Source organism: Lepidochelys kempii, chromosome 7 (genome assembly GCF_965140285.1).
Source record: "Lepidochelys kempii isolate rLepKem1 chromosome 7, rLepKem1.hap1, whole genome shotgun sequence".
Lineage (NCBI taxonomy): Eukaryota > Metazoa > Chordata > Testudines > Cheloniidae > Lepidochelys > Lepidochelys kempii.
Window position 1 is genome coordinate 35,123,959 of NC_136386.1, and position 72,089 is coordinate 35,196,047.

Here is a 72,089-nt window from a genome sequence, read left to right on the forward strand (position 1 = left end):
GCTTTCAGTATTATAAGTTACTCAATTTTCTAAAAGAATGCATTTTAAATAAGTTCACAATTACAAATTACAAAGCTAGGTGAAAAGAAAGAGACTGACCAAGCAGCTTCTAATGTGAGCTAAAGGAAAATTTAACAGAGATGGATCAAAGAAAGGAAAGGGGAGAGAAATCTGAATTAAAAATCAAAAGGAACTTGTTTTAATAGAAGCATCTGGATGCAAATCTATTAAATTTGGAGTATTGTGTGCTGTCCACCCCTACCCTGTTTCACCACCTATAGACTTAAATCAAGACAGACTCGAGCATTCCAAGAGAAATGAGAACATGAGGGGTGCTTTCGTGACAATATGTGTGCTTGGGATAATCAAAAATCTGAGAGTCTCAGCTAAACATCACTGTCCCAAAGGAGACATCTGGGACTGGTTGTCTGCCCCCTCATCTGTTACAGAAACATGGAGGAGCATGATCCTTCAAAGGCTGCACAGATTGTTGGTGCTTGTCGTCATGGAGCTGCTGTCACAGAGGTTTCCGAGTTGTTCTAGAACCTGGATGGCGACCAGCTACTGGAAGAAAAGGGTAGCAGCACCTGGTCTCTTAGAAGGCTTTACTCATGAGGTGCAGCAGTACCATGGAGGCTTTGGGAGAGGCGCTTTCCTGCCCAGTGTGCTTGGAGCTGTTCACTCCACCAGTGCTGGTCCTAACTTGTGCTCACAACTTCTGCAAGCAATGCCTGGAAAAGATCCTCATCCGCCAGAACTGCAGTCACGTCAATGGACAGTTCTGCTGCCCTATGTGCAGGAAAGTAAGTAGAGACGCTCGTTTAATCTTCTCTGTAGTCAGAGCTCTTCTCTTTATTTGCAAGACAAGGGTCTGCCCAAACTGTTCCCAACTGAAGGGGCACATTGCCAACTTGCAAGAAGCCCTAGGCCATGCCTAATTTAATTTAATAAGATGGAGCAGATGGTTGTGACTTCCCATGGAGACTATAGGTCCAAGCATGTAATGTTCTATCCTGATCCAATCACAAGAACCTGGCAGGACAATTCTTAAAGTCTTTCAGAAAATGTTACTTAAATTGTTGGCAAACATGTTTTAAAAGGAAAGATATGGAACAAGGATATGCTGGAACACTTGCTATAAAATGTAAGTCATAAACTAAACATTTCCATGGATTTTAGTCAAACAGCATGTTTCCTTGACATTGTTTTTTCAAAATCTACAGGACTTGTGCTTATATCATATGTAAATTAATTCCTTCTCTTGCATTAATTTAGACTGTAGCTAGCATAATACTCCTGTGGTTTTATAGACTTTAGCAAGTTAATTGAAGCCCCTCTTTTAGAGTCAGAATCTGCTACCATTATTCACATGGAGCAATACTTTACTTCTCAAGTGGTGCTACTCTGTGTGAAAAATGGTGACAAAATCTGGTCCTAGGTTTTTACATAGCTCTTACTGGAGCAAAACTCCCATTGACTTCAATGATGTTTTGCCCAAGTAAGAATGGAGGAGTCTGTCCTGCAGCTCTTATTCATATGAATGATCCCATTGATTTAAATAGTAAGAGCTCCTGGACTGGAACCTCAGTCAAGCCTTCAGGATTTAGCTCTGAATGAGGGGTTTTTGTTTAACTATTAACAGAAGCCATGCAAGGGTCTCTGCTTAAGTACAAGGGGCTAATTCTGCATGTGGGAGCGCACATTCAGTTCCTTTTGGTTCCAAATGTGGGTTTTGCACACACTTATTCAAAGGCAGAATTTGGACCACTGATGTTCATGAGCCTTAGATTTATAAGGTATACATTAGGAGGAAATTGCTGTCTAGATCATTTAGCTGCAGTACTGTATTTCAGTACAAGATCAAATTAATATAAACCACAACTGAAGAATGCTGATGCACTGTTTCTACATTACACAGCTATGAAACTATCAAAAAAGCAAAGTGTCTCCTGCATCTCTCAAATAGTATGTAACAGTTTTTCCTCACTTTTAGGTCATATATTTGAGGGGCAGAGGAATAATTGGATTACCGAGAAATATTCTGGTTGAAAGTATATTGGAAAAATTTAAGGATGAACTTGAAAACATTCGTGCCCAGGAGCAAAACCAGCTGTCCCAAATATGTGAAGAACATGGGGAAAATATGAATTTGGTATACATTTACATATTTCTTATTTTTCCTTTATTTAGTTATTTGCACACCAAATCTGTCCTGTAAATGTTCAATATTCACTTAATCAAAATAAATTCTATTGGTTGGATCTTGTAGCAGAATGGTCATATTCTAAACAAGCTAGTCCTTTATACCATGTTCAGTGACGAATAAACCACATCATTTGAATTTTAGACTATAAAAACACAAGTAAAGGGCAAATCCTACCATTTGAATTGTTTCTTTCCCAAATGGATAACTTCCATCTAGATGAGGAGTCTAGTTGGTGGTTTGCAGTTGGAAGAACTATCAGCCTCCTAATGAAATTCATGAAATGAAATTCACCCTGCAAAAACAAAACATAATTATATAAAAGAGGTCATTATTAATTAGTGCTTTACATTTTCAAAGCACTGCACAAAGATTAAGTGATTTACTAATTAGGGCCAGAGTTTTGCTACCTGTAGTCACATTGAGTAGTGCTTTATTCCACAAGCAGTCCTATTGATTTCTGTGGGGCTACCCACAGAGGCCACAACTCAGAATGTTACATAAACATGTGCCTAGCTAGAAGCACATGAGTAGTCGCACTGAAGTCAATATCTCAGGATTTCCTAGCTCTCATTCCTGTGGTCAGGCCACTGGACCTCTCACACCTTCTCAATGGCCCAACAACAAGCAACAACTGTCACTCCTGCAACAACATTAGAGAAAAGGGCATCAAAACAGTACTAAATTATTTAGTTCAAGAGACACTAAAACCTCACTCACTCCAACAATTGGGAGACCCACTAAAAATTACTGTAGTTTGAGAATTAGTAACTGAATGAACCCAAAAAACAAGGAAAAACTCTTCAGAAGATGTACATTGCCCATTTAATTTGAGAGCCACACCACCACTTAGAAACTTTCCACTGGCTTCCTATTTCACAGCATCTAGTTCAAGTTTCTTATCCTCACACTCCAAGCCCTTTATAAATTTGCCGCTCCCTGCTCGTCTGCTTTTATCCCTTACCAAGTCACTGCACCAGTGAAGCCACTCATATCCACCTGTTCAGCCGCTTCTCGCACAGACAATTCTGTGCCTTCCTCCAGGCACAGAATACCCTTCATGAACAAATCTGTAAATCACTGTTCTCTTCCAACCGAAAGACCTATTTTTGCCATGATGCATATAAGAAATCAACCAATTAATAAAGACTTGATGGACCAATGAGAACAGTTCAACTTCACCTCCTTCCGTAATTTTGTTTCCTGACAATTATAAATCTAAAGTGTATAAAATCTGTGTCTCCCCCCTCCAAACTTTATACATTACTTGTCTTCTAAGACAATAAGGTCTTCAGGGCAGTGATTGTGATTTCATATGTGCTTGTGCAACACTTACTACAATCCCTAATTATGGGTGGGCACTACTGTGATGTATGTAGTACTTGCAAAATGCCTGTTGAACGTAAAGTGCAACATAGCTTGAGTAACAATTAACCTCCTTACAGGATCTGTTCTTAAGAACGTTTTAAGAAGTAGGGAGAGAGTATTTCTTTTGGGGTAGAAAATCTAATGTGTGTCGCTTGGAGGAGTTTGGATTAATAAGGTTCCACAGGAGAATGCCAATGGAACTGAAGATTGCTGTAGCATGAATTTCTCCCTTTTGAAGACAACCATCTCAGCTTCATTCTGAACATTTGTTTTCGACAGTTGCACCAGTATTTACTTAGCAGACCGAGCCTAATGTCCTGGGTCAGTGTGCTACATAGCTAACAACATGTAAGCATACATGGCTGTACTAGAAAATGACTGTGTTCTTTTCTCAGATGTGTCTGACTGATGATGAACCAATTTGTGCAATCTGCAAGCTCTTTGGAAACCATGAGCATCACAGTGTTGCAAAAATGTCTGAAGCTTACACAGCAAGAAAAATTACTTTTATTAAAGATATAGACTTGTTGCTTCAGAAATCTGAAGACACAGTACAATCTAGGAAGGTATAGTACAAGTGACTCACTTTCTTTCGGGTTTATTAACAGAATGGCATGACCTGATGTTTAATACAAGTGTAGGTAGATAGCCCTTAGGAAAGGATTAAGTTATATAAAATGATGTGGTTTAGTGGTGTGAGCGTGAGACTAAGTTGTATTCCTGACTCTTGACTCCTTTTGTGATGTTGCCAAATCACATAACTGCTTTGCCTTTAGTTCCCCCATAGGAAAAATGGAGTTAATAAAGCTTACCTCACAGGAGTGTGAGGAAGATTAATTAATCAATGCCTATCAAACACTTTGATGATGAAGTTTTAAGTATTATCATAGAACTCAGAGTCATGAACAGTCACACACCTTGGCTGATGCTATTTGCAAAGCAGGTACATGCAACCGTGTCCTCCGGAATAACCTCAGTGGGGTAGCAGAAGCCATGGTCTTTACCTGGTGCGGCAGGTTTGGGAGAGGCCACCCAGTACACCTGAAGGCCCTTGGGAGGAGCAAATTGGAGCCAGGCCCCTACCCAAAATCATCCAAGGTTGGATAGATCCCAGGTCTGGAAGGAGTGAGTGGCTCTGGAGAGTTGGTAGAGCACACTCTGAGGGAAAGGTTGGAAATTCTCTGAATGGACCCTGCAGGGTTCAGTTTGTGCGGCCCATCGTTAACCCTGCAGTTTGTACACCACTAGTATCGAGCCCAATATCCTGACTTCAGCAATGACCAGTGTCTGATGTCTTAGAGAAAGGCAAAAAAGCTATAAGGCAAATGTATAATGCTGTACATTGGGTGGGGGTGGGGGGGGAGGGAATGGGAATCCTACCTGATCCTTGTGGCAATCTTGTTACACCTTGAAGCAAAGGATTTATTTGCAGATCCAAGAGAATATACAGCCCTCGCTGGTGCACGCAGTAGAGTGTGCTTTCGTTTTCTGAGCCTAGTTATTTGCAGGATGCATATAATCACTGGCTCCAGGATCCAGTAGTCTGGAACTCTTCTTGTTTGCCTGGCCAGCCCCTCCTTTGGCTTAACAAAGATAACACTACATTCAACTGACAGCAATCCAGCCTTTTATATTTATACTTGCTTGCTTGACTGGAGGCAAGCTTTTGGGTTCCTGGCCCTGGGAGCTCTAAACAATTAGTCTGTCTGCCCCCAAGTAGCCTCAACCCACCTGGCTTCTTCCCAGGGCCACTTCCTATACTCTCGAGCCCTCCTGGTCTTTTATAAATCACAAACTCCAAAGGCTATTTTCCCTAGAGTCCCTCACAGTTGGCTCCCTCTTACAACTGCAGGCTGCTCTTATTTTCCTAGAAAGACTACCCTTAGTCACCTGACCATTTGTCATGTGACTTCACTCATCTGACACTAAATCTGACACCAGTGCAGCTGATCCCCAACCTTCTTGAAGGGCCAACTGACCCTCTGAAAGAGTGCCTAAAATATCTTTAGATTTTTCATTGTCAACATCAGAAGGGTAGGCATGTAGATTGTATGTGGCTTGGCAAAATTTGATGACAATTTTGCAAGAGTTAATGGTATGGAAGGCTTCCCTGGTGACTTTACTTTGTCCCTTGCTATTTGGGGTCATGTGAGCTTGCTAACCCTATTCCTTCCCAGGTTCTCAATCTTCTGTGGATGCCTGACCTCCACTTGGCTGGGATATAGAGAGTCACACAAGAAGATTTGGATGACCTTGAAAGCTGGAGTAACAGAAATGGGATGAAATTAAATAGTACAAAGTGCACGGTTATCCACTTAAGGACTAACAACAAGAGTTTTTGCTAGAAGCTGGGAACTTACCAATTGGAAGTGATAAAGGAAAAGAAAGACTGGGTGTATTGATTGATCATAGGATGACTATGAGCCACCAGTGCACTGCAGCAGTGAAAAAGTCTTGTGCAATCCTAGGATGCATTAGGCAAGATAATTCCAGTAGAGCTAGGGAAGCATTATTACCATTGTACAAGGCACTGGTGAGCCCTCATTCGGAATACTGTGTGCAATTCTGGTCTCCCATGTTTAAGAAAGATGGATTCAAACTGTAATATGTGCAGAGAAGGGCTACTGGGATGATCAGAGGAATGGAGAACCTGCCTTATAGAGGAAATGTATAGAGCTTGACTTGTTTAGCCTAATAAACTGAAGGCTGAGGGGAGATATGATATGATTACTCTCTATAAATACATCACAGAGATAAGCACTAGGGATGAAGATGAGTTATTTAAGTTAATGGCTAATGCTGGCATAAGAACAAATGAATATAAACTGGGTATCAACAAGTTTAGGCTTGAAATTCAACCAAGATTTCTAACCCTCAGAGGAGTAAAGTTTTGGAACTGGCTTCCAAAAGGAGTACTAGGGGCAAAAAACCTAGCTTGTTTCAAGACTGAGCTTGATAAGTTTGGGGGCGGGGGCAGTTTATGAGGTCACCTACGATGGCATATGAACCATTGGTGATTGCTTTTAGCAAATATCTCCGATGACCAGAGGTGGGACTCTAGATGAGGAGGCCTCTGAGTTACTATAAAGAATTCTATCCCTGGTGTCTGACTGGCAGGTCTTGCCCACATGTTCAGGGTGTATGGATTGCCATATAGGGTCAGGAAGAATTTTTCCCCCAGGTCTGATTGGCAGAGACTCTGGGATTTTTTCTTTTGCCTTCCTCTGCAGCATGGGGCAAATATCACTTGCGGGTTTGAACTAGATGCTCTGAAACTTGCAGTCTTTAAATCAAGATTTGAGACTTCAGTAATTCAGCCAGGTTAGGGCCTTCTGTAGGAGTGGATGGGTGAGGTATTGCGGCCTGCAATGTGCAGGAGGTTAGAGAAGGTGATCATGATGGTCCCTTGTGGCCTTAAAGACTGTGAGTTGTACACAATACAATCAGGAAACTATTTGCCCTTGAAAAGGCCTAAGGGCCTGCCTGACCTTAGCAAAACTCTGAAAGCAAAGTGCTATAAAATGTAATCGCAATTATTTACAACTATAACTGCTTTTGAGCATAAATGAGAGGCAAAGTTGAAACCACTTTAAAATTTAAGGCCTAAAATGTATATCTAGATCCGAAATTATGTTTGAAAGTTAAAATAACTTCTCACACTTTTAACTATTTTGAATACTACTTGTGGACATTACTAAGAAACCTTGCATAAACTTTTTTTAAACAGGAAACAGAAAAGCTGATCAGTGAACTCCTATCCAGCACTACAGACACCAAGGTAATGATTGACACAGTTGGGATCAGTTTACTGAAAGGGATAAGGTGCAGAATTGCAGAACTGAAGACAAAATTACACAAGGACTATTCAACAAAATTAGAAAAACTGCACCTACTAGAGAGTGAAAGTGAAGCCCCCAGGCAGCTTTATCAGCAAATGAAAACTCTTTTGGAACAACATTCAAATTCAGTACAGTTTCTTCAAGAGGATAAAAAACTCAGGAACAAGATGGAAAAACTTATCGAAGGAAGGTCATTGTACCAGGATCCATCAAAGTATAAAATTTCAGTGAGACGATATTTTGAAGAATTGATCAGAGGAATCAACATCAAGGAGTATATCTCTACTACATCAGATGAAATGTTTGCAAGTACTAGTGACCTGTATGAAGCATGCAGGCCAGAATGCCCTGCTTTTGCTTTTTCAGGTGAAAGTCCTGATCAGTCCTTCTGCAAAAGAGTATTAGGCTTATTTGAGAAATCAGGTAGCAAGGAGCAAGATCTTTTCACAAAAGCATCCTGCCCTGACTGTAGCAGTACACCAGGTACTAGCATTGATTCTTCACTCTTGAAAGATGAGTCAAAAATGTAAAATACTAAAAAAAAAAAATCTCCTGCAGTTTACTTGTTGGAATTTGCCAATCATATATGCTGCCTATGTTTCCTACAAACCAAAAAATAAAATAGTTGTAAATGTAAACAGGTTGAATTGACACATACCCTCTTGTGTGCCTTATTGCTTCATTATTATTTCACAGAATAACATTGTTTGGAAGGCTGTGGTAGGAAAGCAACCTAAAAGAAGGTGGAATAAGTTACAAGTTAATTTAGAAAAATTAAGCAGAAGAAACAGATTCTGTGCAGCAAACTGTAGTATGTATAACATTTCTCACTGTGGCCTCATTTTTGTAAGTGCTGAGCAACCACAAACAATGGGAACTGCAGACAATGGGAACTGCAGACAATGGGAACTGCAGGTGCTCAGCACCTCTGGAAAAAAATCAGAAGTTTAATGCTTATGTTGGAGCCCTTGGAAACTTATTCTGACTCGCCATATTTGGCCAAGTACAATGAATTGCTCATAAATTTACCTATTAATGCAAATGAATGTGGTCCATGAAGGAAGTGTCAACACTATTTAAAATGTATGTCTCAGGAAAGAAAGAAAGGGACCAGCCTACTGTATATATGGCAGTCCGCAGTGTGTATTTCTCTCTGATCGTCCTTTTCCACTGCTGGAGCACACAAGAGCCACAAGTATATTATTCTGAACATGTGTGATTTTACATTTTATTTGCTGAGTACAATTTCCATTCCCCCCTTTTTTCCTTATATTAATTAATAAATCAGAATATATGCATTCCTGATAGAGAAGGTAATGCCTGCTTGCTGTCTACGTGGGTTTTCTGTGAGCAAAACATTATTGAGCTTATGAGCTTGGGTTTCCATTGGCTCATGAATTTTATACCCAGACACTTACAGATTCATAGATACTAAGGTCAGAAGGGACCATTATGATCGTCTAGTCTGACCTCCTGCACAACGCAGGCCACAGAATCTCACCCACCCACTCCTGCGAAAAACCTCTCACCTATGTCTGAGCTATTGAAGTCCTCAAATTGTGGTTTAAAGACTTCAAGGAGCAGAGAATCCTCCAGCAAGTGACCTGTGCCCCATGCTACAGAGGAAGGCTTTTGAAATATGGCTACAAGTCTCAGAACTTCATATGGGTAATTTGTAAGAATCCCTCTCCTCCCCACACTTTGGGACTTCATTATCTTTACCACAGGTTTCAAGAGTTGTAGAGAGCCATCCCATGAATACCAGTTGATATTCACGAAAGACAGTACAGAATTGTAACAAGTAAAGAATAAGCTCAAACAACACTATTTGGTGTGGGCAGAGGACTGGAGGAGTCAGGGGATTGATAGTAGTATATAAAGGCTTCCCCTGTAGCATGCCATTTCAAATCAGGCCCAGAACTGGTAATGACCAAAGCTCCAATCCTGCATGCTGCTCTGTATGGTTAGACCCCTGTGTCCACAAGCAACCCACGGATCTTCATATGGGCCTACGTGTGTCACCTATGTAGAGCAGCTTGAAAGATCTGGGTCTAAAAGTTGTTACCCTTTTATAGCTCTTTGTGAAATGAGTGGATGGGCATAAGGGAGGGAGTGCCAAAAAAAGGTGGAATTAATTCTAAGGAGAGGGATTTAAGAACATGAACCTATTTTGCATACAGTTGTCTCAAAGTTATTGCTTTTGGTTTCCTAACTGCTGCCATAGATTCTTTCAAGTTCACACACACTACCACCTTTTTTCCTCAATCAGTATCTTGAGTGTCACCAATGACAGCAGAGCCATTTCCCAAGTCACCAATTTACATCTTCTCCATATTCATTAGTTTGAGATGCTTTGCCTCCCATGTCTACCCTGTCGAGGTCTCCTAGATACCATTCTTCCTCCTCTTTGGCAGTTTGACCAAAGCTCTGAGTTTTGTATCACCGACAAGTTATACATCTTCCTCCTACAGGCCATTGTTGTATAGAGTGAACAAGATTAGGACTAACATCCATTCCTGTGGTCCTTTCATCAGTCACTTTTTTTCTTACATGTGAGCTGCTAAGGTGCTGAGCACTCTTTATTCCTATTGGAAATTGTATTCAATAGGTGATGAGAATTTCAGAATACTGAGAGCACTATCTGTGTCCACTTACTACTGCTCCCCAACAATGGTTATTAGGTCAATTTTTAATAATGATTTAATAATAATTTCTAATCTTGCATACTCTTTAATACTACTGTGTAAGTAAATCGTCAGCCAGATCCTCAGATGGTATAAATTGATGTAGCTCCACAGCAGTTAATGGCAGTGTGCCAATTTATACCAGATGAGGATCAGACTCTGCGTTTTCTTCATCATCCCTATGAATTCGCTGATTTTCTCAGTACCCAGCCTAATTTTAGTATAGTCGACCTTTTCCATACCTCCGTATGTATGAAAAGGAAAAAAGTTTTAGGCACCCACGCCATAAAGAAAGGGAGGGTGGTCAAAAAAACCCTTAGAATTGTTGGCAACCTCCCTGTGGATTGTGACTCCCAAGCTGAGAATCCATGCTAGGGAGTCTTCCCTAATATTTTATACTTAAACTATAATTTCTTAGTCCCTCCATCAATACCATTTTAAAAATATTGGTGCTAAACAGTAAACTTCTCAACTCAAAATTAAATTCAGGCCTACCAACAGGATTGATGAACAGCTGTCCCTTCTTTAAAAACAAACAAACAAGAACTTCAGCCAACCAGAAATTGATAAAAAAATTATTCACTCTCTGAGGAAAAAACAAACACTTCAGTAGCAGGGTAGTTTATGACTGAATGAAGTGCAGACCAGTTCTATTCCCTAAGACAATAGAAATGAAACTTTCTAATTAGGACATAGTGAGCAATTGTCAGTGATGAAGCCATGGCCATCAGTCAAAGTGACAGCCTCAGTAGAGTACAGTCACTGAATAAATATTTCCTGCTTTGGAAAGAAACGCTTCAGCTATGGAACTCTTCATTTTTGAGGAATATCATAGGTCCACTCCATCATTCATCTAGCAGAAGGAGACCCTTTTCCTTAGGAGCATTTTGTTCCATTGACATCAGCATGGCACATTAAACATCCCACAGGGCCCTCCAGAAATATCCAATATATGGCATTGGACTGTGTGACACATTAGCTGTCAGAAATTTGGTTAGGAACCCCTCGAGGGAGATACATCACTTTTAACTGAACTCTTGCTCACTGTGACTCATGCAAAATAATATAAAATGTAACAACTATTTTTCTTCGGTGAGTCAGTTCTTGTTTCCAAGCCAGTAATGAGTTATTGTAGGCCAGGGGGAAGGCACATAGCTCAAGAAGTGAGGATACTGGTTCTGAGAGACTGTATTTCACCATTGAATGCCACTATTGGCAAGTCTCTCTACTGGGTATTCACACTCCATCTTGTGACCACAGGCAGAACTGCAGGATCTGTCAGTCATACAGCAGAGCCTTAATCCAACCCAAACCGAAGTTTCTGGCACTGCAGCAAAACCACTCCCTCTGTATGCAGGGCAAAATGTATCAATTTACAACCAAGTGTAAAGACAAAAGGTATCTTGGCAACAGGCAGTCTGTTTGGGACACAGCTTTGCCTGCTGTGTGAGAGAGATTGAATTTTAGCTTGGTTTTGGGCACTCAACAGAGGCATCAGAGCTTAACTTGTTCTACTTCCAAGATGGCAGCCTCACCCAGGGAGGTGTCAAGTCAGCCTAAGAAACACCATGAACGCATCCCTAATTTAAGGCTAAACCAAAAGGCTCGCTCAGGCAGCAGGACAGACACCAGAATGAAAGCTATCTCATCCCTAAGCAGCAGGGATTGGTGAAAACGATATCAAAGGGATGATGGACAATCACCTGAAACTGCTCACCAAGACAGCCCTGACAGACACTCAGCTTCATGGATTAATCATTTTTCAACTGCTTCCTTCATCTGGGGGGAGGGGCAACCTTAAAAGATTCCCCTTGGTATTGGCTATTAGCCAAAATGGAACCCCATGCTCCTGGTGTACCTAAAGCTCTGACTGCCAGAACCTGGGACTGGATGACTGGGGATGGATCTCTCAAACTGCCCTGTTCTGTTCATTCCTGCTGAACCATCTGGCACTGATCACTGTCGGAGGACAAAATACTGAGCTAGATGGACCATTGGTCTGACCCCGTATGGCCATTCTTACGTTCTTATTGTTTCTCATACTGAACATAGAGCTGCCTGGGACAGGGGCAGTTTCCCCCAGGCCTCCTGTTTGCGAGGGCACCAAAATGATGGTGGGGTGGCTGGGCCAAATTTAAGTGGGTGGCATTGCAACCTGGCACACAGAGTGGCAGCACCGCTCAGGTTTGGTGCCTACCATCAACACTGCAGGGAGCAACTCACTCACTCACCCCAGCTGGGGCCAGATCCCACTGTCACTGCCTCTGGCATTATCGTACTTGGCCCAAGGCAATCCATCAGGCTGGGAGCCTGGGGATAGGAGTGGAGTTGGGGATACCGTTCCCACTGACATTGGGGCTGAAGCTCAGTGAAAGGCAGAACTGGGAGCGGCCTTCCAGCTGCATGCAGAGCAATGCCTCCCATCCGCATGGCGAAGACAGCAACCCCACAGGCCTCTGCCCTCTCCCACTTATCATACAAATAATTTCCTAGGTGAATTATTGCTTTGCTCATTAAAACCCAGGCACAGACCCTCTTTTCCCTTTCTGTGGCTGACAAATATATTGTCAGTTTCTCTACTTGTACCCAAACAAAGAGACAGACACAAAAAAATCCTACTGGTACCTCAGTTCTAGCTCCTCTCTCCTCTCATGCACAGAGCCTAATAAAAGAGAATGATAAAACTGACAAACCAAGATACACTATCACTGCTCTTCCACCTCCATGCTTCCTGACTCATTCTCCTCTGAAAAGAAGATGAATCAGAAAGGTTAGATAATGAGACCCAGGCCACGGTTTCCAAGGGAAATTGTATTAAATGAGTTAGAAAGGTCATAAAGACCAGACAAAACTCAAAGGACAAGATCAAACGATGAAAAGTACTCTAAAACCAGAAAGAAAGGGAAACATTTGCCCTCTACCAGTTAAACTGAATGTAAGCATTCCACTCCTCTTTCAATCAGCGTATAGTCAAAAAAGAGTGAGATTTCTTCGCTAAATAGAAGAGATGCAACACACAGAATATGGAATACTATAATATTCCTAGGAACAAGTCTGATTAAGTTGATCTCCCAAAAATTGATCATTGATTTCTTTCCTAAAGTTCTAAAAGCTGGAAAAGCACTTACAAAGATTCATGAGACTCCAGCTTCATCTACACGTTTTCCCAGGGACTGCCTTTGTTGAGCCTAATGATCTTACAGAAAATTGAGGGGCACAGAACATAGATACCATGTCACTGCTTAAAATATGTATTACACATAATTATAGCATTTACCTTCATGACTGGTCCAAGAGAGACCCTTGTTTTCAGATACACTTATGAGTGAGAAAACCAGAAAAGCTCCCAGTCTGAGAAGATCTGCTTTCACAGGGCTCTATTCTCAACATACTCCCAAAACTTCCTGATGACTACATGGGACGTCATAGATTTCAAGGCCAGAAGGGACCCATGTGATAATCTAGACTGACTTCCTATATAATACAGGTCATAGAATTCCCCTAAAATAATTCCTAGAGCAGATCTTTTAGAAAAACATCCCATCTTGATTTAAAAATTGTCAATGATGGAGAATCCACCACAGCCCTTGGTAATTGTTCCAAGGCTGAATTACTCTCACAGTTAAAAATGTACACCTTATTTCTAATCTGAATGTGTCTAGCTTCAACTTCCAGCCATTGGATCGTGTTATACCTTTCTCTGTTAGATTAAACGGCCCATTATTAAATATTTGTTCCTCATGTAAGTACTTATAGACTGTAATCAAGTCACTCCTTAACCTTCTCTGTGTTAAGCTAAATAGATTAAGCTCTTTGAGTCTATCACTATAAGGCATGCTTTCTAATCCTTTAATAATTCTTTTCTGAACCATCCCCAATTTTTCAACATCCTTCCTAAAATGTGGATGGCAGAAGTGGACACGGTACTCCAGCAGTGGTTGCACCAGTGCCAAATACAGAAGTCAAATAACTTCTCAACTCCTAGTTGAGATTCCCCTTCTTATGCATCCATGGATCATATGAGCCCTTTAAGCCACAGTGTTGCACTGGGGGCTCATGTTCCGCTGATTATCCACCCTAACTCCCAAATCCTTTTCAGAGTCACTGCTTACCAGGATAGAGTCCACCATCCTGTAAGTATGGCCTACATTTTTTATCCTTAGATGCATAAATTTAGCTGTATTAAAACACATATTATTTGTTTGCACTTAGTTTACCAAGAAATCTAGATAGCTTTGTATTAATGGCCTCTCGTCTTCCTTATTTACCACTCTCCCAATTTTTATGTCATTTGCAAACTTGAACAATGATGATTTTATGTTCTTCCAGGTCACTGATAAAAATTTTAAATTGCATAGGGCCAAGAACAATCTTTGGAGGACCCCACTAGAAACACACTGCTTGATGATGATTCTCCATATAACAATTATATTTTGAGACCTATCAGTTAGCAAGCTTTTAATCCCTTTAATGTATGCTGTATGCATTTTATATTGCTCTAGTTTTTCAATAAAAATGTTAGGTGGTATGAAGTCAAATGCCTTGCAGAAGTCCAAGTATATTACATCAACAATATTACCTTTATCAACCAAACTTGTAATCTCATAAAAAATCTAGTTTGAATGCATTCATTTTCCATAAACTCATGTTGATTGGCATTAATTATATTACTCTTCTTTACTTCTTTATTAATCAAGTCCCATATCAGCTGCTCCATTCACTGGCCTGGGCTTGATGTCTGGCTGACAGACTTATAATTACCTGGGTCATCCTATTTTACTCTTTTTAAAGTATTATCACAACTTTAGCTTTCTTCCAGTCTTAGAACACCAGGAAAGTTCCAGAAGACTTGTTGAAAAATAAACATTAATGGTCCGGTGAGCTCCTCAGCCAGCTCTTTTAAACTCTTGGATGCAAGTTTATCTGGATCTGGGGATTTAAAAATGTCTAACTTTAGTAGCTGCTGTTTAACATACTCCTGAGATACTAGTGAAATGGAAAGCATGTTACCATCATCATATGATGAGATTACATCCATCTGTTTTTTTCCCAAATACAGAACAGAAATATTTATTGAACGCTTCTGTCTTTTCTGCATTATTATTGATAAATGTACTATTTCCCTATAGCAATGGACTAACACCGTTGTCAGGATTCATTTTGTTCCAAATATACTTTAAAAATACCTTCTTGTTGTCCTTAACACTGCTAGACATCAATTTCTCCTTCTGTTCCTTTGTTTCCCTTATTAGTTTTCTACTATTCCTATCTTCTGATTTATATTCATTACTATCAACTTCCAATTTCTTCCATTTGCTATTTATTATTTTTTAATTTTATAATTTTAATTTTATAGCTGCCTTCACTTCTCCTCTAAACAAGGTCAGTTTTTTAACCAATATGGCTTTAGTCTTCAATTGTAGCTTTTTGGGCATCTAGTCAGTGGAAAAGCTACTCTGATCAAGTCAGCAACACATCCATGTTACCTAGGAAACAATCTAGTTTAAAACTATATGCTAGAATTTGGATAAAATTCAAGTATGGGGTGTGTGTGTGTGTGTAGAGAGAACAGTGTGCAAACAAATGCTGCCAAAATTCACAATACCCTAAAGTTCCAAGAGCAAAGTAAAGCTTAAGAACATAAGAATGGCCATACTGGGTCAGACCAAAGGTCCATCCAGCCCAGTATCCTGTCTACCAACAGTGGCCAATGCCAGCTGCCCCAGAGGGAGTGAACCTAACAGGTAATGATCAGTGCCTGCCATCCATCTTCACCCTCTGACAAACAGAGGCTAGGGACACCATTCCTTACCCATCCTGGCTAATAGCCATTAATGGACTTAGCCTCCATGAATTTATCCAGTTCTCTTTTAAACCCTGTTATAGTCCTAGCCTTCATAGCCTCCTCAGGCAAGGAGTTCCTTGTTAGTTAGTTCATGGTTAGTTCATGCAGCTTCATTGTACAATATTTTCACAGCCCATAAAGCAAGATCATACCTTGCCATCATAACACTGGGTTTCCAAATTTCTCAAAGCATGACTCTCCTGAATCCACACATCAGCCACAGATTTTCAACATGGAACTTAAATACAGTTCTGCAAACTCTGTTAAAGTCAACATCTGAACTATTTCAATTAATAACTATATTTATCAAAACTAAAAGTTACCCTCTTCACAGCCATGATGTCAGTGAGAAAAGTATCTGAATTACCAGCCTTTTCTATTGAAGATCAAATCCTATCTTTCATCAAGATACTATCATCTTAATCTCATCAGAGGGAGTTATACCACTTTCCACAGGTCTCAGGACATAATTCTTCATTTTCTTCCAGTTCCAGAAACATGCAAAAAAAGACATGGCATATGCTGGAATTCAGGGGGTTAATGCAGGTCTAAACAGCTGGGCAAATCTGTGAGAAAAATATTCTGCCCAGTTGTATTAGTGAGAGAAACAAAATATCAGAGGTTTATAGTTAGGTGTGTGAATTGTGTTTAATACAATTCACACACCTTAAAAGCTTGTGATTCAGAATATTGCAGTCACATGAAGAAATGAGGCAAACTGTTCCAGATCCAGAGCTTCTGCTCCAACTGAGAAATTAGCCATGACATATCATGAAATTATTTGGCAATCAGTAACATTTTCAATGTAGTTGACTTTCAGTGGGACTTAGGAGTCTAAGCCACATAGGCACTTTTGAAAGTTTTACCTTGAAACTCCAAGCTGGGATGACAAACAAACAAACAACCCCTCCCCCGCAGACTCTTGTGAAAAATGCAGCATCCCCTTCTTTTTAAGCTTCCTCCCTTGCCTCTCATCACTATCTACATTCCAATATGAGGGCTGTCAGACATGAACCTTGACAGAGAAAGGAAAATATGCTCACCAAGTCATTTTATTTATATGAGCATTTGTGTCCTAAAATCCGAACTTCAACAAAATTCATGCTTATACAAATGTAAGCAGAGTCTGAATGAGCTCTCCCTTGACATCTAGTGGTGAGCTGTGGAAAAAGACTTGAGCTGATCTTGTTTGCATGGACACACCCACCCTGCCTAGGTGCTCAGCATGGTGGGATTGCTTGCCCAAATGATCACTTGTGGCTGGTGCTAGATCCCCAGTCTGCTTGTTATTGGGGCAGGAGTAATAAAGCATTGTTATCCTTGTTGTGTGAACCGAGGGCAGCAGAGCCGTACCTGGCATACCCTGATGGAGGGACTCTTCCTCAGCTGAATGGCACTTGGTAGACAGGGAACATACATTCCAAAGCTTAATGAGTGGGAAGAGTTAGGGATGTTAGTTGATTTGTCATGGTATAATAAATGAGCTAATTTAGATTCAGTTGAGAGTATTGTACTCTTTGGAGCTGAAATCACTGATACCTAGGTTTAAGGATTAGACCTACTTTGGGACAGTGTGTTTATTGCAAGAGATTGCCTAGTGTGCACTAGCCGTGAGGCTTTCCCACTAACAGCTGAAATCACTGAGAGCTGTGTTAAGTGGGGACATCTTGGTGAGTGGCTAGCAAAGAGGACCAGAGCAGAGCCCTGCTGAGAGGCGTGACAATCAGCTGTTGGGGTGATGAGCGACTGCCTGTGTGTAAGGTGCCTTCTTACCACCTCCTCTGCACGGGGTAGGTGAACTTTGCAGATGAACCTCTGAACTCTGGGGCTGCACTGGCCAAGTGGGGTACAGAGAAGGGATGGGAACGTTAAAGGGACTTTTGGGTTGCTGGACTTAAGAACCTGAGGGGAAATGGACATTGCCCAACTTACTTCGGGGTGGGTCTGTTGCTCATGGTTTATGTTTATGAACCCTAGTTGTGGTGTTTTCCCAAATTAATGCTTAGTTACTTCCCTCCTTTTATTAAAAGTTTTTGCTACACTTGGACTCTGTGCTTCCGAGAGGGAAAGTATGAAGGCAGAGCTGCCGCCAGCAGCAACGCAGAAGTAAGGGTGGCATGGTATGGTATTTCCACCCTTACTTCTGTGCTGCTGCTGACAGGGTGCTGCCTTCAGAGTTGGGCCCTAGACCAGCAGCTGCTGTGCTCAGGCCACCCAGCTCTGAAGACAGCACAGAAGTAAGGGTGGCAATACCACGATCTTAACTAAAATAACCTTGTGACCCCCCTGCAACTTACTTTTAGGTCAGGGCCCCTAATTTGAGAAACACTGGTTTCCCTGTGAAATATGTATAGCAGGGGTCCCCAACGCGGTGCCCGCGGGCGCCATGGTGCCCACCAGGGCATTTATGTGCGCCCGCCTACTGACAAGGGAGCGCTTCCACCGGACAACCCGCTGCCGAGATGCACGGCCGCCGGACAACCAGCCGCCGAAATGCCGCTGAGAAGCTTCTTGGCGTTGCCGCTTCTCGGCAGCGACACTTCGTGATGAGGCTGCTTCTCTGCAGCATTTCGGCAGCATGTTGTCCAGTGCCCACCACACTTTTCTGGGAACAAGAATATGCTATTGCATCAGAAAGGTTGGGGACCTCTGATGTATTGTATAGTGTAAAAGCACACAAAAGAACAGATTTCATGATTCATGATGTGTTTTTCATGGCTGTGAATTTGGTAGGGCCCTACATATATAGAATAGAGTTGTGGTGGATGAGGGGTGTGGCCCTACCTAGCGCTGTACACTCCACGGGTGTACGTGCCCATGCACATGTACGTTTGCAAGGCTGCTGGAGTCGTTAACTTCTCTCAGAATATATTTTTTCTCTGACCCCATTTTCCCCTTCTTGCCATTATACAGAATGATGCAACACAGCATCACCACATAGCAGTGAGACCTGTGATGGCAGCTCCTCTTCCTGTTTTGAACTACTTTAATGGCAGGGCTGCACATCAGCATACAACTTACTCTTCGCACAAGCCAATTTAAAATACAATCATTCCCGTTTCTCAAACTGATTTTTGGATTAAAGGCTTAGATTATTGGGAGCCAGCTCTGTAGGTTGGACCAAGGCTGATCATAAGACTGATGAAATGGACTAATGTTCCTTTTTCCTCCGAAGGACAAATCCTGCCGTTCTGGTTATGAACACATGTTCTGAACGTACAAAGGTGGAGGAATTCAGGGCCACAGATTTTTACAGAACAGTAGATCCCGGGACACTCATGCTAGACAATGAAAATACCTTTTTATTAGTCTCAGAACTGTGACGCTAATGTCCTGTTTCCCCAAGTGAGTGCAAGGTGCTCTCGGCTAAAGAGAGCGTGCCTCATGATCCCAATTACCTGGCTCTTAACAGGGCAACTCAACATGATGAGAGAGGGCACACAGACTGTCTTGGAAAAACTGGGACAGAGGGATGGGACCTAGGGGCGTGGGACATGCTCCCGCACCCCTGGGCTTGACGTGGTTTCCATTATATATAGGGTTTATTTGGTTCCATGGCTCTCAGCACCCCCGCTATACAAATGGTCCCAGCATCCCTGGAGAAGGGCAGCTCCCCAGACTGGATTTGCTCTGCCTCCAGCAGGGTGCGGAACGCAAATGCCCCCTTCCCCGCATTGTGTGCCACTGACAGAGAGAGAGAGCGCGCGCGCGAGCGAGCCCCACCCCGCTCCCCCACGAGGGAGGGTCTGAGCTCCGGCCCCTTTGGCTCCCGGAGCGGGGAGGGAACAGAAGCTGAAGCCGCGTGCCGCGATTCGAGAACTCGGCTCCTCCTCCGAGTTTCGGCGGCGGGCGCGGGGGCTGGAGCCACCCTCGTCCCCCTTCCAGTTAGGTAGTAGGCAAGTGTGCGGCGGGGCTCTCCTCCAATGGGAGACCAGCCTCCTCGACAAAGGCGGTGTCACCCGGTCTTCGGTCCAATGAGAGTGGAGACTCTCCGGTGAGGGACGGCTCGCTCTACCACCCCCGGCAACGGAACGGGGGCGGTGCCTGCCGCCCTCTTCTCCAATGAGCAGGGCGACGCGATATTGCCCCCCTTCCCGTGATGCATCGCGACGAGCGGCCACAGGGCAGCTGCGACGAGCGACTCTATCCGGGTCCTGGGCGCCGCTCCGGGTCAGCCTGCAGCAGGTAATGGGGCTGCAGCGCCGCCATGGCTCGCAGGGCAGCGCCCGGCTAGAGGCCTCCGGGGCTAGCGGCCCTAGGGCGAATGGGGGCTTCCCGGCGGTCAGAGAGGCCTGGGGCCTGCAGGGGAAGCGGTGCGGCTCCCTACTGGCTGAGGGGCGGTGCTGGCTGCCGGCCGAGCTCGCCCTAGCGACTGCCTGCTCGGTAGGAAGCGGCGGTTGGACCGTGTCCTCTTCTGGCGGCTGCCTGTGGTGCGGGACCGCGTGCGTGGGGCGGGCTGCACCATGGCTCCTTCCCGGGGGCGCCGCGGCCGCCGCGGGTGGGGACTTTCAACCATCTCCCTCCGCTCACGTGTTTTTGCATTTAAGGTTTTTTCACCCCCCCCCCTTCTCAGACTAACATGAAGCCCCGGAAGTGCCGCCCTTGGGCGCTGCTGATTCGCTATATGGTTTCCGTTCCCATGAGTGATAGGCTGCGGGGGCTACTAGGGGCTGGTAACGTCACTTCCGCTATCATGTTTGTGGGCAGGGGAGACCTTGGCGGGGAGGGGTGCTCTCTTCCCCCCGAAACCCTCCGGACAAGAGGAGCCACTGATTCCTCAGCGGCCGGACCGGAGCGATCGGTGGCGTGAGCCGCCCACCCCCGCTCGGCTGCCGGCCCTTCTTGGGGTGACTCTCAGTTCTGCCTCCTTAATGGCGCGGGTAGGCAGGTGAGCCCCAGCTCCCGCTGCTCTGCGGGGCCGCCGGGAAACCCGGCATCCCCGGTGCCCTTGGCCGAAGTCGCAAGCGTCAGGCGGCTGTGGTGCGGCAGGAGGATGCTGTGGGTGGGATGGGCAGTTCGCAGCTAATAAGCCCCGATGAGATGAAGTGACTGGGGAAGCGAATGTAACTCACTTCACCGAAGGTTTTCACGCTGCAGTGCCCTTTGAACAGGTAACGGACTGTTAATGCGCTTTATCTCTTGGTTCGGCTTCAACAGATTTGACCAAAAACGTTTGAAGCTTTGAAACTGCTGCTACGACCTGCAGAGTATTGACAACTGTGACCCGGCTTTAAAACAGACCTGGTGGAGTAAAAAAGGTGTTTTTTGAAGAAAAAAAGGTGTTTCTGTTTGCAGAATGAATTCCATGCTTAATAAAGTGCAAAGTGCAAGGCGCTTGTGTTGTATATTTAAGCACTAGCATTTTGAAGTATGTCTAGGTTGCAGCTATTATGCATAGCTGCTTCTATCTAACACAGATAGGGATGATAATACATTCTAGATTGGGAATAATCAGTTGTGTTATGTATTGCTGTAATATAGTTACCAGTGCTTATCATACAATCTAGTACTTATACTGGCTGCTGTAATTTTCATAAAACAAACGTTTGGATTATGTTCAGCTGTAGAGAGAAGAGCTGCCAATGTAATTCTGATTTATTCAGGAGCAAGTGTTAACTGATGACAATGACATGTGTGATACTGCAATTATAAGACTGACAAATGCACTAATGTTCCTTTTTCCTTTCCTGCAGCTGGGGGAAGGCAGAGTTTCAAGTTTATCAGACACCTATTGCCCAGAGGCTACAAAATATTGAGCCCAGGACCAGAGTACTGAGGAAGTACGCTGGTGGGAATTCAGGGACCAGATAGTGGGAGCTTGGTTCTTCACCTGGATACTGTACTTGAAAATTGGACTCTTCATTTTAATTGTCTTTTGGTAAATAGGTGTCTAATAAATTTTGGAAGCCCTGTGTATGAGTAGGTTGGTGGAAATGCTGATGAGGATAAATTCAGAGAGGCAAATGGAGTATCAAATTTTTGTTTCTGTTTTTTAACTGAGGGTGGGATAGTGTGGAAATTGACTTGATTAATCTGTAAATATCTACATCAAGAATAAATACTTGATGATGGACTTTTCAGTCTACAGAAAAAGTTATATATAACACCAATGGCTGGAAGTTGAAGCTAGATAAATTCTGACTGGAAGTGACAGTGAGGGTAATTTAAAAGTAGAAAATATTTACCAAGGGTTGTGATGGATTCTCCATTACTGGCAATTTTTAAATCAAGATTGGATTTAAAAAAAATACTCTAGGAATTTTTGCAGGGGAAATTCTATAGCCTGCAACTAACAGGGAGTCAGACTACATGATCACAAAAGTCCCTTCGGATCTTGGACTCTATGCATCTGTGAAGACTAAATTGTGTTGTTAAAAAAGAAGTTGACTGATTCACATTTAAATACATAAATATTATGTAGCTGTTGCAGGAGCTGCGGTGGCACAGGTTAACTTTCATCCTGGCTAGTAGTTGTCAGTTAAAATTTAGTCTGTTAAAGGCCAGAGCGCAAAACAACATTGTACCCAAGTAGGTCTTGCCATTACCTTGTATTACTATAAAATCCTTAAAGTTGTGGTGTATGCTATTAATATACTACTAATGATTTTCTTGCACTGCTTAATCTTCAATTGTCTCTAAGGTTTTTTAATCTATAGTAAGTGTAAACTAATTCCCTCTGACTCAAGGTCATCATAGCCACTTACCCCCATTTATAACTCATTTCTCTCTAAAAATTATATTCTTAGATCTATTAGAAAGATTTGCTCTTACCCAGGAAGTATCATGAGAAATAAATAAAATGCTAAAAATTTGCTAGTTAGATCTTTTTTTTAAAAGAATCTAACTAGGATATAAATGTACATTTAGTGCCTAAAGAATAAAATTGATCATGGAAAAATAGGATCAAATTCTGCTGGGGGTTTGAGATAGCATTTGTTGATCAGAATTACAATTTTTTTTGTACTTCAGAAAGCATTTAATGATTTTATTTTTATTGAACTTCTAATTCTTTACAGTAGAGGTGAATGTATCTTAAAACCCCAAGATATAGGAAAAAATCCAGAGTTTTTAGTAAATGGGACTTCACTTTAACAGATCTCTAATAAATTTGAGGGCTACAGTCCACTTCATCGGATGCATAGAATGGAACATATAGTAAGGAGATAGAGATACATACAGAGAACATTAAAAGGTGGAGTAAGAGGCTAATTAAGATGAGCTATTATCAGCAGGAGGAAAAAAACTTTTGTAGTGAAAATCAAGATGGCCCATTTAGACAGTTGACAAGAAGGTGCCCCTCTGCCATGTACACTGGCCAAACCGGACAATCTCTATGTAAAAGAATAAATGAACACAAATCAGATATCAAGAATTATAACATTCAAAAACGAGTAGGAGAACACTTCAGTCTCTCTGGTCATTCGATTACAGACCTAAAAGTCACAATATTACAACAAAAAAACTTCAAAATCAGACTCCAACGAGTGACTGCTGAATTGGAATTAATTTGCAAACTGGACACCATTAAATTAGGCTTGAATAAAGACTGGGAGTGGATGTGTCATTACACAAAGTGAAACTATTTCTCCATGTTTATTTCCCCCCCTCCCCCCCACTGTACCTCACACATTCTTGTCAACAGCTGGAAAAGGCCCATCTTGATTATCACTACAATAATCTCTCTCCTGCTGGTAATAACTCACCTTAACTGAAAAGGAGTACTTGTGGCACCTTAGAGACTAACCAATTTATTTGAGCATAAGCTTTCGTGAGCTACAGCTCACTTCTTTGGATCACTCTTGTTACAGTGTGTATGGTAACACACATTGTTTCATTTTCTGTGTATATAAAATCATCCTATTGTATTTTCCACTGCATGCATCCGATGAAGTGGGCTGTAGCCCACGAAAGCTTATGCTCTAATAAATTTGTTAGTCTCTAAGGTGCCACAAGTACTCCTGTTCTTTTTAAGAAGGTGTGAGGATACTTAACATGGAGAAATAGTCAATATGTGTAGGTTTCAGAGTAACAGCAGTGTTAGTCTGTATTCGCAAAAAGAAAAGGAGGACTTGTGGCACCTTAGAGACTAACCAATTTATTAGAGCATAAGCTTTCGTGAGCTACAGCTCACTTCCTCAGATGCATCTGAGGAAGTGAGCTGTAGCTCACGAAAGCTTATGCTCTAATAAATTGGTTAGTCTCTAAGGTGCCACAAGTCCTCCTTTTCTTTTTGTCAATATGTGTAATGACCCAGCCACTCCCAGTCTCTATTCAAACCCACAGTTTGTTAAACCTTTAATTATTCAGTCCTTTAATCAGTTTATATTGACACCTGAAATTAACATAGGAGTGAGACAACTGCTCTGTTAATGGGAACAAATCAACTATTTGTCTCGGGTGTTAATCCTCACAGAAAAACACAAGGGAATGAAGTAGGAAAACAAGGATGCATGTGGACATCTTGTTACATTGTCTTTTAAAAGAATGACACCTTAATTTTGATTCAGGCATAAGTCCAACTTATGCTTTTCCTTTTATTAAATTTCTCTCTTAATAAGCCACCCTCTGAAAAGCATATCAGGTGGGGAATTAAATATCAGAAGTAAACAATTGATACTTGATATGATAAAGTAAACATTCCCCATCCTGGGAGTACATAATATCATAATGGAAACACATGCATTATGAAACAGACATTTCAGGGGAAATAAATAACTGGCACTCCAATTGTTCTGTGAAATACAGTCATTCAGAATGCTGTAGTTCTTCAGCTAACTAAAAAAGGAAATGGCAAACTTCTGTTCAGTGGAAGACTGTATTACTAGAGCAGTTGATTCGAAAAGATGGTGAGATCAGCAATGTTTATGTAAAAATTGGGCAACAGTTCGGAGTGGTTGTAGTTAGAAGAAACAGTGCTTTGTTCTATACTTTTATTTCAGTTATGTCAAACATTTTTGTTTCCAGATTAAAATGTTTGTTCCAGCATCAGCACTGCATGCTCAACCTGATATCTAATTGGTTTTTTTGCTGTACACATAACCTACCTTCAATAGTTTATGGTCTTGGAGTTAGGAGTAGCTGGTGACTTTGATACAGCAGATAAAACTAGATTGCTGCTTGCAGGCTTACTGTTGTGTTGCTTGACAAATCTATGGCCTCAAGGCCCTTCATGTAGGTAAAACAGTTTCAACCTCTGGAGGAAGGTAAACACTTGCATCTGTTTTACAGATGGTAAAATGAAATACAGATTAAATGACTTGAAAGTTACACAGCAAGTTACTGGCAGAGCTGTTTGATTAGAAGGCAGGACTCCCAAGATTCGTTGTTCAAATCTCGATTATATTGTCTTTAAGTAAACTAAGCAAATATTTGGGCATCAGGGTGTGTTGTGTACTTTTCTGACCATAGCACTATCACTTGTACATTAAGTTATTACCGATATTTATGTTAATGTATCATCTTGTCTGAAGAGATTTGATCTATAGCATGCTGTTTACTATAACAATCTATAGCAGATTGTTTACTACCCTAGAAGTAATACACTGAAGTTAACAGCTTTTTAAAGTTTGTTGGTGACAGTAGGCAGTAGTCACTTTCTAATTTTGTTTTTGTAAATCTTTTATCTCCAAACATGTCTAGTACTCTTGGCAGGTACCCCTCAGTTCTTAAAAACACAGACCTCAATATCTGATATTCCTGTTTGCAATCATTTACTGAAATTAGAAGTAATGTAAAATGCTTTGATACAGTCACTTTGAACCATTGATTTAAATCAGATTTAGGCTTTGTAAATCCATTTGAAAACTTGTGCTATTGAAATTTAAAATTCATATGCTACATTATAAATATTGTAAGGAGCCACTAGTTGCAGAGTATTTTGAGTAGTACAAAATTAACTACAGCAAAAAAGTGAAAATTATTGTTCTGATCTTGTAAACACTGAAGTAAATACATAACTGTATTCACCATGTATAGTCCAGTTGTCTTTAGTGGGACTATTCAGGCTTAAAGTTAAGTATGTTTGGATTATTGAGGGCTAAAACTATTTTTATTCAGTTCTTCTCCTAATGGCATAAACTCTGTTCCTACAAAGCAAAATGGTCTGTGTTAACAAAGTTTAGACTTTCAGTACATTTAAAAAAAAAAAAAAAAAGCAAGCCTAAGTTTAGGCACGAAAGCCCATAGTTGTGCTCTGAAAATTGCACCCTTCATTGCCTAAGTCCCCTTAATTTCAAATTGCAAACTCTGATAAAGTATATCCTTGTCAGGGCATTTTAGCTTTCTTGATTTGTGGAAGTTCAATATACTGTATCAGAAGGTGGAGTAGCTGCAAATTTAGCTGGGGCTACTTGCTGATTTTGTTTGTTTCTGATGCTTTTACAGTGAGGATATTAGTGACCCTGGACATGTGTTTAGTATAGATGACCATTTTAAGTTTAAAATTTATAAGAAGAAAAATCATTAAACAAGTAAAAAAACCCTCTACTTCAGTAGTTTGACTATAAAATGGGATGAAAGTAAAGAACTAGCACCCTGCAAATAAAAATTTAAATTTTAAAAAGTTATTGAAAATTTTCCCACCATTCTTAGAATCTTCAGTTTTCTCCTTTGTATTTTCCAAAAAAAAAAAAAAAAAAAAAGTATTGGAGCTTTGATTTAAATTGAGAAACTTGTACTTTAACAGGTTGCCTACAACTATGGTTGTGTGCTGTCTTGCAGAGTTAAAATTTTTATTCCTTTGCCTTTAGAGAAAATTTGGATCAGAATAGTCTGTCATTTTGTAGTGTATTAAAGCTGTATCCGTCTCACAGCTAACGGGTTTTTATAGTTTGCTGGTAAGCTCCTACAAGGACTGCTCAGTCATCTTTAGTAACTGCTACTCCTGAGTTGAAAATTGAATATGGAAACAGAGCAGTGTCACCATTCCAAGGACCTAGATAAGATGAAATGGAACTTCACTAGAATTTTTTCTTGCAAATTTGTATACCTTGTCATCTCCAGAATTGTAATAGACGAAAATCCACTAGCAACCATTTCCTGGGGCCAGTTTCCCTTCTTTCACAGTTGGAGAATGTGTTAGTGGGCATGAGCTATTTGTGTCTTATGTTGTAATGTAGTAAGACACAGATCAAACAAAAGAGAAATAACATATAAGCAAATAATTCATTTTTTTTAAACTTAAGCCTACACATTTTAGCAAGTCTCATAATGGTCATGAACAATTCCCCACACAGGTTAGTCAGTATATTGTAGTGTATTAGAATTTTAAATGCATTCTGAAAGCTCAGTGAAAAATAGTTGCAGAATGATGATCACATGTTTTTAAAAAAAAAGAAAAAAGAAAAAGACCCAATAATAACAGAAGCAATCTGAAGGTAGTCAGGTGGGACCTGGTGTACAAATGAGTCCCAGCAGCATTGGGAAGAGTGGCTGGATTTGTAGGTAGCCCAACTCGGGTTCTACTGTAGCTATGAACACCTTGGGAATGGAGGCTGTTCATTACTCTGAAATGTTAGTAAAGGAACAAAACGTTAGGGTTCTTTCAAGCTTACAACTGAACATTGACTTAATACTGCTTTGAAACTGTACTATGCAGAAGAAAAATGCAGTTTTCCCTTTATTTTTTAGTTGTTTACATTTAACACAGTGTACTGCATTGTATTTGCTTTTCCCTCCCTCTGCTTCTGCCTGATTGGAACCAGAAGTGTGCAAATGAGGAGTGTGGGTGACTGGTCAGTTCATAACTCTGGTGTTTAATTCTGAGGTTTTAATGTACTGTAGAGCTGCTACTTCTCTACAGGAGATTTGGGACTGAAATTAAAGCCCAGATTGGAAGCTTAGACCTCTGTCCTCTATAGGGAATCCTGCTAGTCTGGTTGGAGACTAGGATGCCCTGAATTCATTTCTGCCGACTACTGCAGCTGGAATGGGGAGGTCTGGTACTTTGGTAGATGGTCCTGGATCACCACCTGGTGAAGTTGTATGCAGGGGAGAAGCAGCACCTGGTGACCACAGACAACTCCCATTGGAGCAGAGTAATGAGCAGTAAACTTGCCCTTTGCACCCTGTTGGTCCTATATGAAAATATAAATGAATCAATTTTATCTTGCTTATTCAGTACAGTACCATACTTCTTCACTTCTGTAGTTGAAGATTAAGACATGTGGAACTTGCATTTCACTTATTTCAGTGAATTTAAGATATACTATAACTAAATGTGACAATCACTAGTTGACTGTAGAATGCAAAACTTACAGGTGTGACTGCTTGTACTGTAGGCATTTACTACTTGTGTATCTCAAGCTGAGGTAACCACTAACTGTAAAAATACAAATTGAAATTCCAAACACCTGATTATTCTTTTTTTAGAACTTTAATTTTGTTCCAGTGGGTTCTTAGTCTGCCTGCATTTTATAAACATACATAAAGACATCTGCTATAAAACTTCTTGAGATATTTTAAAATGTGGTCATTTTCTGGAAGTTATGTTTGCTAAACTTCCAAAATACAAAAATTCTCTATTTAATTCTTTCATCTAGTTTGGGGAAGAGGAAGTCATCAATTCTGTATTGCAGTGCTCTATAAAAATACCACAGTAGTTCCAGTCAGGAATAGTAAATTCTAAGTTTCTCCCTAGAAAAAAGAAATTGGAATTTATAGAAACTTTTTTGGAATAAAAACTGAGAATTAATCCACAACTTCACCCATCAGAGGATTAAAAGGTGCTGGGCTTCTAGAAAGCAGAGAAAACCTTTAAATAACTTCAGATACCTGTTTATAAATTATAGTCCAAAAGACAGGTTTTTTTCATTAAGAATAAACTTTATTAAGATTTAAAGGCCGCAGAAACCCATTTTCAATCATTTTGAAAAAATGGACTTCAATATCTTGAGTGGTGCATATTTATTTTCACAACTGGATAATGTAAGAAACATAGGATGCTTTTTCCGTTCGGATGGAAGTGAGCGCTGAGATATGTTGGATTAAATTTATAGCTCAAAACAGTGAAGAAAATGAGTGATGGTAGCCTGACCATCTAGTTATTGCAGCATGTAATCAACAGCCATTATCTTTAAGCATAATCTGATGGACAGACTATAAGAGCTGGAGTCACACTGAGTCTGCTTCCCACTCTGGCGTGCTGTATGATGACCAGTGACATCTTCCTCATTGGTAAAATGAGGACTGAACGTACTCAAACTGGTATTTGAGATTTCATTAAAATGTTTTAAGACCCTATGACAGACTGCACTATAAAAGTACTATATTAGAAAGATAAAACAGGGTTAGTAGAGTTTAATTTCATTACATCCTTGTTCAGGTATGGTTTGTCTGCTCTTAAACTTAATACCAAAAAGTGCCTGTATGGGGGAAATGTGTTTTCTTACATTGAGTTGAAAGCAACTACAGGCACTTGTATATTGAGGAACAGCAAGCTAGTCTAGTGATGGAAAAGGTGATGGAGAGGGGAAATGATTTGCAGCCTGCCAATTTCTTGTAACAAGTTAATATGGGAATTTTGTAGCTTCAGAAGTAAAACTAAGGCAGAGCCTTGCATGCTTTTTATGGTTTCCAATATGTTGTCTTAACCTCTGTAATTCAAAATTATGAAAAAGCCACACTGGTTTCAACAACATTTACAATATAAACTTCCAAAAACAGTCTACTTTATGTATGAGAGTTAGAGCAATGGGCTTCTAGTAATGCAGTTTTACTGTCTTTATACTTTGTGGTTTTGGTATGCTATGTTGCTGCCATGTAAACCCTTGTTACAGACAATTTTAGACACATTTAAAACTATAAATAACTTTGGATTTTAAGGGTGTAGTGTAGAAATTTAGACCTGTGCTTTTGCAGATTTGTTATGCATCTTGGATTTCATTAAACCCACTGGATTCACTGTCTCAGTGAGTGATAGAGGAACAGCTTTGGGTTACACCTGTTTGGCTTAATCTGACACAATTCACCGCACTGCACAGAGAAGGCATCAGCAGACTCTGTGTCTTGGATATGAGTTACCTTTGCACAGCTCTCTGCTTTGCTAGTGAAAACTCATATGGAAAAGCAAAGAATCTCATGAAAAGATTTTTAGTCTTTCTGCACGTATTTTTTTTATTTCACATCTGATTCCAGGATCTTTGCCTACCCTGAGCTAATCTAAATAAGGTTGTGCCGAATCTGTATAATAGCTTCTGATCTTGTTCCAATGCTACTGTTCAAATTTATTTCTGTTTTGGGAATTAGGACCAACAGCTTATGCCCATCTGTGCAATGAAATACTTAAAAAAATTAAATTATGATAGGCATAAGGTTCATGAAAGCAGGTCTGGGGTTTATGCTAATCCATGGCAGAATCTTAAAAGCAATCCACTAAAATTCATTGTCAGTATTTTGTACAAATGAAGGTACAGAATTGAAGAATTTTGGAAACATTTTTTTGCTTTTGTTTGCTGTTCATGGAGGAATAATGTCATCCGTTTGTGTGTAAATGCACTGGATCACTGGTTGTATTAAGGCTTTGTTGGAAGACTTGTCTGAGAATCTTAAAGTAGAATTGTGAAGAAAATCTAGTACATGCATAGTATTTGAACTGTTTAGAAAGCTTCACTGCTAAATACTTATTTCAGGCTGTTAATTATTTTTCCAAGTATAAATCAGCTTTCCTCCCCCATTCCCTGTTTTCAAGCTACTTTTGCCAAGGAGTGGATTCTAAATCATACGTATCTGCCTGGCCCACGCTTAGATTTAGGTCCCGTCCCCACCCCGCCCTGTTCAGGATCATAGTCAACTGAAGTGCTAGTAAAAAGAAAAGGAGTACTTGTGGCACTTTAGAGACTAACAAATTTATTTGAGCATAAGCTTTCGTGAGCTACAGCTCACTTCATCGGATGCTAGTGTGGAAACTGCCTTTAAATTTACATCCGACTGAATTAGTACATCTTAACTTTTTTAAAAGTTAAGTACATTTTAAGTTGCTTTTGGAGAAACAAGTTGAATTCATATTGTAGAGCCTAGAGGGGCCCAATCAGGATCAAAGCAGTATTGTGCTGTATGTACATCAAGGTAGTCTCTGCCCCCAAGAAGTTAATCTAAGATCTGCGGTAACAATTTGCTGACTGATATACTGCAAAGTAGCACTTTTGTACTGTTAGATTTAAAGTTAGCATATAACTGCCATACGCTAAATCAGTTTAAAACACTGGTAGTTCATGGTATTACATTTTGTATTTGGTCTAGTTTATAGGCATTAAGCCCTTACACTGGTACAACTAGAAACATTGGCTGAAGAAAGCCATGGTATTTAGGTTTCACTGTTGCTATTAATTCACAAAAGGAATAAGTGATGTAGGTCTGTATGTAAGATTTCTGATACTGTCTTTGTTCTACTTTCAGATTTGAGATTACATCTATGGAAGAAGATTGTAATTTAACCCATTTTTAAAAGAAAATTGATTTTTAGATTCCTTTCTTGCTCTGCATCTTGCTGTCTATCCAGTGGTGAAGTCTTGAGAGCCCCAATGGTTGGTATAATTTTTAAAAAAGTCTGAGATCAAAATCTTTCTAAGTAACTTGTTGCATGGGGAAGCTTTCTCTCTGGTAAACTGTTATGTATAATATAGATGCTGTCTTGTAGCTAACTTGTCTTTAGTAAAACAACATTCCCTCTACATCTGAACTAAGAAGATGCCTGCACTGTGGGATGAGGTAGTAGGTTGTATAGTTTTAGGGTCATACCCACAACTGGGAGATAACTATACAATCTACTGTCTTTCCTAAAGCAGCAGAAAATCAGCAATGTCAGATCTTTCGCTTTAAAGTTTATTGTCCAGTTCTTCAGACCTTCTCTAGGTCAAAGGGCTTGTGGGCAGAGGAAATACATTTCTGTAGAATAGCAGAGTTGATATGTATGTCTGGATTTGTTTATCCCAGGAAAGTCAGTTTCTTTACCATTCTGATTTTCAAGTTAGATTTTTTTTTTTAATTCTCTTTAGGGGAGAAACACAGGTATGGAAGAATAGATTTCATCTTAACTGTATATTGCATGGGGTAATTTAAAAACTAAAACTGTTGCATTTCTAATTAAGCAAAATACTAGTAGTGGTAATTGGTGCCATAAGATACAACTTGTTCAAAGCTGAATAGCTGTGTAGCTAAGCTATATTTCCTGAAACTAGGACTGTTAAGTACAATTTTCTCTATTGGAGTGAGGTAGTAGATTGTATAGTTGTAGGGTAGTTATTTTACCCTGTTCAGGAGATAACTATACAATCTATTGCCTTCCCCGAGGAGTAAAAAAAAATCTGCAGTTCCTTTGCATGCTAGTTGAGCATCCTGAGTTTACAGTTGGTGAGTGGACTTTCAGGTGATTTGAGTGGCTGGATTTATAGCACTAAATGCTAATGTGGCACACCCTAACATTGGATTTGGCTACTGTGCTGAATTTTTTTTTCAAAGGTGAGTGATGTGTTCATATACAAATGGTCTTTCAAATGTGTTCTGTTACATTACTAATCTTGACTTAAAGTGGTCAGACAGTCACACACAAGTTTCAAAATTCATGGGTGCCCTGATAGCATGTAGCCCGTAAATTGATTTGTGAGAAAATGACTTCAGCAGTACTATCTTGTATAAACATTTCACTGTCTCTCTCCACTTCTTCTCCCCCACCCCAAGGCTAGGGAGTGAGATTCAGTTAGTGGTTCTCCACTTTTTCTTTGCATCTTACTAAATGGGAGGGTGTAATCCCCATCAGAGTGTAGGATGGCTATGATCCCCTGATGCCTATTTTAACCATCCTGGTGGGTTATGAGCCCCAGAAGGTTTTCTTTACCCAATAAATCTGAGCTGGTTACATTTTATTTTTTAAATGGCATAGGCTCAAACTTGTTCTTTCACTGCCTAAAATGGTTAAACCCTGACTCGTTTATTGTGTGGGAGAAGGAGCTACCTGATAAGTGATTAATTTTAGGGGCTGTTCTGACTGAACAAGTGGTAGTGGACTTAATTAAGGTGAATCTGAAGCAGTATATCAGTCATCAAGGTTTTTAGTCTAGAGACAACTTCTGTAACTGATCCACCATTCCTGACTTATTACCAAATATAGTGAAATAAAGCTGAGGTTATCTGGAAATATAAATGAATGTAAAATGTCACAGTATATGTATGTCTGAAAACAAAGTCAAAAGAAACTGCAATAAAAGTTAACAGCTGATTTCACAGTGCAGCTGCTAAATAGAAGAACTGCAGAAGAAACAGTGGGCTCCTAGGAAGAGGTAGTAGGTTGCATAGTTTTAGGGCAGGGATTTTGCTCACAAGGAGTTAACTATACAACCTGCTGCCTTTCTTAGGGCTTTATTATTACAACAGGACCATTTTGGCTCAGTCTAAACTTCTGCAGCTTTGATATGTGAAGAAAAAACTGGTGTAAGCCAAACATATTTGATCATAAGTTTTAATGAAAGTAAGTGTGGCAGCAACAGACTCATTCTGACAACCCATGTATAGTGTTGCTTTTGAGGACAAACAGAACACACTATTTGCTCTTTTAGTAAAAATGAGTGATGTAATATGGTAAGAGTCTCTCTCTCCTGCCTTTCAAGATTAGCTAAGATTTTCCAGCACTGAATGAGAGAGTTAAGGTATATTATTTCAGGTGACTTTTAATGATATTAGAAGTGAGGGATGTACCTCTTAAAGTACTCAATGCTTATGAAAGTCTCAGGTTCTTAATGACAACTCAAATTTTCTATAAGATGAATAAAATCAAGCTTTAAAACTCTTTATCCATGATTAAACATCTAAAATGGTTTTCTTAAGGGAAGACTTGCAGCCAGCTTAAAAACAAATAATGTTGAATGAATCACAAGCAATGGAAGTATAGGGGTCCTTTCCTGTAGATGTGTGAGAGAACAAACTGTTCTGTGACTATACCATTGCACTATAAATGTATAGCAGAGTTATGTACTTTTTTCAAGACTTCATGTTGGTCTAAATCTTGCAGGTGTGGAAAAGATGTCTCCTGCTATGTTACTAAGGGGTAGTTAGTATGTACTTCAGTACTTCACAGTATCATACATCTTCTGGATAAAACACCATGCCAGGAGATGTTGCACTGACCCACACTATATTGACAGAACCAGGTTCAAGAATTGTTTCCTTCCTCTATTTTTTTTGCATTAAAGCATGTATTGAGTATTTCCCATGAGCCTAATTGTACTTCGTTGCAGAGCCAATAAATTTCAAACTGTTGTATGACTCTTTATTTAGGGTAAGCGTACCTAAATTTTCATAATGGAAAGTGAAGTTTACTTATTGAGATACTGCATTCTAAAGGCTATAATATAAATAGCTGTGGCATCACTGAAATGAGTGTATTTTAAAGGACTATTTTTATTCCACAATTGTACTAGATGAAGTACAGCTTAGGTATGATCTCTAGCCGTTGTGGTTAAACTTCAGTATATATGCTACGTGGTGGTAGCATTATTTTTATGGCTACCACACAGGCTTTTACTTAACCCCACAGCTGATGGTTTCTGAGTGAGGGGACCTAGCTTCATGGTGCTCATCAGCATCTCTTCTATTCAAAGGGGGGTGTTCACAAAGCTTATCACAGTATATTGCTCAAAGGGAACTCCTCTAGCTAAGAAACACCTACAACTGCAGCTAAAATGAAGGATTATTAAATGTTTCTCCATTTACAGGTTAAAGGAATATGCTCTTAAAATACTTGTTTCGTCACTTTCAGCTACCACACCTACGATGCTGATGTTGTCACAGGCCACATCTGTAAAGCCCCTGTTGCGGGAAAAATTGTGAACAGAACAAGTTAAATTGAAAACCTTTTAACAGGGAGCTAGTTTTACAATTAATGTGTTTAAAAACTTTAAAAACAATATTATTTTAATCTAGCAGCCCAAAGCACTTAGGTACCCTAAACTTTCAGAGTGTGGCAGGAGGAGAGCCTGAATATTGCCTTGGCAGTATGTTGCATAAGCTCTGCCTGGAGTTTAAACTCCATTACACTGCAGCTTCTCAAAACATAGATACAACTTACTGAAAAATAAAGGTGTGACTTTGACAGATGATTTACGTGACTTTGACAGATGATTTACAGCAGAAATAGACTTTACAAAAGAATACTATGCAAAATACAAGAACCACATGCTCAGTTCACTAGAAATTTTTTTACATATAAAAAGGCTTGAATGACTGAAGGTGATGTATCTTCCACAGCTGTTTGAACAGCAGGGTAATTTATTCCTAAAAAGGTCATTTTAGTTTGATATGGGGGGGGGGGGTGTCACTGCTGCTGTCTTCAAAGAAAATCTGCCTCATGTCGATTGCCAATGTCAGTTCAGCTTTCAATGTATTGAGTTATTCACATGTTTTTGTAAGTGGAAGAAAATTAATCATATAATAAACAAAGGCTTGATTTATATCACAACTTGCTAGGTTTATCTAGTTACCAATTGAGCTTTCTTACCTTGACCATCTGTGGGTTCCCCCTAGTAAGTAATAGCGACTTATCAGTGAAGAGATTTTGTTTACTTTTTTCCATGTGTAAACACGGAGTGAGAGATCCAAAGATGATGTGACAACATGAAAAGAATCCTTCCAATTTAAAATAAAATACTGCAGTTAAAGTACAGTAAACAATGCAAAAAAAATTAGTACTAAACAGTTGAGGCACATACCACCCATATTGAAGTGATTGTATTGTTGTGATGCTGGAAAGCTTCTAATTGAGTCCCAAAAATTGAATATAGTTTCAAGTTTGATCCACATCCTAGAAGAATTGTTTCTGTTCCGTGCCCTTCCATGAGAATTGTTGTAGGCCAAGTGCTTTGTGGCAGTGTGAAACTTGCAATCTGTTGAGCTTTTATAAAGAAAATACAGTACTTGCAAACACACATACTTCAAAGATTACATTTCAACTCTAAAATCACTTCTATTACAATCTGCAGTATAAAGAGTTTAGATATATATATCTATAGCGATATATCTATTTTTAAAAAGAAACCCCTTCTCTGGTGCCCAGACAGCTTGGGCCTCCTTATTATGAGCATGATATCAATGTTCTTTTCCATGATCTACCTCTACCATCCCATGATAGGTCTCCCTCTCTTTGTGATAGAGCTACATAGTCAGGAGAAGCAGTTGAACAGGAGCCCTATTTTTACATAAGGGGCTGCAGGCTTTGTGTTCTCGATGAGGGTCCCTTGACTTTGGAAATCACTTTCTAACCACTAGGGACTGTGTGTGTATATTTTAATTTAGCCTCTTATCCTTTTGCATTCTGCAAGGGATACAGGGGGGGGAAAAAAACCTCTCTCTACTCCTTAAGTAACTTCTTGAGAACAAAGGGGGGCCTGCCACTATACCCCAATGGTCAGCTGGCTCTGTTGGAGCAGTGCTAGTGATTGTTTCCAGAGTTGAGTAGTCCTAGATATGTGTGTCGGTGTGCCCTAGCTGAGCTTGACTGCTGGGACAGTACATAGGGAAATTGTTGGCTTCAGTAAGGACACAAGCTATGCACAGCTTTACAGATCAATTTCAAACACCTCAAACTGCAACCAGAAGCCAATTAGCATAGTTTCTGAAGAACAGCTGCAACAAATGCAACTTATTTTTTCCAGTCTCCTATAACAAGTAACAATGGATTTTACCACATTTAAAAAAAATCTTGAGACACCAAGTATAGAAAATTCCATCCCCAAAATAAAATGTTTTGGAAAGAGTTTTGTATCCTGAACTATAATAGTAGACATTTGTGATTACTACTGAAAAAAACAAAACCACAAATGGAATAAAATTATTTCTCTGCTATGAAGTGTTTATAGGCAATAGTTATCAAAACATACCTAGAACTTCCGTTTTATATTTAGACTTTTTGACAGCTAGATCAAACACGGTGATGTTCCTTTGAACAGCCATGCGATCTTGGTGCATTACTGCTATTCTTGCTGGTGTTTTTGGTAACCAGCAGACAACAGCACAATTGTTGACAGGCATAGAACTAGATACGGGTGGTTCATCCACTGGGTTAATCAAGCAATCTGTATAAAACATCTGGTGTAGGGAAAAATGAAGACAAATATACTATTCAGTCTGCAGTGCCATCTATGAAAAAAACTTAAAGACTTCATAATTTTTGCTAAGGATTTTTTCCATAAAGAAAAGCTTTTTGCTAAATCAGATTTATTGAAGTTTATCTTTCGATGGTTTATTAAAAGTCATCACAGTCTTAATGAAAAATATGAGTTTGATGCTTGTGAAAGTATGGGATAGGACCTGGCATAGCTGAGCCTTAGAGCTTGCCTCCATTTAGCAGGGGATTGACAGCCAGTGATCGATCCACCAAGGGTCAATTTAGCGGGACTAGTGAAAACCCGCTAAATCAACCACTGATCACTCTCCCGTAGACTCCACTGGAACCAGAAGCGTAAGGTAAGTCGATGAGAGAGTTTCTCCCGTCGACCAAGTGCAGTGTAGACACCGCAATAAGTCAACCTAAGGTACGTCGACTCCAGCTACATTATTCACATAGCTGGAGTTGCGTAACTTAGGTCCATTTAGCCCAGTACCGTAGAGCTGCCCATAGACTGAGCTGGATTCCTTACACAGCTCTGCCAGTGTATCTGAATGTTTAATGACAGCATTCTCTGCTATTCCACTCCACTTTCCTTTTGTCCAAGAGGCAGTTGTGCTAAAATGTGCATGTGGAAAGGGTATAGGGGGTGTTGGATGCTAGCAGAGTACTGCCGAAAGTGGAACTTTCTGCACGAAGAAGGATCACAAATGACTTGTGGCTTGGTTTATTATTTTGTGAGGTGTTTCTAGTAAACTTTTCAGTGTCCATTCTGAAACATAATCTGATCTGTCAAGGGCGGTTGAAACTTTGTTGTTGCTCAAGTTATCTAATTTATGGTAGAATATCTCTTATACAAATACGAGTCTAGGGTGAATTCAAAGCTGGTTGGGAAACATTTTCTGCAAAAATGTATCCGGAATTGGGACAAAAATGCCAAAACCTCAAATTTTCACAGAACTGAAATCCCACATTATTTTGTTTCAGAAACACTGAAACATGGTGTTTCCAAAATGAAATGTGCTCCCTAGGATCCCTGGCTGCCCATCTAGTAGGCTGCAGTGGAGATGGGGACCCCAGAAACCCTGACAGCTGCTAAGGAAAGTAATGATTGTCTCACTGCTGCCCATCACTGAATAACAGTTGTGAAATTGACCAGATTCTGGTCAAGTTACTCATCTTGTCAGTTTCACTGCTGCTATTTAGTGGTGGGCAGCAGTGAAACTGAAAATAATGGTCAGTTTGTCTGCGTCTGCCAGAGTTCTTGGGTCCTCTATAGCCTACCTGGTGAACTGACTGGGAGTGTTGATTCACAAGCTCCTGTTACAGCCAGGGCTCTCAGAAGCTGGGCAATAGAGGGAAGTAACTGGCCTGGAAGATATAGGGTCCTGAATCCAGGGAAGTCCGCGTAGGCAATCTGGCAGAAAACCAGGCAGGAGTCCAATATAAATTTGTCAAAATCTACCCCTCTCCAAAAACACCATTTAGGTTTTGACAAATCAACAAATTCCGATGAAAAAAGTGTCTTGTTGGAATTTAGCTGAACCTAGCTGTTAGCAAGGAAATTCAGTTGTAAGATTTCTCATTCTGTAAAGATCAAGAGCTTGACAGTAACCCCACTAGGTGCGTCAGATGCCCAATACTGAGAACAAGTTATTTGTTTACTCTTCCAGCAAAGGTTCCACGGTATTTTTATTTTTCTAATTTTCACATTAGTTATTAGCAGATATGGAAAATTGCTACATAGGCTCTACTTGCACCACAAAAAATATAATGCAACATTTTAGATATTCAAATTCAGCCTGTTGCATTACAAGCAGAGTGTTTTGTAACAGAGAAAGGTGCATTATAAATTATGTGTAATGCCATTAACATTTATGGGATAAAATACATTGAGCACTTCGTTCAGGAAGGGCAAATTCTTTATGTGAATTAGGAAAATATTCTAACAAAGGAAGAATAAATATTTTCCTACTTTGAGATAGAGATTGTTCTAGTGTATATAAATGCTGCTGAGTCCATTAGTCAGTAAGATATGCCAATAGATCCAAGAGGAAGGCAAGACACTATATTAAAACGTTGTAGAGACCCTATATTTAAATGCAGTTTCCAATTTTATGTGAAGCATACTGTACCTTTGGAAATGTATTTGCATTCTCAGTAGATCCAGCAACTAGCCATTGCTTGTCCGGTGAACAAAGTAATAAATCAATGCTAGAGTTTTGAAATGCTGCAATACATGAAACCTGATTTAGATTAGGAACTTCTAACGTATAGATAGCACCTCCTGCAGTAGCCACCTACAATAAAGAAAAGATGAGTAAGAAACATGGTTACATCCCAGCTTCTGTAAAAAAAGAATTTATATGAATCCAAAGGTTTCGTGCTCATGACATCAAGCATTTTTGTCTCATTTGAATTTAAACTTCGAGTGGTACTATCGGCACCAGGCTTGAAGACTAAAGTGTATCTTACATCAAGATGTGCATAGCACAAAATCCCCCACATAGTCAATTCAAAAGAAAAGGAAACTTCCTACTGAGGCTTTTAAAAAGAAAAAGCAGAGTCCATTTTTAGGGGTCATCACAGATGGTTTCCCGATGCTCTTACAGCAGTTGGCATACAGAATGAACCACCTCCTTATATGTGGTGAATCAGACACCTTCTATGTATTGTATATCAGGAGCAGCAGAAACAAAAGGCAGTGGAGAGAGATTTCCTAATGATTCAACGTCTTTGATTCCAGTCTCTGAAGTGGGAATTCAATTCTCCGCCAGTCCATCAAGTGCTACTGCAGTAGCACAATGCCACTATGCTGTAATTTTGAACTGCTATAATATACATTCAGTCCTCTTAACCCTGTTCCCAGCAGTTATGAGAAATACAGGAATGTGTAGTACTCATCCCCTCGCTAGCAGCACTAACTCCACAGAGGGCTGAAACAGTCACTTCCCAAATAAACCCCACAGACACAACTATAAATAAAGCCTTTTTCTATTCCTATCCAAAATAAGCTCAAATTCTATTGTCCTGCTCTGGCATACTTCCACACCACACATGCCTGTACTTGTTCCATTGTAATAGCAAGGCAGAAAATGTACATTACAACCATTTGTGTAAGCACTTAGTATGTGGCATTTTCCTGTGTTCTAGATACTTTGTTCCAAAAAGATGTAGACAAACTCAGGGGAGTCCAAGGAAGAGGGCTTGGAGGAAAGATTAGAAGAACTAAATATAATGTGGATAAGGAGCAACTCGAAGGGGATATGATGGTCTCCAAAGTGTATAAACACAAGGGAGCATGACTGTGCTATAATCAACAGAAAAAGAATGAAGTTAGTAAAATAATAAATTTGAAGCTAAATATCAGAACTCCAGGCTGTGAGAACTAAAGCCCTTGGAAGAGACACATCTACACAGTCTAGTGGTTAAAGTTCCATCCCTGAAGACTTTTGAAATGAGACTGGATGAAGCACTAGATCATAGATCATCCAGTGCAGAATAATTAATTCTTTACAGACTGTCCTAGGATGAAATCCTGGCCTCAGTGAAGTTAATTGAAGTTTTGCCATTGATTCCAATAGGGCTGAGATTTTACCTGAAGTCTCTTTCAATAAATTTTATGCACCTTTAATTCCTATCTCCCAGTGCTTAAAATGCACCATATCAGAAGTGTATTCCTCGTTATTTTAAGTGAGCACATATCTAGGTGTAGCTGATCTTGTTAGATAAGTGGTCATTAATTTACAGTCACCTTGGTTTACTTACAGTTAGGAAGGGCTTATTGTTCACTGAGTAGGTAACCAGACTGGACGAGGACGACGATGTAGAGAATGCAGCAAGCTCTTCCCCAGTTTCTCCATGCCAGACTTTAATGGTTCCAAAGGCGTCTGTGCTGATTGCTAGTTTGTACTGTGGGACAGTAATAACCTTTACAAATGGCACTTCCTGGGAGGGACTTGACCATATCTGTGTACCCTGAACAAAAATATGCAGTTAGAGGCCAGCTTATGGGCATTTTAAATAGATTTAAATTGTTATCAGTAATGCATCCCCTTTTTCCCAGTTGCTTGTTTTCATATGTATATACCATTGAAGATATTACCTATTTCAATAACCTTTTCCTTGGTATTTTCCAGTCTGTGTGTTAAAATAGTTTTCCTTTAACATGATAGCCATTATTTTCTCCTTGTTGGAACTCTCTTCCCCCACTGGATTCTACTAATGACTCAGCTTACTCCATTGTATTTCAAAAATCCTAAATTGCAGCCAAGAAGCTGTTTCCAAAGATGACATCATTTTAAATAACCTGATGTTTCCCTTGCACCACAAATCTCACTTGTTCTCCCCACACCCAATGACTGCAGACCACAGGACTGGAAAATTCCACTCCTTCACCCCCACTTGATAGCAAGAATCTGCAATAGTTCCTAAATCTTCCTTCTCTCCTTTTCTCTTTTACTGTCCCTACCATCTTTAGGGTACCATCACAAACTGATCTGCATTGAGAATTAAAAGCACATTTTAGAGCCACATGTACATGCAGGCAGACTACACAGCAACATTTGCTACCTTGCTATGCAGATTCATCTCAGTTTGGACCCTTTGGTACTCAAGTCCCGGGTCTCTCCTGAGCAGGAACTGCTAATAGCATTTCACTCTGCCAAAATGGATGGTGGTTTCTAAAGTGGTCTAATGATCACAAGAATTAAATGGAGACCAAGCACACGTCCACAAGTCATCTTTGCAAGAATTGATTCTAGTGGCCCAGTTCACCTTTGGCATAATTCTGTTCAGGTCAACTGATACAAGCGGAGGTGCACCTGCTTGCTTCCATGGGTCAAGTTCTATCCTGTTGTAACTGACACAGAAATCCTGGGCTGAACTCAACAGTAACAAACAGTGTTATAAATTAGTCAGAAAATGGGTGTGCATGTCAGATGATTGATGTTATTGGTCACGGTCCATCGATTTACCATTTAATAGGCATGCAAATTGTAGGTGGGTAATAGTGCATGCCAAAGGTTTGTAGGGGGGAAATCCTACCAATACTGGCATCAGCTAACTTAAAAGTTTGCCATATTATTGCACTCATTTCCCCAACCATGTTTACAAGGGTCTGTCTCTCATAGTTGATCTTGAATGCTTTACATTTGGCCAGTTAAACGACACTGGTTCAATTTAAGCTGTATTTTCTAACTGTACATGATAATGTGCAGTCCTGGAGTACCTTAATATTACCATTTTAAATTTTGATTGCATTTAACAAGTCTAGTTTCTCTAAAAGTAATATTCCCCAATAGCTCTTTTCAGGGGCACCAACCTAAAGCTTATTCAGTGACTACCTTAAAAAAAAAAAAAGAAAGAAATCAACACATACGGCACTTTAATCTTATTGCAACATTTCACATGAACCTTTAGGCAAGACTGTCAGGCTAAACATTGTGTAGTCTGTCCCCCCCTCCCAGACAAAGCAACTACAGCAAATACTTTTGCTCTTAGAAATGCTGATCTAAGATCTAATTCAAATGAAGCCAATGGAGCTTTGATGCATGAAGGACCTTCACAGTAATAGGACAGAATACTAGAAATATGAATTGCTTGCATACTCTGCCAGATCTCAGATCAGTTCCTCTCAAATGTGGACAGAGAAGTCAGGGAAGAAAAGTCTGATCTCATTAATATACCATGGTTTTTGTGCTGTGATTTGAATTAGATATTGAACATTATGGATGGACCACAAGCCTGCATCTCTAGTCAGAATTTAAGGCTGGAAGGAACCATCCAACACCCACACGCTAAACCCCACAATCAAAATGAGACTAAAGGACTAGCCTATTCTGTGCCACAGGCAGAGAATAGGAGCGCCCAACCTGCACCAGTGCCCGAGGCCCCCACAATGGCAGGGAAATGTCAGACTCTCCTAAAAACAAATTGTTTGCTCCTACAACTCCTATTGGGAGAGTGTTCGAGAACCTCTTTCCTCTGATGGTTAGAAGCCTTCTAAATTTCAGCCTGAATTTGTTCATGGACAGTTTACATTCAATTGCTTTTGTGCCAACATTGTCCTTTATCTTAAATAGCTCTTTGCCTCCCTGGTATTTACCCCTCCTCCCCCAACATATTTATAGATAATCATCCCTTCTCAGACTTTTGCTAGCCTAAATAAGCCAAGCTCTTCCAGTCTGTCATAAAATACGCCCTCCATTCCCCAGTCATCCTATTTCCTGAATGTGGGTGACCACAATTGTATCCAGTATCCCAAGCGAGGTGTTACTAGTACTTTGTACAATGGCATCATTGTTTCTCTGTCTCTACTGGAAATGCCTCTCCTAATACATCCTAGGATTGCATTTGCCTTTTTCACAGCCACATTAAATTGATGACTCAGTTATCCTGTTCTTGACCCTCTCCTCCTCTGTCGCTTCCAACTGATGGACTCCACATGAGTACCCGGGGTGTTAATCTTTTGTGATCAAGACTGGCACTACTGCTAAAAAGGGCTTTAAACTAGGAGATGAGGTTGCAAGAGGCTCATGAAGTCTCCAGTGTACTGAAGCCAGGGTCTGAGGGAAACAACTGAAGTGCTTGTACACAAATGCAAGGAATCTGGGCAACAGAATGGAGGAACTGGTACTACTGGTGCAGGAGGTTAAACCAGCAATAGGGATTATAGAAACGTGGTGGGAAAGCACTCATGGCTGGAATAGAGGTATTGAAGGTTATGTACTGTTTAAGAGAGAGAAGAATAAAGGGTAGCATTGTACATCAACCAAGCTGTAAACTTAAAGAAGTGATAGTACAGACAAAATCTGCTTGGGTCAAAATCACATTGGGAAAGGGTTGGTAAAAGGAGGTTCTCCTGGGATAGTATTAGGGGTCTGCTATAGACTCGAAGAGTCAGACTCTGTTATGGATAGCAATCACTTCAGTATTATTAGAGAAATACTTTGCGGACTTGTGTCATAATGGGAAACTTTAAACTTCCTTGATATAGATTGTAGAACAAATACTACTGATAATAAATACTACTAATAATACTTGTAAGGCCCAGTTATTCCTGGATGTGATAGATGACAGTTGTCTTCATCAAATAGTCACTGAACCAACAAGAGGTGATGCAATTTTAGACTTAATTTTGTTAAGTAGCGAGACATCACAGAAGAGCAGGTCATAGGAAATAATCTTGGATTGAGTGATCACAAATTGATTCGCTTTAAATTAAATGAAGGACAACCCAAACCATGTAATCAACTCTGTTTTTTTATTTCCAAAGGGCAGACTTGGGGAAAGTAAGGAAATTACTTTAAGTCAGTTGGAGTGAAGAGCTCAAGGACTTAAATCCGAAAGAGGCTTGAAATTTCTTCGAATCAACTATACAAAAACAATCTGTATTTTGCAAAACTTGTAGGGAAAGGTTCCAGACCCCCCCTAGATGAATAGCCACCTCAAAAAAGGTTCATAGGAGGAAGCAGAGAGCTTATAGGGAACGGGAAAAGGGGCTTATCAGCAAACAAAGCTATATTGTAAAAGTTAGAAAAATGTAGGAATAAAGTGAGAATTGCTAAAAGTCAAGCTGAATTAGCTCTTGCCAAGGAAATTAAATAATAGGGGTTTTTTTTTTTATGTAAATAAAAAGGAAGGATGAGGTTGGGCCACTATGCAGTGTGAGTGGCAAAGAGATTTAAGATCTAGTTATGGCCCCAAAACTAAAACTAGTGGATGTTCTCTTCTGAACATTAAAAAATGCTACGATTTCCCCCTGCATAACATTAGAGAGATGACACTAGGAACAAAAACTGGGTTATCTGTAGTCCCCCTTCCTTATTTACATATTAGCCATCTTATGGCATCTGTTTTTTTGGAATAGTTCACTCAGTTTGAATTGAAAAGCATGGGCAATGTTTGACCTGTATTTTAACTATTACCTTCTGATGATTTACAGCTATTCTAGAACAACAAATTGTGTAAGAGGAGTTGGATACATAATTGTTTTTTAAATGAGGGTATCACTATTCTTGATTGTGACACTGGACTTGTAAAGGAGTGTGCATCTCACCTCTTGGACCTGCCATGCTCGGATAGTGCCATCAGTAGATGCAGTGCAAACCACAGACCTCAGCTTTCCAGCGCCAAACACATGCTCGTTGTCTGAGAGATAAGCCAGACCAACTATTTTACCTACAATAATAAAATACAACAAAAATATCAGTATGACTGTCAACTAATTTCATGCCCACCAGGAACAGTAAGGCCCCTATCCAGCAAAGCATTAAATGGGAGACTAATGGCATTAAGCAGAATGGGGATGCAAATCTGGGGAGGTCTGGATTGCTTCCTGGCACGTTATCATTCTGCACTTTCAAACACGGCCTAGTAGTTTGTTCCTAATATTCAGAGGAACGGTAGATACAGTGTTCCATTTTTCATGAGTGTGATGACTCACTTATTAGCGTAGCCCATGCTGTTATCCAAAACCTGTTCAGTCAAAATAAAAAAAACTTTTCATGCAACAACAACAACAAAAGCGTCTGCAGGAGAGAAAATAAATCACATAAATTATTCCCGATGCTGACGAGGTGATTAAACAATATTTATTTCAGCAAATAACTCTTCAGAATAATACCTGGGTAGCAATAAAATGCCTTAGTTAAAACTGTTAACCCTTTGCTTGACAATCTTACTGTTTGAAAATATGATGTATTCCAAGACTTGCATTCTAGTTGGTTTTATAATATGATGCCTTCATGGCTTGAGTTAGTGCAATTTACCCTTTAATTTCATGCTATCTGAAGGGAATAGAATAAATTAGATTCAACTTTTATTGGTATGTGGAATCAAGAGTCCAGTCTTATTTTTATGTGTGGGTGCTATTTAATTTGGATTTCACTGAAGGTGACATGCAACTCAGAGGATATAGGGCCAGATTTTTAAAAGGTATGTGTGTGTCTAAAGATAAAGATAGGCACCTAACTCCCTTTAAAAATCTGGCCATAGTTATCAGGGAAGAGAGAATTTATTTAAGCAGCATGGAATAACAGATGAGATTTTTATTTGGTTTTATGTCACTGTCTTTGAAGATGACATTTTCTGCAAAATGTTATGGGATGAAGCTAGTAATTTTAAAACATTCAGGCTCTGCTCTCCCGAGAATGTGCACACCCCATCATACCATACAGCCAATTTTCCAAGGTGCTTCAACTGAATCTGAAGATTTTCCCCATGGTTTTGTACCAGTAAAACTTTCCAGCTTTTGGATTTATGGGATTTGCATGTAAAAAAATGCATGTTCAAACTGGGAACAACAATTTTTCAGGCTGCTAAAGTCTTTATTGCTAATGTATAAAGCATTTGTCTGCCTAGATCCCATGAGGGGTTGGATCCATTTGTACAAAACACCTTACAACAGAAGTAACCATTCTTTTTACCGTTTTCTCACATACCTTTATGCCCCCTCATGGACCTACATATATAATCAGCTGATGGCCGGCCTGATGCCATTTCATGCTCAAGTTTGGAGCGGTGGAGATAGTACTGTTTCCATGTCTGCATACCCGGAGTCAGGTTGGAAATATTGCAAAAGGTCCAACGATCTAGGCACATCCTTCTATAAAACATAAAGGTGACACTATTCAGTTAAAAGTAAGGGATGGTCATTCTGCAACACTTTTCCTTAACGATTCACATTTGCTGGATGTCACTAGCTAGGTACATGCAAATATTTGTCATGGATAAAAGCATGATTTTGTTATTTACTTGGAGAATTTAAGATGTGGCAATGGAGAAAGGGAATTCTTCCCCAGTCACAAAACAAGACCCTGCAGTTACCATCATGAAATATGAAGAGATGGAAACAAGGAAATGCCATCATGGATTGAGAGTACAAACATCGATTTGTCTGCCTCCACTATTTTGCTCACTGCAACATGCTGAAAATGGGTTTTTGTTTTTTAAAAAAAGCCTGGTTGCATATAATGCATTGGAGAAAACATTCTAGAACTGTTTGAGTGAAAGCGTAACTTCCTGAAGTACGGACAGTCAGTGAGAGACTTACAGCAATCCCCAGAGTGGGTGTGATTCAGCAGCACTTGAGTCTGTGTGCTTTTCCACTGACTTTATTAGGCAAAAGATCAGGCCCAGAATGCACAATTTCTACTCCCTATAAAGGCACTTGTGGAAAGATGTGACTGAGAACCAGTTTTTCCTCTAAGATGTACCCAACCTCTACAAGGGAGTGCCGGACCTTTGGAGAGTCTGACTGTACAAAAACAAGGTTTGTAAGCTCAAAATATGGTCACCTAAAATGAAAATGTCCCTGTGATAGTAAACACGCTCCCAGCCAACAGTGGTAAACTCTCCCGGAACCTGAACTGATCTGTTCTTTCCTAATTCTGGAATTTATTAATTTATTTGTAAATAATTTAAAAGAAAACATGCTAATGAAAGGTGCCAGCCTGTAGACCAAAGGCCTGTATTTGTCTGCTGAATAGATACAGCCCACTTGGTGGCAGCAGAAGCTTCCCCACTAGGGTGACCAGATATCTTGATATTATAGGGGGACAGTCCCGATGTTCAGGGCTTTTTCTTATATAGGTGCCTATTACCCCCCATCCCTGTCTTGATTTTTCACACTTGCTATCTGGTCACCCTATTCCCCACCCTGCCCTGTCAATGTACTTAGAAGGAAAATCTCTATAAGAGTTAGAAGATAGCAGTGAGGCCATAGGCTCACACAGATGCCAATTAAGTTATAAGTTAACTGTGTTGCTGCTGGGGTAACAGATGGGTCTGCCTTATTCATTACTGTATTTTTAAAAGATTATCCAGGGTGTCCAAAGCACTGGAGGGGTGCTCTTATTGCAGAGCAGTAACGAAGTTATTAAAATAAGGTGGTATTTGTATGACGTGGCTATAGTTTCATATCAGCCAAAGGGAATGGATTCCAAACACTATGGTGGTTGAAAAACAGTGTGCGCACACATATACATGCCTTACAATCAAGCCTGGGAGCCTTTTGTCCACCATGTTGTATGCTCTTCAACTTTATGTAGTTTAAATTCTTGGGTCACAAGTATTTCCAGGTTTCTCATTCTGTGTATGCCCCAAGAGAGACTGGGTTCTCTCAGTCCCCATCAGAGTCAGTGAGGGGTGAGGGCACCCAAGTTGATGTTCAGCACCTTGCGGGACTGGTCTGTTTGAACTTGGTAGCTATGAAGCCCCTGAAAGGGCCCACCCACAGGAACACTAAATGACCACCTTCTTAGGAAAGGAGGTGCCAAAATGGGAACCAAAGGCTACTAAAAAAGGCAAAGCAAAAGTACCGGGCAGGTGGCTATAAAAGAATGCCAATGCGGGACACTGAGCAGGGAACCCCAGGCAGTGCCCACGCTACCCCAAAAAGATCACCTTGCAGCTTGTCAGCTATTACAATACCCAGACTGGACTCCTTGAAACACTAAAAGGGGCACTCACCTCCATAGGGAAGTTGTGCCTGCGGCTTCGTTCCATGCCTATTACAAAGGGAAGGGAGAAAGACGAGACATTTTAGAATGAAGGAAGCTGAGTTTCAGACTTTTCAGTGTTACTGTGACTGACAGAAAAGAGAAGATAACACCAGTCATTGGAGAGGGAAGGGGTCCAGGAAATCTTTCTAGGTCTGCCGTGCACCCCCATTTCTTTGAATCATCACTCTAAGTTTACATTTTGTTTGAATGTTTAGCACAACACAGTAAGGGGGAATTTTCAAATCAATTAATTGGTTATAGTTTTACATTGATTTTTATAGGAATTATACAGTTAAAATCATGAACAAAGTTTTGTAAATTTGGACATATGTATAGGGACTGGCCTAGCAAGCTTTTTAGTTAAGTAGTTCAGGCTTAATCCCAAAATTTGAAAATAATCATTGTGACGTGAAAGATCAATAAAGATCTAAGCTTCAAACACCCAAATAACTTGCTACTAGCGGAAATAACATCAAATGGAGAGTAAAAACTCATTTTTACAAGATCCAATAAGCTGAATGTATGTGATCAGATATAGATAGTGTATAGATCTTAAAGGATTGTTAACAGTTCAGTTTATACCACCCACTGCACATTTAGTGTAGGATATTAAAGCCATACAGAACACAGTAATATGGAGTATACTACTGATTCAGAAATGTGCTAGATAACTATTCAAGATTGTATTTTGTTGACATTTCCTTCAGTGTTTGTGTACACATGCTTTATCTGTATGTCTGTTTACTTCGCCATACTAAAAGCTATATAACTATTTAAAGAGTGCCATCCTGCACCATCTAGGTATTTAAGGTAGCACAGTAAAAGCAATCTAAAACAGAAAAGCAGGTTAATATTGTAACATTAAAATGGGTTATTGCCACCTGCAGATGAAAAGAACAGACCGAGGACCTGTGACAAGGATAAAAATAGAGGAAAAGAGGTTATAAATATGGGGCCAACAGTGGCCATAACAAACACATGCCTTTGGGGAAAAACCAAACCAACTCACCCACCCTTATATATTGTTTAAAGAGTATTCCACACCCTGGGGCCAACCAAAGCAAAGTCTTGATCTCTTACCAACCTAAAACATGGCAACTGGATTCTCAAAAGATGAGTGACATCTCAACATAGGTACCTGTCAGGTTCCTCCAGGAGGCCTCAAATATATAAAGGAAAGTGCCAATTTGATATATCAGGTTTAAAAGGTATGCAGGATGGGTCTAATGCAATCCTGGCTGCTCATACCAGCAAGCATATGCACAGCTGCACTCTGAACACACTGCAAGTGACAAATATTCATTTGGAAAGAGCATTTCCCAACAGCAGGATGGACTACACACTGCAGCTGGATTCCTGACAGCAGAGAAGTTGAAACGTCAAGCTGATATTTTTCATTGTTGTTCTCTCCCCATGCTCCCAGTTCCGTCTAGGATGGGTTTACTCAAGACTTTGTACTCAGTGTGCTTGTTCTGAACTGGCTCAAATAAAATAATCTCCTGAACTTTGCTTCAGTGGTTTGCCAACCAACTGCCATCTGTGTAAAAGCAGTTTTTAGAAATTGTTTGCAAAATAAGCACTGCATTATAATAAATAATGCTACTAATAATTTGCATTTTATAGAATCTTCCAGCCAGAGATCATAAAGTGCTTTACTTTTATTAATGAATTTAGCCTCACTACTCTCCGGTGAGGTAGTAAAGTCTGAGTTCCATATATTAAATGGGGAACTCAGCACACAGTTAAGCAATTTATTGAAAGTTAGACAGGAGTTTTATGCATAGCAAGGCAAACAGCCCAAATTGTTTGGCTCCCAGTGCTGTCCTTTACCTGGTAGGTATTGCATCCTCTCTATTCCAGTGGAGAGGATCAGTCTTTTGGTTACAGTTATCACTGATAAACCATTACTGCAGATCACATGGGATGGGCAGAGCTTTACGTCAAGTGTGAAATAAAACAGACTAGCTTTCTCACCTGGTCTAGCTGCTTTGAGTCATTCTGGAGAATCCAAAGGGGATCCCCAACTGGCATACAACTGCTGTAATGGCTGTACACCCAATCCCAAACTTGGTCCCTGCTGTGCTCACTAGCAGGAGCACCTGACATTGTGTGTCACTATGAACGAGTCCCTATTTTCCTCCTCAAGATCTGCTCATCCCCACAGAGTAGGAGCAGGCATGGGGGCTAGGCAGGAGCCTATGTGCCTCCACATTGCAGAAACAAGATGGCGTTTGCTAGGGGAGGTTAAGAGATCCTGCAGCAGCTTCTGTTGCTGCCCTCCATTTTTTATCCTCCTCTGCCTCATTCTCTGCCCTGTCCCTCCCACCTCTCTGGCAACAGCTGCTTCCCCCATGATGGCTTGGATGCAGCATAGGGAGTATGGAGAGTTTGGATGCGATAGCATGCTATATGCAATTCTTCTGCCATGGCAGCCAGACAGAGACTAGAGAAGAGAAAACCTGCAGGCTCATGGGGCTGTGATCTCAGAGAGGCTGGGGCTGCAGCCCTGAGCATGGATCAGAGTGGGGGTGATGATGGAGGTGAAAAAAAGGCTGGCTCAAGGGAGAGGCTCATTGCCAGTGGTCATGAAGGGTGGGAAGGGAACACTTATGTGCAGTGATGATGGTTGTCTCCAGACTTGTGTGTGCTCCTCCAGCCCGCAGGTGCTGGAACTACTGGTGGGGAGGGGAGGGTGCTGCTGCACCCCCCGGCTTTAAGTGATTTCCATTATATATAGGTTTCAGAGTAGCAGCCGTGTTAGTCCTGTATCTGCAAAAAGAAAAGGAGGACTTGTGGCACCTTAGAGACTTTAATTTATTTGAGCATAAGCTTTCATGAACTACAGCTCACTTCATCGGATGCCCGATGAAGTGAGCTGTAGCTCACGAAAACTTTATGCTCAAATAAATTTGTTAGTCTCTAGGGTGCCACAAGTACTTCTTTTATTATATACAGGGTTTACAGTTTGGTTCAATGACAGCACCCCTGCTCCAGCCTGTGTCAATTTCACAGCTCAGACAGCTGGTGCGGGTGGCTGCTCTGCTGGGGTTTCTAAACGTCAGGGCAAAACAAACACCCCCCCCCCCCCACCCAGGGCCATGCAGGTACTTTATTTGTGAAGCAGGCTCCCCTACTGCTCTGCAGGGTGTGCTCAGGTGCAGTGGCAGGGAACTCGGGGGGAGGAGAGAGAGAGAACAGGAACCACTGCATCCGATGAAGTGAGCTGTAGCTCAGGAAAGCTCATGCTCATATAATTTGGTTAGTCTCTAAGGTGCCACAAGTACTCCTGTTCTTTTTGCGAATACAGACTAACACAGCTGCTACTCTGAAGCAGGAACCAGTGTTATTTTGGTGGGAAAAGGCATCCCCGGGAGTAGGAAGAAGCGCTAAGGCAGCTCTGGTGGGCCCGGGAGCTCTAGGAAATGGGCTTGCAAAGGCCCTTTCATTCCTCCAGCGCCAGGGCTCGCCCAGCCTGGTGCAGCGTGTCTGGGGAAAGAGAGAAGCCCCCACCCCAGGGGCACGGGCCGTGCAGCGGCCCCCAGGGCTGGGCTGACGCCACCCGTGTCCTGCCAACGGGGTGCGACCGACACGAGCCCGCGTCTCCCTGCGCTACACGCGCGGCTGCGGGCGCTGGAGCAGAGCCGAGGCGCCCCCCGCCGCGGGTGCGGCCAGCCCCAGCTGGGTACCTGGTTCACCCGCGCGGCGCGGAGCAGATCCGGTGCCTCCAGGTAGGAGAAGACGTGGACGAGGCAGTCCAGCGTGAGCAGCTCGCTGCCCATCTCCAGCCCGCACCCCCGCCGCGCCGGGGAGCGCCCGGCCGCTTCCACGCCCGGGCCTCACGTCTCTCCGCTTCCGGCCCAAGTGTCCTGCTTCAGCTACAGCGGCTGCTCCGGGGCGGAGCTAGCGCGCCTGGCGATCAGCTGGCTGCGCTGATTACACCGGCACCGCCCCTTGCCCCAGGCACAGCGCGCCTGGCCCCTGCCAGCCAAAATACTTCATGGGCGCGGCCAGCTAGTTGCACGAGGGCTGCTAAAGTGTAACGCAGCGCTCCGGGCGCGGGAATAATCTGCTCAGGACAGGATTAAATGCTTTGTTTGAGGCTTGTCCTCTGTGCCCATTTGTAATCCTCTTTCTAAGCCCCAAGCCCCCTTCTCTCCTTTATTCCCTTCAACCTGTGTCAAGGCCCCATCCTCTCATCCCTACCTGTGAGAGCAGAGTGGGCCACCCAGTGTTGAGATGCAGCTACTTCTAGGGTGGCACATGGTAGCTTGACTACCATACAATACCATCACATCTCTACTTAGGGCAGGCAGTGAAGGTGAATCCTTGATCCGGCTGAAATGGCAGGGGGACTATCCATAGCCAGAATGCAGTTACCTGAGTTGAAATAGGACAAAGATTAAAGACACCTTCGCCCTCTTACTGAAAGTGCCATGGAACAATTAATGACCATCCCTGGTCATGACCTTGGTGTTGTCTCATCCAAAAACACCAGAGAAGGCCCAACCTGATGATCACTTTAGATAAGCTATTACCAGCAGGACAGTGGGGTGGGAGGAGGTATTGTTTCATATTCTCTGTGTATATATAAAGTCTGCTGCAGTTTCCACGGTATGCATCCGATGAAGTGAGCTGTAGCTCACGAAAGCTCATGCTCAAATAAATTGGTTAGTCTCTAAGGTGCCACAAGTACTCCTTTTCTTTTTACCAGAGAAGCATTCTTTCCTCTAGAGGAGGGACCATGACATATGATGGGAGCCAAGCAAGAAGACTTAGGGTAGCTAGTGGAAGGGGAAGGCTAAAAGCCTGGGGGCAAAGTTTCTGTGGGTTTAGGCTGTAGTTTTGCTTTAATGCTTTTCTACAAGTTTTACTGTGATCTACAGCTATACTGAGTGAAAGAAGAAAGTGAGCCTGATGGAAACCTGGAGAGCTTCCTTAGCTCTCGTCCCCTAACACCTCTACTCTACTTGCACTACATTGTTGACATTTTCATCATCTGGACACATGGAAAAGAAGCCCTTGAGGAATTCCACCATCATTTCAACAATTTCCATCCCACCATCAACCTCAGCCGAGACCAATCCACACAAGCGGTCCATTTCCTGGACACTACTGTGCAAATAAGTGATGGTCACATAAACACCACCTACACCGGAAAACTACTGACCACTATGCTTACCTACATGCCTCCAGCTTCCATCCAGGACACACCACACAATCCATTGTCTACAGCCAAGCTCTAAAATACAACCGCATTTGCTCCAAGCTCTCAGACAGAGACAAACACCTACAAGATCTCTTTCAAGCATTCTTAAAACTACAATACCCACCTGCTGAAGTGAAAAAACAGATTGACAGAGCCAGAAGAGTACCCAGAAGTCATCTACTACAGGACAGGCCCAACAAAGAAAATAACAGAATGCCACTAGCTGTCACCTTCAGCCCCCAACTAAAACCTCTCCAGCGCATCATCAAAGATTTACAACCTATCCTGAAAAATGATCCCTCACGCTCACAGATCTTGGGAGACACACCAGTCCTCGCTTACAGACAGCCCCCCAACCTGAAGCAAATACTCACCAGCAACCACACACCACACAACAAAAACACTAACCCAGGAACCTATCCTTGCAACAAAGCCTGATGCCAACTCTGTCCACATATTTATTCAAATGACACCATCATAGGACCTAATCACATTAGCCACGCCATCAGGGGCTCGTTCACCTGCACATCTGCCAATGTGATATATGCCATCATGTGCCAGCAATGCCCAGCTGCCATGTACATTGGCCAAACCGGACAGTCTCTACACAAAAGAATAAATGGACACAAATCTGATATCAGGGTTCATAACATTCAAAAACCGGTAGGACAACACTTCAATCTCTGTGGCCACTCAGTAAAAGATTTAAGAATGGCAATTTTGCAACAGAAAAGCTTCAAAAACAGACTCCAATGAGACACTGCTGAGCTTGAATTAATATGCAAACTAGATACCATTAACTTGGGTTTGAGTAGAGACTGGGAGTGGCTGGGTCATTACACATATTGAATCTATTTCCTTAAGTTAAGTATCCTCACACCTTCTTGTCAACTGTCTAAATGGGCCATCTTGATTATCACTATAAAAGTTTTTTTCTCCTGCTGATAATAGCTCATCTTAACTAATTAGCCTCTCACAGTTTGTATGGTAACTTCCAACTTATCTGTATGTATATATATATGTTCCATTCTATGCATCCGATGAAGTGAGCTGTAGCCCACGAAAGCTTATGCTCTAATAAATTTGTTAGTCTCTAAGGTGCCACAAGTCCTCCTGTTCTTTTTTTGGAGAAAGATAGGTAAGTAGTTAAGTGTAGGAGACCATTGGTTCAGACACATACACACACAAGGAATGCAAAAAGAAAAGGAGTACTTGTGGCACCTTAGAGACTAACCAATTTATTTGAGCATGAGCTTTCGTGAGCTACAGCTCACTTCATCATGCATCCGATGAAGTGAGCTGTAGCTCACGAAAGCTCATGCTCAAATAAATTGGTTAGTCTCTAAGGTGCCACAAGTACTCCTTTTCTTTTTGCGAATACAGACTAACACGGCTGTTACTCTGAAACCTGACACAAGGAATGGGAATATTGGGTTGGTTGGGGAGGAGGAGGAGGAGGAGGGAAATACTTTTTGCTATCGGATCATGTCTTTAAAACTGGTGAAATAAGTTTTAATGTGATTTTAGCTGAAATTAATTCATACCTGGAGAAAGTAGGGAGTAAAGGGCAGTCTGTTTTTGACAGAATAATGAGTATATTAAATGAGGACTCTTAGATGTGACTAGAAGAATCCTCTATATGACAAGGCCATTTACTGAAACTTCCCATAGAATACAAAGAAAGAGAGAGACCTTATCATTTATGCTTCATTAGCTACAGGATTTGGGGGGACTTGGGGTTTTGTTTGTTTTTTTTTAAGAAGAAAGCAGCTTAAAGAGGTCTCCGGTTCAAGAAAGGGTAATGAATTAAGATAAAACAGGTCAGAAAGCAGCAGAAACAGGACTCTGGCAGAGGGAGAAGAAGTCAGAAGAACAGAAACTGTGAAAGTGAAGATAGGAGGTGAAGGAAAACCTGCAGCCCGATGGCCCAGCAAAATTAGATTGTACTTAACTACACAGGTAAATGCAAAGTGAAAAAACCTAGTCTAGGAAACACAAATTCCTCCCGGAGTCTAGTTAGCAAGAGTTGAGAACTGGTAAATCAGCCCTTTAGAGAGGCAGAATTACCCTTTTGGTGGAGAAGACGACATCTCTGCACCCCAAGAGGATTATTTGGGCACCTGACTGTTGTCCATGGATTCCTGCTGGTTCCAGTGACCAAATCCAACTGTGGAATTGTCTGAAAATACATGAGGACCAGAACAAACCATGAAGAGAGACTGAACATACATTAAGAAGGAGAGAAGCAGAGAGCCCTATGTCTCCAGCCACCTGCCATACATCTTGTGTCAGTTACGTCCACCTGCAAAGAGTAAGTTTAACCAGCACAAAACAGATTTTACATATAAGGACCTAGCTGGAATAAAACTTCTAAATTTAATATCTAGCTGAGACTTCTTTGCTAAAACACAGGCTCATACTTGTTCTTTTAACCTCTGCAGTTTGCAGGAGAGAAAATAAACAACATAAGTTATCTCTTTTCAGCAGAAGATTTGATTGCTGCAATAAATGTTTAAATAACTTAGATTTTCATGATACATGAGTAATACAAAACTTTTGCTCATTAGTTTTGTTAACTCTGTGCTTCCTGTTATTTGAACAAAATATATTGTTTTCCATACATAACATAGTGTGGTGGATTTTGTAACATGATGTATAAAAAGGGTAACAAAGCTCATTGAATTCTTCTAATTTACTATATGGGTGGAGTTCAGAGTTCTCTGTCTTGGGAAAACTAATCACTTAAACTTTCAAAAGGCTGATTTTCTTAAAGTCTACAGCTTGTGCGCATGGCAAGTTACTGTACTATAAGCCAGTGTGTGAATCTACAGCGCAGCAATCTTACTGCGTTGTAGCAGGGTCCACAGAGGATGTGACTGCAGGGCAAGCGGGTGAACTGTAGAGTCACACCCTAGCTTGGAGCACAGCAACTTGACATCTAGACAAGCCCAAAGGCTTTGTCAGTTTCCCAAGTGAGTTCTTTCCCTCACAAGGCAGAATTGCTTCCTTGACTGAGTCACCAAGTTCCTGCTGACTCTTTATCCTATGAAGAAACATCCATTGTACACTCTACAAAACTATATTGCAGTATGTTGTATTTGCCAACATGCAGGACTTGCCATCCAAAGATAACACGCATTACACTGCAAAACAGAGATGGCGCAGAGTGAGTCAAAGGCAGCAACAAACCCCAGGGCTCCTGGCTTGCAATCCTGTGTCCTACCCGCTGGAAGCACTGCCTCCCCAATGGGCACTTTCAAACTGGTTTTAAGCCCCGTTCAGACTGTATTTTTTCATATACTATAAAACTTGACTCAATTTGTGCCAGAAACTGCCAGGTTTTGGGTTTTATTTTCCATCTGTGAATTATGTTTCCTTAAAAAACCACAGCCCTCTTGAAGTACCTTAGAAATGCACCATAAGCACTAAGCCAATGTTAGACAGTAATTAATGAGGCAAATTACATGTCAGGATGTGCTGGTGATAACTGTTTTCCACTGAGGACAGAAGCAGTGAAATTTTCCAGCACAACAACAGAAGCACTGTTTCCCTTACCTCCCAGCAAGACAAAAAATGAACTCCACCTCACACAAATCATAGAAGATTAGGGTTGGAAGAGGCCTCAGGAGGTCATCTAGTCCAACCCCCTGCTCAAAGCAGGATACTCTACTGCAGCCCTGCAAATACTCTACTGCAGCCCTGCAAACATTCACCGACCTGAGACTATCCCATTAGCAACACTTGGAATGACCTATGTGCTGCAGTTAGGTAGGCCAACCTGGGGAAGTCTGACCTTTAACCCCCTCACTCTTTTTTTGTCTGCATGCCCAAGAGGAAATCACATGCATGGCACAAGCCTGACCCAGAATATTGCAGGGAGGAGGATATTTTGTGCGAATAAGGAAGGGCAGGGACTGCAAGATGAATCACCGAAACAATAATTATCCTGAGGAAAAACCTTGGAGGGTGGATTAACTGTGATAACTGCCTTTTCAAGGTAACAACGTGAACTGTCAACTCTCCTGAACTGTTCGAAACAGTTTAGCACAAAAAGAGAAAAAGGAAAAAAAAAATTGGAAGAGCATAAAAAGTGATCTGGCCAAAGAGGCACCCTTCAATTCCAAACTGATAGGATTGAAGCTTGTAATTGTTACACACTATGCAACAGTAACTGCTTCCAAAACTATTTTTAGCATACCGCACATATAGTGAAAATAAATAAAAAGACAGAGTTGCCATAAAGCCAGGAAATAAACTTTTGAAACTATTTAGCTTTTGGCTAAGCAAGGCAATTGAGCTACAGCATTCCTGAGTGTGCATGACAGTCTCTGATAAAGTGAACTCTAAACCATCATTTTCTCTTCCAACTCCAAGCTGTAAAGTAACAATCAGCACTTTTAAAATCGACCACACTTGAATCTTAAGCCCCTGTGTTCACTACAGGGCCAGCAGTGGTTTTATATCTAGTTTACTACTCATCTGACCTGGTTAGAACAAACGTGGCTGAGTCATGTTCACACATCAGCATTTTTTGCTCCACAACACAATTGCGCGTGTGTCTATATCTACCACTCTGGCTAACCATGTTTGTATCAGTGCAGGCTGGGGAAATCTGGGCAGTGGCCCCTTAGTGCTTCAGCAGGAGCTAGTGTCCAGAGGGCATGCACACAGAATAGGATCAGCAGCAAGTCAGACAATGCACTCAGAGATGTCCTCCTGCCCAGAGCTAGAAGGAAGGAGTGGTAGCCAAACTGGTTACTCAGCTATGCTTGTTTATGGGCTACTCTCTAAAATACAAACAAACAAACCAAGAGTGCCAGGCCAGGCCAGACCACCAGTAAGGCTCATTGGTAAGCATTGTTACCAATCAAGCATTAGGCACAGTGTGTGGGCAGACAAGTCATGGGCCTGACTCCACTCCCACTGAAGACAATGGTAAAACTTCCATTGACTCCAACGATGATGGATCAAGCTCCCTGTTTACAGGCCTCCAGGTCACTGTGGTCTTAGCTACAGCCAGGAATTTTAGCAAAATATTCCCAGCCTTGCTGCTATTGGTGGGAGCCCTAATGTACACAGGCACCAGCTTCCTCAAGGCCCTGGGGGTGCTCAACCCTTGCTCCACCCCTGCCCCTCATCTTTCCGCCCCCTCCCTGAAGCGCGCCCCATCCCTGCTCCTCCTCCTACCCCTCCCACCACCTCCTGCATGCTGTGGAACACCAGATCATGGCTAGGGTGACCAGACAGCATGTGTGAAAAATTGGGACGGGGTGGGGGGTAACAGGTGCCTTTATAAGACAACCCCAAATATCGGGACTGTCCCTATAAAATTGGGACATTTTGTCACCCTAATCACTGTGGGCGGGAGGCACTGAGAGGGAGGGGGAGGAGTTGATCAACGGGACTGCCGGCAGAGAGGAGGCCCAGGAGGAGAGTGGGGGAGCTTACTGCCAGTGCGTGTTCCAGCCCTGGGGCACCCATGGAGTCAGTGCCTATGCTAATGTAGACAAGACACCAGTGCCTTCCAGTGTTTTCACCACTAGGTGAATTAAATCTGCTTACGATATTTTAAACACTGGTTGCTGCCGGAGCCTTCGCTACACTAGGGTTCCCATCAGCATGCTTAACCTGATGACAGCACTTTTGCTAAAATTGCCTTGTGTAGTCTTGGCCTGACAGAGTTACTTACTTGGTTAAAATATCTTGTATCACTCATTCTCTGTATTGCACCTGATCAGAAAAGATCACTATCAAATTTGTACTAACACCATTTGTCAAATAAGCCAGAATTAGAAAGATACAAAACAGTGGCAAACAATTTCTCACGCTGCTTTGTGGTAACATTATTTTGCTTTGACGTGCAGGCTCCTCTCCTCTCCCCGTGCAGACACAAAGGTAAAAAAATCACACATTTTGCACCCGAGGAATGCAGTACCAGGCTCATAGTGATGTGTTTTAAATAAATGCTTTTCCTGCAGTATTTAGAAACAAGCTCAACATCTGCCAGAAACACACAAGTTTAAGACAGTTATGAAAAGTATAAGCAGATATAGACTTCCCAGAATAAAAATGAGTTTGGAAGAGGGGATTGGAAAGTCTGGACTGGGTGCTTCTCAGACACTTCTTTCTCACTCTGATTGCGAGGGCTTAAATTTCATGACCACAGGCTGTTCTGAAAACAAACCTCCACCAATTTAACACTCTAAAATCTACTGCTGTGTAGTTAACTACATACATTATTTACAGTGAAATACTCAATCATAGCAGTTGTCCATCCACTCCAGTATCCATTCTCAGAGTGATCGATACCAGATGCTTCAGAGGAAGGTGTAAGCCCCCATAATGGGCAATTGCACAGTAGCTGATCATAGGAAATATTGCTTCCTAACCCCAAGTGGTTAGTGTTGGCTTATGCCCCAAAGCATGAATGTTTATATCCTTGATATATTTCAGCCTAACTGTGAATGCTTTCATTATCCATACAAGTGTCTAGTCCTTTTCTGAATCCAACTAAATTCCATCAGGCCTAGCGGCAATGAGTTCTACAGGCTAATTACGTGTTGTGTAAAAAAACCCGCCACACACGCATTTCCTTATACCAATTTTATATGGATGCTTTTCAATTTCATTGAGTTTGAGAGTAAACAAGGACCTTCCATTTGACAGTCTCTAGACTAATCATTATTTTATATACGTCTGTCATGTCTCCCATCTAAATTAAGCAGTCCTGATCTTTTCAGTCTCTCTTCACACAAAGACTCTCCATGTCCAGAATAATTTTCATTGCCTGTCTTTGAACTCCAACTTACCCTAAAAAGAAAAGGAGTACTTGTGGCACTTTAGAGACTAACCAATTTATTTGAGCATAAGCTTTCGTGAGCTACAGCTCACTTCATCGGATGCATACCGTGGAAAGTATAGAAGATCTTTTTATACACACAAAGCATGAAAAAATGGGTGTTTACCACTACAAAAGGTTTTCTCTCCCCCCACCCCACTCTCCTGCTGGTAATAGCTTATCTAACGTGATCACTCTCCTTACAATGTGTATGATAATCAAGTTGGGCCATTTCCAGCACAAATCCAGGTTTTCTCCCCCCCCCCCCCCCACACACAAACCCACTCTCCTGTTGGTAATAGCTTATCTAAAGTGATCACTCTCCTTACAATGTGTATGATAATCAAGGTGGGCCATTTCCAGCACAAATCCAGGGTTTAACAAGAACGTCTAAGGAGGGGAGGGGTAGGAAAAAACAAGCGGAAATAGGTTACCTTGCATAATGACTTAGCCACTCCCAGTCTCTATTCAAGCCTAAGTTAATTGTATCCAATTTGCAAATGAATTCCAATTCAACAGTCTCTCGCTGGAGTCTGGTTTTGAAGTTTTTTTGTTGTAATATCGCAACTTTCATGTCTGTAATCGCGTGACCAGAGAGATTGAAGTGTTTTCCGACTGGTTTATAAATGTTATAATTCTTGACATCTGATTTGTGTCCATTTGTTCTTTTACGTAGAGACTGTCCAGTTTGATCAATGTACATGGCAGAGGGGCATTGCTGGCACATGATGGCATATATCACATTGGTGGATGTGCAGGTGAACGAGCCTCTGATAGTGTGGCTGATGTTATTAGGCCCTATGATGGTGTCCCCTGAATCCATGTGGGCACGTGGCAATGGGCTTTGTTGCAAGGATAGGTTCCTGGGTTAGTGGTTCTGTTGTGTGGTATGTGGTTGCTGGTGAGTATTTGCTTCAGGTTGGGGGGCTGTCTGTAGGCAAGGACTGGCCTGTCTCCCAAGATTTGTGAGTGTGTTGGGTCATCCTTCAGGATAGGTTGTAGATCCTTAATAATGCGTTGGAGGGGTTTTAGTTGGGGGCTGAAGGTGACGGCTAGTGGCGTTCTGTTATTTTCTTTGTTAGGTGTCCTGTAGTAGGTGACTTCTGGGAACTCTTCTGGCTCTATCAATCTGTTTCTTCACTTCAGCAGGTGGGTATTGTAGTTGTAAGAATGCTTGATAGAGATCTTGTCAGTGTTTGTCTCTGTCTGAGGGGTTGGAGCAAATGCGGTTGTATCGCAGAGCTTGGCTGTAGACAATGGATCGTGTGGTGTAGTCAGGGTGAAAGCTGGAGGCATGTAGGTAGGAATAGCGGTCAGTAGGTTTCCGGTATAGGGTGGTGTTTATGTGACCATCGTTTATTAGCACTGTAGTCTCCAGGAAGTGGATCTCTTGTGTGGACTGGACCAGGATGAGGTTGATGGTGGGATGGAAATTGTTGAAATGATGGTGGAATTCCTCAAGGGCTTCTTTTCCATGGGTCCAGATGATGAAGATGTCATCAATATAGCGCAAGTAGAGTAGGGGCGTTAGGGGACTAGAGCTGAGGAAGCGTTGTTCTAAATCAGCCATAAAAATGTTGGCATACTGTGGGGCCATGTGGGTACCCATAGCAGTGCCGCTGATTTGAAGGTATACCTTGTCCCCAAATGTAAAATAGTTATGGGTAAGGACAAAGTCACAAAGTTCAGCCACCAGGTTAGCCGTGACATTATTGGGGATAGTGTTCTTGATGGCTTGTAGTCCATCTTTGTGTGGAATGTTGGTGTAGAGGGCTTCTACATCCATAGTGGCCAGGATGGTGTTATCAGGAAGATCACTGATGGATTGTAGTTTCCTCAGGAAGTCAGTGGTGTCTCGAAGGTAGCTGGGAGTGCTGGTAGCATAAGGCCTGAGGAGGGAGTCTACATAGCCAGACAATCCTGCTGTCAGGGTGCCAATGCCTGAGATGATGGGGCGCCCAGGATTTCCAGGTTTATGGATCTTGGGTAGTAGATAGCATATATCCCAGGTCGGGGTTCCAGGGGTGTGTCTGTGCGGATTTGATCTTGTGCTTTTTCAGGGAGTTTCTTGAGCAACTGCTGTAGTTTCTTTTGGTAACTGTCAGTGGGATCAGAGGGTAATGGCTTGTAGAAAGTGGTGTTGGAGAGCTGCCGAGCAGCCTCTTGTTCATATTCCGACCTATTCATGATGACAACAGCACCTCCTTTGTCAGCCTTTTTGATTATGATGTCAGAGTTGTTTCTGAGGCTGTGGATGGCATTGTGTTCCGCACGGCTGAGGTTATGGGGCAAGTGATGCTGCTTTTCCACAATTTCAGCCCGGACACGTCGGCAGAAGCACTCTATGTAGAAGTCCAGTCTGCTGTCTCGACCTTCAGGAGGAGTCCACCTAGAATCCTTCTTTTTGTAGTGTTGGTAGGGAGGTCTCTGTGGATTAGTATGTTGTTCAGAGGTGTGTTGGAAATATTCCTTGAGTTGGAGACGTCGAAAATAGGATTCTAGGTCACCACAGAACTGTATCATGTTCGTAGGGGTGGAGGGGCAGAAGGAGAGGCCCCGAGATAGGACAGCTGCTTCTGCTGGGCTAAGAGTATAGTTGGATAGGTTAACAATATTGCTGGGTGGGTTGAGGGAACCATTGCTGTGGCCCCTTGTGGCATGTAGTAGTTTAGAAAGTTTAGTGTCCTTTTTCTTTTGTAGAGAAGCAAAGTGTGTGTTGTAAATGGCTTGTATAGTTTTAGTAAAGTCCAGCCACGAGGAAGTTTGTGTGGAAGGTTGTAAGGAGAGTGATCACTTTAGATAAGCTATTACCAACAGGAGAGTGGGTTTGGGGGGGAGAGGGGGGAGAAAACCTGGATTTGTGCTGGAAATGGCCCAACTTGATTATCATACACATTGTAAGGAGAGTGATCACTTTAGATAAGCTATTACCAGCAGGAGAATGGGGTGGGGGGGGGGAGAGAAAACCTTTTGTAGTGGTAAACACCCATTTTTTCATGCTTTGTGTGTATAAAAAGATCTTCTATACTTTCCACAGTATGCATCCGATGAAGTGAGCTGTAGCTCACGAAAGCTTATGCTCAAATAAATTGGTTAGTCTCTAAGGTGCCACAAGTACTCCTTTTCTTTTTGCGAATACAGACTAACACGGCTGTTACTCTGAAACTTACCCTAAATCATTTAAAGAGGGAGTGATCAGAACTTAATATAGTATTCCATGTGATGAAGGTATATCATTGACATTACAATATTCTATAGTTCATTCAATTCAATCCACAGCAACAGTCCAAAAAAGAAGAGAGAGAGAGAGAGAGAGAGAGAGAGTGAGAGTGTGTGTGTGTTTACAAACATACATTTTATTTGCTTTTTTGACTGCATATTGAGGAGATATTTTCCAAGCTGCCCACAATGACATCTTGGTCTTTTCCCCTGAGTGGTTATATGCATCTGAGGAAGTGAGCTGTAGCTCACGAAAGCTTATGCTCTAATAAATTGGTTAGTCTCTAAGGTGCCACAAGTACTCCTTATAATTTTATTTATGACCTAGGGGGAAAGGCTTTAATATTTTTCAACTATAACTCCAAAAAGTTTTAAAAGGGTGTAAAACACCCCTGTTCCCCAACTTTGACTCAGTTGTGACGAGTACTGTCACTAGAGGAAAATATAACATCTACTGGAACAGATCAGTTTCCTTTACTATGAGCTTTTTGTTTTTAGGGCTTTCCTTTGCATACAATAGAAGCTAGAGCTAAAAAGTGTTCAACTAGAAACTAGTATTAATTTTTCCTCATGTCTAAATTATGAGAGTAAGTAATCACTGCAGTAAGAGTGAGAAAACCCACAGCCTGTTTGTCAATGCCAGGAAAACAATAGTGCACTTTGCCTCTGAAAAGTCACTACACTGAAACAGGAAGCGTGCTGCCAGTTTAATATTAGCCTGATGACTGATGGGAGGAGTGGTACGATTACAAATGTTGTTTGGGAAAAGTTTTTTTTTCTTTTCTCCCCCCACATCCTCACTATGTTTAAAGAAATATTCACATTTATAAGGACACAACTAGTGGCATGGAGTCTATTTCTGTAGTGAATAAATTTAGGATGCTAGTCAGCCAAAGACTGTACCTAATACTTATGTGTGAGCTGCCTCCATGGGCCTTGGTCTGTGAAGTACAATGGTATTAGAAGAGAAAGTGCTTTATTATAGCACTGATGTAACATGCTTCTGTGCTTCTTTTAGTGTCACCTGCTGTAGGGGTTGGATAACTATTTCTTAAATGGACAGAAGAACACAGGTCTGGAGGGTAGCAAAAAATGGCTATACACAGAGGCCAATGTAATGGTTTTAAAATAAAAGTGGTTTTAATTCAGTGCTGCTTGCTTAACAGCCCTGAAGACTCAGATCCCATGTTAATCTACAGGCCAGGTACAGCCTGGACAGTGATAGTGCAAGCTTCCCCACCCTGCCCCTTTCCCACCTGCCTCTCTTCTGATCAGCAGGGCTGTAGGAGTAGGTTAGCCCTTGCGCCCTTTCTGTCCTTGTCCACTCTGCTAGGATTGCCGGCAGCATTCACTTGGTTGTTGGATATTTGTTTGTAATATTTTATGAGGTCCTGTTTTTTCCAACAGTCTACCCTGGAAATTTGGAGTCTTAAAACAGGACACCTCGGTGTCCTCCTGTGCTCAGGAGCAACCCCTCATTCTTCCTTTCCAGCAGGGGGCACTGCTGCAGGCTTTGGAAAGCCATCCGCCCCAGACCCCAGAGAAAGCAGCTGCAGCAGCACTTTCAGGTGGAGGATGGTAGCTGCCGTGCCACCTTATCACCACCTCCAGAGCCTGATGGGTGGCACCAGCCCAGGTGGTGAGGGGTCTGTGGGGAGGGGACAGGTGACCCTGCTTGTCTCTCACCTTACGTATACACAATAAGAACTCAACAACCAATTTTGAATTGGAGACGGTTGTCACTAAGTGCATTTACACCTTCCTTCCTTTGGGCAAATTGATTTCTGGGATCAAGTGATAGTCGAGGTTAAAATCCCTGTTATAGAGCTTTGGGTGTTAGTTCATTAAGGGACACCATTTAATCCATCTCAGGACACAAGGGGTGGACGCAAAAGGTCACTGTGTGTCATCTTTATGCCTCCCCCACAATCCTGGGGCCAGTTCACTCCTAGGTATAAGCAAGAGTAGTTTCTGAGGCCTTTCTGGCAGCTGGGGATTGGGAGAACATGCGGGCACACTGGATACACCTAACCTCAAGATGGTTCAGGCTGGAGTGGTGCAAAGCTAGCTATGCTGGCCCAATGCCAGGGAATCCTTGGGTGGCTAGCCAGCCAAACTGGCCTTGCACCACCAAACAGAAATCACCTGCAACAGGGGCCTGCATCTGGCCCATGTTTTCTGCATTGAAGCAGCACAAACTGCAATTGGGGGAGGTTTTTTGTGGGGGAGGGGAAAATTAGTGTTTTAAACGTTGTTAATTAAAAAAAAAAGTTGCACAAACTCCCCTGCAGTGAATTTAGGGCTAAGGAAGGAGTCCAGAGAGGCAGCCAGGGAGACTAACTCTCCCTACCACACAGATCCAGCATGGGCCTCCACAGCCCAGTGGGTGGCAACAGCACCAGCCCAGGAGAAGTGTGTGTGCGCCTGGGGGCGGGTGACAGATGTCTCTGTTTGTCATTCTGACATTTGGTTAAGGAGATTTAGAACATTTTTCCTAATATGTTACCTAACTCTAAGGGTAATTCAGTATTGGAACAGGTTGCCTAGAGAGGTTGTAGAATCCGCACCATTAGAGGCTTTTAAGAACAGGTTAGACAAACATCTGGTAGGGATGATCTAGGTATGCTTGGTCCAGCTGTTCACTAGATGACCTCTGGAGAGCTCTTCCAGCCCTGTTTTCCTATGATTATGTGTTTCTATGGGCAGCAGAAGACTGGTCAGAAAATGGAGAAATAAATGCATTACATTACTTGAAAGTGGTTCTTGTTTAAAAAAAATTTTTTTTGCTTTCTTTCTTTGCCTGATTTGGATTTTTTTTTTAAAGCGATGGCTGGGGAAGGAATTTTCAACAACCAGGAAAAGAAAAAGATGGAAAAAAGAGGAAAAAAAAAGAAAAATATCAAAAGAAAATATTGAAAAAAAATCAAATATGGATACATTTGTCAGAGATGGACAATATCCAGAACAAACCTTGTTGAATTAGGGTTAATTCCATAAGATTTAGGTTAATACCTTTGGGGTTAAAACCATTGTGTTAAAAATGCAATAATATAGATGTTGTTGTGGCATTGCATGTACCTTTTCTAGTCGGGAGGGGGGATGCTAATGTACTTCCTCCGTCATCAGCCTTTGAAGCCACCCTTCCTCTCTTCCCCCAGGGAGATTTGCACATACCTGCACCTTGTTTTTAATATGTCTTCTCTGTAATGCTTTTAAACCTTCAGAATAAAGGCTTACTTAGAAAGAGCTGAGTGGTAACTTATATCTGTAGCGATCACTTATCAGTCTCTGACAAGAAAGCAAGCAGATCTGTATAGGCAGACTGTCTTTGCTGGGAAATACCCGGTGAAGGCAGGGAGCTGTGCAGCCTGGACATATCCTAGTCAAAGGGGTGACTCCACCCAAGAAAGGCAACAGCTGAGGAACTGGAAGCCTGAGAACAGATGTCCTTGCTGGACCACTGAGGGGAAATACAGATGCAGTTGCCCTGAACTGTGACTGTCAAGGTTCCTTCCCCACTCTGAACTCTAGGGTACAGATGTGGGGACCTGCAAGAAAACTCCCTAAGCTTATTTTTACCAGCTTAGGTTAAAACTTCCCCAAGGTACAAACTATTTTACCTTTTGCCCTTGGACTTTATTGCTGCCACCACCAAGCGTCTAACAGATATATAACCGGGAAAAAGCCCGCTTGGAAACGTCTTTCCCCCCCAAATCCTCCCCAAACCCTACACCCCCTTTCCTGGGGAAGGCTTGATAAAAATCCGCACCAATTTGCATAGGTGAACACAGACACAAACCCTTGGATCTTGAGAACAATGAAAAAGCAATCAGGTTCTTAAAAGAAGAATTTTAATTGAAGAAAAAAAGTAAAAGAATAACCTCTGTAAAATCAGGATGGTAAATACCTTACAGGGTAATCAGATTCAAAACACAGAGAATCCCTCTAGGCAAAACCTTAAGTTACAAAAAGACACAAAAACAGGAATATACATTCCATTCAGCACTGCTATTTTATCAGCCATTTAAACAAAACAGAATCTAACACATATCTAGCTATATTACTTACTAAGTTCTAAGACTCCATTCCTTGTCTGTTCCCAGCAAAGGCATCACACAGACAGAGAGAACCTTTGTTTCTCCCCCCATCCAGCTTTGAAAATATCTTGTCTCCTCATTGGTCATTTTGGTCAGGTGCCAGCGAGGTTATCCTAGCTTCTTAACCCTTTACAGGTGAAAGGGTTTTTCCTCTGGCCAGGAGGGATTTTAAAGGCGTTTACCCTTCCGTTTATATTTATGACAGTGACATATGGCAGCAGTGTTTGTGGGATCTGTAACAATGTAAATTGATTGAGTACTGTAGAAGTACACAGAGAAAAAGGTTTCAGTAGTCTTTTCAGAAAAGGAATAACAAAAAGAGAGATGGGGAAAATGAATGATGAGCAGCTGAAGACAAGTCAGCGGATTGATTTATGTGGACAAAGGGAGGTCAGCTCTGAAGACAGAACCAAACCACAGTTAGCTGAGTTGCTGTATTCTAGTGACCAGCTGACAAATGATGGTCTGGGTTTGCAAAGAACCTCCAGCCTGCTTACAGGAGGGTCCATCTGATGGGGAGATGGGAAGCCAGGAAGAAGCTGACAGAGGGAGCAGCTGTGTTCCATCAAGACCACGTACACCACTGCAACCACCAGCACTGCCAGCGCCACCATGAGATAGAGAAGTGAAGGAAACCAGCACCAGCGCAGGGATGCCAGCACGCAGGGCTGACTCTAGGTGTTTTGCTGCCCCAAGCTCTGAAAGCGCAACTGCAAAAGCAAAAAAAAAAAAAAAAGAGAGGGCCAGAATGCCGCCCCTGGAGTTGTGCCACCCCAAGCACATGCTTGCTTTGCTGGTACCTAGAGCTGGTCCTGTCAGCACCAAGGAACGCCAATGCCAGCATGAGAGAGAAGAGAAGGAGAAGCAGCGTAGGCATGAGGAGAGAGAAACGGACAGGGACCATCAATATCAGATTGAGATGGAGAAATTACACAAGCAGAACCATAGTCCAGTAGGTAGAACCAGTCCCCAGGTCCCTGTCCTGGTAGGTGGTGTAGACTCCAAATTTCTCCTTCGCTTTAGGGAGGGGATGACATGGATGTGTTCCTGCATGCTTTTGAAATGGGGTGTGACTTGAACATGGTGGGGAAAAGGGACATGGTAAGGTATCTGGCTCCACGACATGGATGTGTTCCTGCATGCTTTTGAAATGGGGTGTGACTTGAACATGGTGGGGAAAGGGGACATGGTAAGGTATCTGGCTCCACTACAGTCTGGGACAAAGGCCTCCGATGTTTTCATCCTAACAGGAAGGGAGGATTATAAAGATTATGATAATTGTAAACATGTTTAAACTGATCCTTGAAGCGTACAGGAGATGGTTTTGGGGAGTTCAGAAAAAAGGGGACATGACCTTGGCTGAGGTTTCAACTCAAATTATGTAAGGAAATGGGGAACTGGTTGGGGGGTTACTACGATCAAAGACGTCTACGGGTTAATGGGGATAGAAGAAGTCTATAAACTCTTCCACTTGGACCTGAAAGCATGGTTAATAAACAAAAATCCTAGAGATATTTGTTATGATAGCTGGAGAACTGGAAGACCAGCATGTGGATAGTTGTCCTGGGTTTGATAGAAAACCAACAGGGAAGGAATGGGATCAGAGGACAAGGATCGGGCTCAAGCCGAGATTCACACCCGGTGGCTGGGAAACCACCTCCACGAAGCTCTGGGAAAGTGGGGAGAAGGGGTGTGCCAGACGTGGCCAGCAGGGTCACTTTGCTGAGTCCCCATGAAGTGCTGGTAAGGCCAGCTGCACCTCCCCTCACAGAGTTAACTGTGTGACTGAACCTCCAGAGGGAGGGAGTCACCAAACCATTTGGCCAATGGCATATAATGTTCACCCCTTCCCCCCGCACAGCGTACATGTCATACAGCCGATGGCCAGTGGGAGCAGAAGGGGGTGGTTAATGGGGAGACAATCACAGGATGGAGAGATACTGGGCCTGCTAAGATGACAGTTAAGCCCCATGGAGTGAAACCCCATCAAATGTCCCAGGGGATGAAATGCGGGTTCAGGTTCCTGGTGTAAAAGCCCTCACTTGACCTACAGCACAGCTCTCAATACAGACCCAGGAAGGGCTGGGCTGCTGGGGGTAGGTGTGTTGTCAGATATTCTGTATTCTTTGCTTCTGTGAAATGATGTTACACATCACTGAAAAGAGAAAGGGTAAATGAGGCTCCCCCAGTTAGCCTCAGACAGGCAGGAGGGAGTGAGAGCAAAAATGCAAATAGACTAGCTGAGGTGTGTGTGTGTGTGTGTGTGTGTGACATTCCCTCAGGAAGTGTCCAAGAGGACTCAAGTTACATCCCCAGCTAAAGCAGACAAGTGCCTGAGGAGAGAAGAGATGAGATCACTGCCGGCTCCAGAGAAGGGACCAGACCTACTAACTTCAAAGGGAAACGTGCTGGGCCCTAAAGCCCAGATCAGGCAATTAAGCTCTCTGCCAACCCTTCCAGGGACCCAGGGGGCAGTAAAGCATGATGCTGGCAGTGTCTCCAGCCAAAATAGGGACACTGAGGCAGCTGTGGTGCACTGTCAAATCTATAACACCCACCTCAGGATGGGAAATGCCCCAGTAGAGAGTCAGACATCTGCTTGGGAGATGACAAAGGTAACCTGTAGCCAGGAAGGAAGAGAGTGCAAATCTCCCACAGTCTGCTTGCCTGATGGGCTGCGAAAACAAAGGATCCTGAGGTAGGTGGGAGAGGGAATTCCGCTCATCTTTACTCAGGGTGTGGGGAACAAAAGGCCACCCTGATAGGGGATCAATATACCTCCGTCTCTCTCCAGAGAAACTGAGGTGAGGTCAGCAGCTGGAGTCCCCAGGCCCTGACCCTAGGGGAGGTGGGGCAGAATCTGGCTATGGGGGGTGAAGAGTCTCCGTGGTTCGACTCTTCCGCTGTTAAAAGCAGTGCCTGGTTGAGAGCCACTATACAGGGAGGAAGCCCTGACAGATTTCTCCCTTTGGTCTAAAGAATAGCTGCTTGTAATATTCTCAGGGGCTGGGGAACCTCAATCCAGACCTGAGTGAACCATGGGATACCACACACGCTCCTTAAAACCACATGGGAGGTGGAATTGGGAGAATCAGGTCTTAAGTTTAAACTCAGATGTTCTGGGGTAACAAGAGTAAGAATGGGCATGTGAAAGCTCAGTCCCATAGATTCCAAAGAGAGAATTTATGCAGGATCATTGTCAAATAACTCCGTACAGATTTCTAAAGGAAATATGCTGGCTTGATAGCAGGAGATTTATTATCTGAACAGGAGATATATGAAATTGTGAAAAGTAATGGCAAAATGGCCATGCAGGGACTAAACCTGTCCAGGGAATAAGTCAGTGTGTTCCCCATGGGTGCCAGTCAGCAACCTAGTTGCACTCACTTCTGGGGGGGGGGGGAATGTGACAGACTGACACTATCACGTAATATCCTAAACAAACCTTATGGAATTAACAAACTTTAATGAATTAGGGTGAATGCCTTTGGGACGCCTTGTATTAAAAAGGCAGTTGGGTATGTGTTGTCGTGGCATTGCATGTACCTTCTCTAGTAGGGCGGGGGGGGTGTGTGTGTGCTAATGTACTTCCTCCATCATCCTTTGAAGCCACTCCTCTGGGCAGATTTGCATATGCTAGTTCAAACTGGATCCTCCAAAGTCCAGACCAAAAAAAAAAAAAAAAGACTTCTGGATAAAAGCCTGGGCTTTAACGTGATTCAGGGCCTTCTTCCTGATCCTGCACACGGGCAGAACCCCGATCCACAGAAGGCTCCATTCCTTACGGGAGGATTGGATGGAGTCGGCCTACAGAGGCCTCATAAGACTTTGTGCTTTTTCTGAGCTGAAGCTCTGACGAACTTGTGACCTCAAAGAAACTACTCAGGTGGGGGTGATGCCCGATAAGATTATTAGCATGCATGTAGGTTCTTTCATTGTTTTTAATATGTCTTTTCTGTAATGCCTTTAAACCTTCAGAATAAAGTAGGCTTACTTGGAAAGAGCTGAGTGGTAATGTATAGCTGTAACAACTACTCTGTTATCAGTTGCTGACAAGAAAGCAAGCAGTTCTATTTAGGCTTTGCTGGGAATGACACACTGAAGGCAGGGAGCTGTGCAGCCTGTCAGAAGAGGTGAGATGTGGGTCTCCACCCAAGAAAGGCAACAGCTGGGGAGCCGGAAGGCTGAGAGTGGG

General features: G+C 41.9%; 2 protein-coding genes and 1 long non-coding RNA gene across 4 annotated transcripts; 2 read left to right on the plus strand and 1 right to left on the minus strand.

Moving 5' to 3' along the window:
- Positions 1-629: 629 nt before the first annotated feature.
- On the plus strand, positions 630-7,940 carry LOC140915171 (tripartite motif-containing protein 54). The gene is made up of 4 exons (XM_073354748.1): positions 630-803; positions 1,994-2,152; positions 3,967-4,137; positions 7,299-7,940. Exons 1-4 carry the CDS (start codon positions 630-632, stop codon positions 7,938-7,940), a joined length of 1,146 nt encoding a protein of 381 aa, XP_073210849.1.
- Positions 7,941-20,035: 12,095 nt separating this feature from the next.
- LOC140914434 (uncharacterized) lies at positions 20,036-40,186 on the plus strand. 2 transcript variants are annotated; one of them, XR_012159862.2, is made up of 3 exons: positions 20,036-20,124; positions 21,097-21,197; positions 27,798-40,186. It is a non-coding gene; the product is annotated as an uncharacterized LOC140914434 (long non-coding RNA). The 2 variants fall into 2 exon arrangements; XR_012159863.2 differs by having other exon boundaries at positions 31,333-40,186.
- FBXW12 (F-box and WD repeat domain containing 12) lies at positions 27,237-52,440 on the minus strand. Its single transcript, XM_073352177.2, is given in 11 exon segments — positions 27,237-27,278; positions 27,281-27,443; positions 35,426-35,553; positions 35,637-35,818; positions 36,804-37,011; positions 39,166-39,330; positions 40,799-41,008; positions 45,090-45,211; positions 46,474-46,637; positions 48,503-48,540; positions 52,221-52,440. Coding segments are annotated over 11 exon segments (1,500 nt in total). The 5' UTR covers positions 52,314-52,440; the 3' UTR covers positions 27,237-27,251.
- Between the last annotated feature and the right edge of the window lie 19,649 nt (positions 52,441-72,089).

Coding starts and splice junctions, on each gene's coding strand:
- LOC140915171 (XM_073354748.1), top strand. CDS start 630: ATGGAGGCTTTGGGAGAGGCGCTTTCCTGCCCAGTGTGCTTGGAGCTG. Junction 804..1,993: donor GCTGCCCTATGTGCAGGAAA/GTAAGTAGAGAC, acceptor CCTCACTTTTAG/GTCATATATTTGAGGGGCAG. Junction 4,138..7,298: donor ACACAGTACAATCTAGGAAG/GTATAGTACAAG, acceptor TTTTTTAAACAG/GAAACAGAAAAGCTGATCAG.